The sequence below is a fragment of the Pinus tabuliformis genome, chromosome 9, assembly GCF_031772625.1.
Source record: "Pinus tabuliformis cultivar Carrire ecotype Pingquan chromosome 9, CPIR1, whole genome shotgun sequence".
Classification (NCBI taxonomy): Eukaryota; Viridiplantae; Streptophyta; class Pinopsida; order Pinales; family Pinaceae; genus Pinus; species Pinus tabuliformis.
The window spans coordinates 1335350516-1335422604 of NC_142307.1; the positions used below are offsets into that span (position 1 = coordinate 1335350516).

The 72089-nt window shown below is 36.2% G+C and overlaps 1 protein-coding gene across 1 annotated transcript; it reads right to left on the minus strand.

The window, feature by feature from the left end:
• Nucleotides 1-42615: 42615 nt before the first annotated feature.
• Nucleotides 42616-45636, minus strand: LOC149153450 (S-adenosylmethionine synthase 1-like). Its single transcript, XM_089445242.1, has 2 exons — nt 45477-45636; nt 42616-44139 (listed from the first exon to the last, which is right to left on the minus strand). Exon 2 carries the CDS (start codon nt 44137-44139, stop codon nt 42964-42966), a length of 1176 nt encoding a protein of 391 aa, XP_089301368.1. The 5' UTR covers nt 45477-45636; the 3' UTR covers nt 42616-42963.
• Nucleotides 45637-72089: the final 26453 nt, after the last annotated feature.

The window sequence follows — 72089 nt, forward strand, 5'->3', positions numbered from 1 at the left end:
TGTAACGTAAAGGAGGTTTCCCCCTCGAAGAGGCTGAATTATAAGGCATTTATATTTATTTTCTATCTTTTTGTGAGCTGGTTTCATAACATTTGGTATCAGAGCTTTGGATTCTAGGGTTTTGCTGCTCCAAACAGGCCATCGTGGAATTTTCGCTACGAAGTTTCAGAAGCTAAAAAAAACCAATTTGAGAAGAAATCAGTTTGAACCTCGGGTTCAAATTTTAGATATTGTCTCACTATATTTTCGGAGATATGAGCTGAGGAAGTTAGGGTTTTTGCAAGCTCCATAATTTCATCTCAAACAGGTCATCGCGAAATTTTCGCTATAATTTTTTTTCTACCAAGGCTCACTCTGAAATTAAAACCCATGTGAGCCGAAATCTTGGTGAAGCTCGGCTCCAAATTTCAAATCTTGTGTCTCTATATTTTTGGAGATATAATCTGAGGAAGTTAGCGTTTTTTCAGAATCCGAATTACATTCTAAACAGGTGACCTTGGGAAAATCATCATAACTTTGCTCTCTGAGCATCATATTGAAATTTCGTAAGAAGTTACAGAAAGTGTACAGACTGTAGTTTCCTGTGTATATTTTTTAGATATGAAGGTCAAAACAGTGACACGTGGCATGTCGTACAAGTTCGCTCCACTGAAACATTATATAATCAGGTCATCTTAGGAGATTGGGAATAACTCTTCCTTGGAGAATCCAATTTTGATCAGACTAGTGGCATTGGAAAGAGGAATCAGAGGACTATTGTAGGAAGTAATTTCAGATCATGGAGAGCTACAATTACAGAGATACAACAGATTCAATATCGAGCTCTTACAAAGTGAAAAAAGAGGAAGAAATGCAACATGATATATCAAAATTACGAGACCAAGTGCAACAAAAATCACTCTCACGAAAAGTAACAAAAGCTAATATGGTTGGTTTAAAGAAAGACGTGGAAGATAAAATGGATGGTTTAAAGAAAGACGTGGAAGTTAAGATGAATTCCGTGGAAGCTAAGATGGGATGGTTTGGAAGCTAAAATGGAAGGCAAATGGATGAGTTGAAGACAGATTTGACAAAGTTGCTACAAGAAATGTTTAAAAACAAAGAAAAGTTAGTAAAGGAAGCTCATGATGAGAACAAAATAAATGTTAATCATGATTTCATAGACTCTAACATTGGATTGAAGACCCACCATGTTCCAAAGATCGATATGAGGAAGTTTGATGGCAAGGATCTTGGAACATGGATACTACAGATGGAGCAATTTTTTGTTCTCCATAATGTGAAAAACACACAAAAGGTATGTATTGCAACTTTATATTTGGAACCAAATCAATTTGTATGATATCGATGTCTTTGCTCTCGTAAACAAATTTTTACTTGGGCAATTTTTACGGAAGAAATGATAGCACATTATGAGGATACAAAAAGCAACACCTTTTTTAGCAAATTGATAAATCTCAAACAAAAGGGTTCAATGATGGAGCACATTTAGGACTTCCAAAAATTGAACATAAGGGTAAAAGATATTCAAGAGGAGCATAGGATTGATGTGTTCATAGGGACTTTAAAGGATAACATCCAACATGAGGTTCGCCTCTGGGAACCTGATTCATTGGAGAAGGCATTCAGGTTGGCAAGAAAAATGGAAAGAAAAATTATGGCAACAAGGAATCCTAACACTCACAACTATGGAAGTGTTGTTGCCCCTAGCCTTCCACAACCTACAAGGTTGACACCACAACAATTGGAAGGAAAAATAGAAAAAGGGATTTGTTACAGTTGTGATAGAAAATACACTAAAGATCATAAGTGTGTTGAGATGAAATTAATTTACAAAGATTGTGAAGAGGAGGAAGAAAAGGAACAAGAAACGTCAAAAGAAGAGGATATACACCAGGAACAAACCCTAGAGAAAGAAAAATGAATCTGACCATATCTTGTAATGCATTGGCTGGAATTACCACTCCTCAAACTATCAAGATATAAGGACATATCAAGAAGAAAAAGGTAATAGTGTTGATTGATTCGGGCAATACCCATAGTTTTATTCATTGTAAGATAGCTAAGGAATTGAATTTATTCCTATATCTAGCCCCAGAGTTTCAAGTGATGGTTGCAAGTGGAGGAACCATAAATTTCTCTGGAAAGTGCCATAATATCAAGCTATCCATGGGAGAATATGTATTGAATAGCCCAATGCTTTCCATTCCAATGGGTGGTACTGATGTTGTACTAGGAGTCCAATGGCTACAATCCTTGAGTACAATAGATTTTAATTTTCAAGAACTTTTCATAAAATTTTCTTTAGAATGAAAGGAAGTTGAACTAAGTGGTATCACAGGGAAACTGAGAAAGATAATCGGCTCTAATGGAATGATGAAGCTTCTAAAGAAATAACAAAGAGGCGTAATTGCACAATTATGTTCGCTAGAGGTTCCCGCATCGAAATAATCTATTTCTCTAGATCTCCAAAAAGCCTTGGACAATCATTCCAAGGTATTTGAGAATCCCAAAGGCATCCCACCTATTCACGATCATGATCATGCTATTCATTTGATTCTAGGAAGTGTTCCTCCAAAAATCAGGCCTTACAGATATCCATATGCCCAAAGGAGTGAAATTGAATATATGGTTGCAGAAATGCTAGAGGTTGGTATAATTATCCAACCAAATTCGATAAACAAAGCAAGGGATGAATGGAAGAATGACGAAGCAGGGTGGGAACTCATTCAAAAGTTGCAGAAGATCCCAGTTCAAACAATATTTCCAGAACTTGACAAGGAAGGAAAAATCATATTGGAACCTGAAGCAGTCATAGAACCAAGAAATTGATAGCTATGAAATCGATCAATTTCAGAGTATCTTATCAAGTGGAAGAACTTACAGAAGAATCCATAACTACTCGAGCATTGAGGAAAACACTTTCTGAAGGAGAGGGGCATGTTAGGTCCCTATACTACTAGTGTAACCCCTATTGTTATTAGTGCAACCCCCTTATTATATTGTTCTGCCCATGTAGTCCCCATGTTGTTATTATTGTGCCCCATAGAAGCCCACTATTGTTATTGTTTTGCCCTTATATTATTATTGTTATGTCGACTCTGATTATATTATGACCCATTAGACTCCTATATATAGAAAGGAGGTCTTGTCATTTGTATTATCCAATAATTGTTCATTTGTGTAATTTAAAGGAGGTTTCCCCCTCGAAGAGGCTGAATTCTAAGGCGTTTATATTTCTTTTCTATCTTTTTGTGAGTTGGTTTCATAACAAAATTGGTGTTGTTTTAATGCAAGAATAAAGACTCATTGCTTTTGAAAGTTGTCCAATCAAAGGAAAGTATTTACACAAAGTTATTTATGAGAAGGAAATGTTGGAAATACTACATGCATTTAATAAATGGTGACCTTACCTAATGGGAAGAAACTTCAAGGTAAAAATGAATCATGATAGTATTAAATACTTTTTAGAACAAAGATTATCTTCAGAAGAGAAACAAAAATGGGTCACAAAGATGTTGGGTTATGACTTTGAAATCATCTACAAAAAAGGGAAGCAAATTGTTGTTGCAGATGCACTCTCAAGGATGGATGATGATGTGGAAGCATTTCTTTGTGCCATTTCTATTATCCAACTAGATTGGATAAACGAAGAAAGGGATGAATGGAAGAATGACGAAGAAGTGTGGGAACTCATTCAAAAGTTGCAGCAAGATCCCAATACGTCTGATAGATTTAGCTGGAAAAATGATTCGTTATGGTACAAAGATTGCTTATACCTCTGTAAGAATTCCAAACTCAAACAAAATATTCTTCTGGAATTTCACACCTGTCCCCTAGGAGGGAATTCAGGATTTTAAAAAACTTACCACATGGTTAAGAAGGAATTTTTTTGGGATGGCCTTAAATCATTCTTCTGGAATTTCACACCTATCCCTTAGGAGGGCATTCAGGATTTTTAAAAACTTACCACAGGGTTAAGAAGGAATTTTTTTGGGATGGCCTTAAATTTGATATTCAAAATTTTGTGGCGGAATTTTGGTTTGCCAACAAAATAAATTTGAGACAATTAAGACCCCGGGTCTATTACAACCTTTATCCATTCCAAGTCAACGTTGGGAGGAGGTTTCAATGGATTTTATCACAGGTTTACCCAAGTCTGAAGGAAAGAGTGTCATCATGGTAGTAGTTGATATACTTACCAAGTATGCACACTTTTGTGTATTATCTCACTCATTTAAAGCCAGTAAAATTGCTACTGCATTTATGGAAACAATTCAAAAGCTCTATGGAAACCCAAAGATTATTGTAAACGACGAATATCCTATTTTCACTGGAGATTTTTGGACATAATTATTTTCTTGTATCGATACTCAGTTAGCTCATAGTTCATCTTATCATCCTCAATCTGATGGGCAAACTGAGATAGTGAACAAATGTGTGGAAGGATATCTTCGTTGCTTTATATCTGATAAACAAACACAATGCGTCAAATGGTTGCCTTTGGTTTAATGGTGGTATAACAATTCCTTCCATACTGCAGCAAAAATGACCTTATTTACGACACTTTATGGATATCATCCACCGCCCATCACATCATATTTAAGAGAAAATTCTAAGGTTCAAGCAGTGGAAGATCACATCGAGCATCAACAAAAATTTCTCCAACTCTTAAAGGATAACCTGACTTTGGTGCAGAATATAATGAAACAACAAGCAGATCAACATCGCAGATAAAGAAGTTTTGATGTAGGTGATTGGGTATTTCTACGACTAGAACCATACAAACAAATGTCCCTCAAGCAAGTTAAGAAGGATAATAAATTATCACCAAAGTATTATAGCTCACACAAGGTGTTGCAAAATATTGGTAATATGGAATACAAATTGGAACTTCCCGCATCTTCCCGACTGCACCCAGTTTTCCATGTTTCATGCTTAAAGAAGGTTATAGGTGACAAGCTCCCAGTTCAAACAATATTACCAAAACTTGTCGAGGAAGGAAAATCATATTGGAACCTAAAGCAGTCACTGAAACAAGAACTCGACAACTACAAAATCGATCAATTTCAGAGTAACTCATCAAGTGGAAGAACTTACATGCTGAATATTCCAAATGGGAGGATGAGAATTTTATATAGAAGCATCCAAAAATACTCAAGCATTGAGGACAAAACTTTTTTGAAGAAGAGGGGCATGCTAGGTCCTTATAATACTAGTGTATTCCCTTATTATTATTGTCATTGTAGCCCCTTCTTGTTTATTTCATGCCCATTTTTTCCCCATATTGTTATTATTATGCCACATAGAAGCCCAATATTGTTATCATTGTGCCCTTACATTATTATTGTTATGTCAGCTCTGATTATATTGTGACCCCTTAGACTCCTATATATAGAAAGGAGGTCTTGTCATTTGTATCATCCAAGAATTGTTCATTTATGTAATGTAAAGGAGGTTGCCACCTCGAAGAGGTTGATTTTGAAGTTGTTGATCTATATTTTCTTCTATTTTGTGAGTTGGTTGCATAACACAATCTCATTTACCTAAAGGTCCAGTACTACAACCTGACTTTTATACCACCCTATAACACCTCCTCCCACATTTACCCAAATTCAAAAGCTCTCTAGGGTAAAAATGAGATGAGTGTCACTATGATATGACCCAACCTCTAAGTTCTAGTTATGGAAGTGGGGCTAACACACTAACAACTTACATACATCCCTCAAGATCACTAGATCACCTAGAAGTCAATCCACAACCTATGATGATGAGATAATGAAATGGAACTGATTTTTCACAAGATTAGCCTCTAATCGCACCCACAACACAACATGAATGAAATTATGAGTCTATAACAACACCCATAATCCTATTTCGATGTGATTATGACCTAAATTTCCCATTTCAGTTCTAACAGTTCTGAGATCTGAGTCACTTTTCTAGGCTACTCTCTAGTCCATTGCCCAAAAGTGCCTCTAACTTTCCAGAATCATAATTAACATGTTAACAATGCCAAACATTCAAACTCGAAGCAATAAATTGCCCTAGACTTCCTAGTACACATTGGACATTTCATGACATATGGTGAACATGAAAGCTACATGTCATGAATGCATATCTCGTCATACATTGGTATTCTTCACTTGAGAATCACCAAGAAGGCTCTATGTCCTCTCTAGAAAGTTGGAATAACACTTGTTAGTTCATGCATTCATCAACCATTCAATAAATTATCAAAACATGTCTATAGCCATAGATAAAAATACATCACATAACCAAAAATAACCATAATAGAAACTATTGCAAACCAGCCATAATGTCAACATGATAATGAGTATAAGTGCTCATAGATCATAATAGGAATATAACTCTTATTAACATATGAAAATTCCAACCATGTCAAGGGCTCCAACGTACCACTCGACCATAGATTGGGCTGAACCAAATCTCTCTTTCATCCAATCAACCCACATCATTTTCCAAGCATGAATGTGGGATCTCATATGATAAACCAAGACAAAACCAACAAGGGATTCCAAAGGCCAAACCACCTCAACCCTCAACCATAGTGATCTCACCTATACAATCTAGAAATCATAACATCAATCATATTGGTCTCTACCCAAGTTGTCAAAGGCTCTAGGAACTAGTAACTCAATCAGGGCTCCCAGATTTACCCAAATTCACAGGCTCTCCAGGGTAAACATGAGACGAGTGTCACTATGATATGGCCCGACCTCCAAGTTCCAGTTATAGAAGTGGGGCCGACACACCGAAATCTTACATTCATCCCTTAGGAGCATGAGATCACCTAGAAGTCAGTCCACAACATCATATGACCAGATCTAGAGCTGGAACAACTTTTTCACAAGATTAATCCCTAACCGCACCCAAAACACAACATGCATGTGGTTATGAGGCTATAACCACACTCATAAGTCTGCTTCCATGTGATTATGACATAAATTTCACAGTTCAGTTCCAACGGTTCCGAGATTTGAGCTACTTTTCCAGGCTAGTCTCCAGTCCATTTCCCAAAACTTAACATGTCAACAATGCAAAACATTCAAACTTGAAGCAATAAATTACCCTAGACTGCCTATTACACATCAAACATTTCGTTAAACATATGATGAACATGAAAGCTATTGGTCATGAATGCATATTTCATCATACACTGATAGTATTCACTTGAGAATCACCAAGAAGGATCTATGTTCTCTATAGAAAGCTTCAATAACACTTGTTAGTCCATGCATTCATCAACCATTTAATAACTTATCAAAACATGTCATGAGCCATAGATAAATACATCATATAACCAACAAATAACCAAAATAGAAACCTTTGCGAATCAACCATAATGTCAACATGATAACCTATACAAGTGCTTATAGATCACAATAGGAAAATAAATCTTATTAACATATGAAAATGCCAACTAAGTCAGGGAATTCCACATATCGCCTGACCAGAGATTGGGCTGAAACAAATATCTATTTCATTTAATCACCTTGGCACCATATTCCAAGAATGAATGTGGGATCTCATATGATAAACCAAGAAAAAACCAACCAAGGATTCTAGAGGCCAAACGACCTCAACCCTTAGCCACAATGATCTCACCTATATAGTCTATAAATCACCAAAATAAACTAGATTGGTCTCTACCCAAGTTGTCCAGGGCTCTAGGAACTGGTATCTCAACCCACAACTCAATCAGGGCTCTAGAGTATTTGTTCCACGCACGACTCTAGAGACTAGTAACTCACCACTACGAATCCAGGGACTAGTATCTCAACCACCAAGACTCTAGAGCGTTTATCCCAACTTGCAGACGCTAGGAACTAGTAACTCAACCCAAGTTGTTCCAGGGCTTCCAAAGCGTTTGTTCCAACCCATGACCATAGGGATCCTGATAACCAATAAGAAAAACAAGTAGGAAAACTACAACATCATGGCTAATAATCCAGGAAATGGAAAGGCAAGGCTGAAACCGCTTTCAATTGAGGAAAATATCCATGCCAATGACAACATATAACCAAGGAATCACATGCATATACCATGCATCCAAAAATCATAAATGAAATCACACATGCAACCTGTTACCTGCAAAGAAATCCAGTTGTAGCCACCAATCCAAAAATATCCTTGCACTTCCTTTCTTTCCTTTGATTTCTTCCTCCAATCCAAGTGGATACTAGAGTTCTCCAAGCATGCTCCAAAAATTCTCTAAGTGTGCAAGAGTATGAGAGAATGAAATGAGATATCCAAAAACTAAACAGACAAAAGATAAGCCAAAAGCTGTGAAATGATTCTATGAATCATTTTTATCATTGATGTCTCCTTTTTCTTCATTTTCCTTCATTTTTCCTCTAATTTCCTTGCATGCAAATCTATGTCTCTTCACTTTCCAATTCTCTTATTTTATTTTATTTTCATAGTTAAATGCTATTTATTGCCTCTTTTCCTTTTCCATTGCCTTTGCCAATTTCCATATCCATTATTAATCCACAAGTGATGCCCACTATAATGTTTTTCCCACCATTCAACTTGGAATATGTGTCCCATGACCTTGGTATTATTTTATTTACGTGGAAAATCAACGAGTCGCTATAACATTCTTGGACATGTTTGGCTTCAAATGAAACCTTAAATATTTCAAACATAGGTCTATATTTACCAATTCTTTTGGAAACAATTGAGTGGTGTAGTTTTTTCTTGTTCAGAGATACCCAAATGGGTGTCATTGATTTATATAGGTTAATTTTCTCACCCATTTCCATGTATAATAGTTCCACAATTTATTTAAACGACTAAACTACCTATTTAGAACCTTAAAAAAATCAATATATCATCAACAATCAAGAGGTGTGTGTAGCATACCCAGTGCTATTATGGATGATTAAGGATACATGGTATCCAAATCCTACCTACAAAGTTAATTTATGGATATGGGGTTGTAAATTTCCTGCTTGTTTAACCATTTTAAACCTCTTTTCTAAAACCACCATCATCTTCTACTTGTCAAGAAATCTCCAACAAGCTAAATTTCATCCAAATTTGAGCTTTGGACGCATGGTTATGCCTATTTGAATTCTTTTCCTCCAAGTGCCTCATTGACATATGTACCATTACCATGTGGTATAAACATGGTAGTCATTTTTACCCTATTCCCCTCATACAACAATGTGCCATGTCAACTTAATATGCCAACATGCCACCTCAGAACATTATTAGTTTCCATCAGTATTAGGAAGAAGACCCGATAGTTTTGTTGGATTTTGTAACTATGGCAGGTCTTCATAATGTATATTTTGGCCTTTGATGTAATTATATTGATTATTGTAAAGCATGTTATTCATGCTAAATTCAAAAGAAAAAATATATTTTTGAGTCATGTCCTTATGGACTTTTAGAAGAGAAAAAAAATGAATTTTTGAAATTGAAATTTTAGCTCCAAAATAAGTCAAGTTGGTCTCCCTCCAAGTCAAGTTAGCTCAGGTATAAGAGACACCCATTCAACCAAACAAATCACTATATACATACATTAAACCTCCTCTTCCAATGCATCAACTTGATCTCTCTCAAGCAATAATCTTCTGGGAATCCAAGTGAATGACAAGAAGGACAAGGATGACAAAAAACAAGGACGAATACATATTTTTCTCTCTCTATCTAGCTCGCACATGTGGAGGAAATCTCTTTCTCCAATTCACATATTTTTCTGAGAAGTTGTTATTACAGGGATGAAATTTTATGGGTAGTTACAAAGTTGACATTATGGGATTTTGGGTAGTTACTAGGAGGTCGAAATTCAGCTAAGGTTAGAATAAAAGGGCTGAATTACTAGATCAGATTGGAGGCTTGAATTGGAGGGTGTTGACAAAGTTTGACCATATATTTGTTGAAGGTGAGTTTGACCTAGATGTTGACTAGAAGTCTAGGTATGTCTCTTGTAGAATAATTTCTCTATTGAGAAGGTTGTCAGGTTTCCCCCAAGTGGGTTTTCATAGGGTAAATCTTGTGTTATCTTTGTGCATTATGATCTCTATCGTTCTACTGTTTTATATGGTTGAATTTCTGAAGTGTAATTACTTAATGATATACTGGAAAAATTAAAAGAAGGGGAACATCATTAGAATTAATTATTAGTTTCCAGAAATATTGTGCTTGTTCTATTGCCCAAGAAAAATCAACGAGTTGGTGTCTTGACTTTCTGATACCCAATAATTCGACATCCCAAAAGTTGATAACATGAAGTTCAAATAGTCAATATCCTAATCTCCTAATACCTGATCATATAATATCCTGAAAGCTAATAGGGTGAAGTCTTAATAGATGATATCTTGACCATTCGATACCCGATTATCTGATAAGCCAATAAACCATAGTTAGAGAATTTGTGTATTAGTCAATAGAATTTCCTATTAATCGATCACAAAAGGAATAATAAAAGAGACCTTAACAACTCTCCCTGGATCCAATTAACAGACCATCAACTTCCATAATTACACTTTTTCTAGAAACTTACATTTTTGTCTATTGGGTCACTGGGCCATCGGACCATTAGATTTCCGAGAAAAAAAAAACTCTTACTCACAACACTCACTTGATCTAATAATGGATGTCAAATGAAAAAAATAATCTCCATTAGTTGATAGATTTTTCAAGATCTATCAATATTGGAGGTTTGTGTTGGAGGTTGTGCGATGTGTTACCTGACACTTGATAGCCTAATACCATGATAACGCGACATCATGTCCTTCCATACTTAAGATCCTTTCAGCTAGGATCTTGTTCATGGTCCCCTTGATAGACCATATAACCATGTAATAGGACCAAAGCCTCCAATCCCCAAATTTCCAAAACTTTTTCTAATAACCATGAAAATTCAAAGGGCCATCCTTAAAATTCTAAAACTTATGCTAAGTTCCCAAGCCAATTTTAGAGGACTAAAATTGACTCTGATAGGGTAGAAACCTTACCCAAATATTTCTAAAGACTCAAAAATATTCTCCAACTTATAAAGGTATCCCATAACATTTCCTTTAACATGACATCTCCACAATATAAAGACATAGAATGGCTAATGGCTAGATCTTCTCGACTTCACCCAATTGAGATGAAATACTCTCACTCCTTTGGGCTACAAAATACCAACATCATACTATGAAATATAACTCTTACAAACAAAGGGGCCAACCTTTTGGCTTACCTCTAGAGGAAACAAGGTATCCCATCAATGAATAACTATCAAGTCTTGTCATTCAAAACAAGGACACATTCACATATGTTTCCTCCCACAACTCGCCTGGTAAAGGTCATTCAAATTACATAATACACGAAGAGCCTTAGAGCTCAAGTCAACTTATACCTTCACTTTACTAAATCACACATCCCAAGCTCATCACAGGTAACTGGTTTTAGAGAAAACCTTTATATATTCCATTTTGTACTAAAGGAATTTATAGGTGCTTACCAAAAACCATTTACCACACCTTTCAACTAATCATTGAAAACATACATAGTAACCAACATATCAATAATCATGAAACAATGAACAACAATATCATTTCATTTGTAAAGAAATAAATACACATATCCAATTCACCTAAAATTGTTGAAAGCTTATGAAGTGACAGCCACTCTCCACCCATATATAGGCACAACTAGACTATAGATTTCTTGCAATTGGCCACCCTTGTGCTAGATCCGATGCCTTAAGAGGAAGATTCTCTCAAGGTTTTACATATTTCAAATTAGGGTAGAGGACATGAAGGCCACTCTCCTTCACATACAAGAATCATTATACTACCTTTTAACCACTAAGCAAGGTCTTATTAACACAATAAAGTATGGTCACCATGGGACTACACATCACAAAAGGGATTTGTTCATTAATCTAGTAGTCCCTCGACGATTCTCCTTTTCTTAGTTCCTTACATGTTTGAATCATCAAAGCCATTCATAATTTCCTCCTAGCCTTTTAGCACAAGTGGAAGGCTTACTCACTAATTTCCTTAACCAATTCAGTTGAAATCATAATTCTACATAGGTCTATTGTGACTCAATGGGTTCTTGGTTACTGCCTATTATGAGTCACACTCATAACCTCATGTATGGTTTAGTTTATGCTCACAGATTCCACTGGTTCATTGGTAAACATTCTCTGGCCTTCTCACTAACTTTAAAAAATTTCCTCGATTATTTTCTCCCCACTTCTGTCTCTGCTCTTCCTCTCTAGCTCTTTGTCTATTTGTCTTACCCACATGCACACTGCCCACTTACGAGAATTTGGGGTTTCTTCTCAAGATGTGTGGTCAATCATCACTACTAAATATGGGCGAAAAATTTGATGCTTTACTCTGAAAGTACTGATAAAATCAATTGTATTGTGGAATTTTATTTGGAATTTTTCATATTTTTTTTTAAATCCCCAACTAGCATCAGATATCCAACTTTATGCATATATGCTTTATATGTTTGACGTGCTTGCCAGATATCTGACACATTCTTATACATGTTGGATATCCAATGTGTATGCTACAAGCATTGGATTCTCGATGTCTGACCAAGTCAAACATAACAATGTCAGCATTGGATTCTCAATGTCTGACCAAGTCAAACATAACAATGTCAGAATATCAACAGTAGAGGAGATCAACTTTTTTGGCTGTTATACAATGTATGTCCATAATATTTGGATGGTGGAAACCTAACGATTTTTTTTATATGTAATATCATTACAAATTGCATCACAAATAATTAAGTTGCGATTGATTTTTGAAGATGATCAATATCGAAAGTTTGGTAAGGCAAATGGATGATGGAAAATGTTATTGCCATTGTACCAAATGTAGGGGTTACATTGGGGGGAAACTTTTAATAAGAATAGCTAAAAAACATTGAAGATATTTTGGACACCTTAAAGGTGGGCACGAATATCATCCCTTGGTAAGTTATTCATTGTATGTCTTTATATTGCAGAACTTTTTGTAAATTAGGGGTTTATGGTTTAAGGGGTTTAGGCTTAGGGATTAAGGGATTAGGGGTTAATAGTTTAGGGGCTTAAGGGGTAAGGGGTTATTAGTTAAGGGTTTGGGGGTTAGGGCTTAAGGGACCCAGGGTTAGGGGGAAAGGATCTAAGGGGTTAGGGATTAAAGGGTTAGAGGTTAATAGTTTAGAGGTTAGCTAGGGGTGTGTTATTGGTCTCTCTCTCTCTCTCTCTCTCTCTCTCTCTCTATATATATATATATATATATATATATATATGAGCTTTAAATATTTTTATTTGATTTTTAACTGATTTGTTGTCAACTTTATTTCTGGTCATATGGTATGATTTATATTTTGAGCGAAAAATGAAGGCAATATAAGAATAAGTTATCTTTTTTGGTTCTGATTATATATCTCACAAAGTGTTTCTCTTTCTACATGTTAAGAAAAGTGACATTTTTCCTAAAATTTTTCAACATATTCGATAAACATCTTGATAAATTGTGCAAGCTTCATTGTTTTTGTTTCTACTCTCACCTAAGCTCATTTCTCTTTCTAGACTACCAACTCCTAAGTAACCCTAACACTTGGGTTTTTAAATTTAATAAATTTATTTAATAAAAGCTACATTATAGTACATATTTTCTTAAATAAGAATAAAATATTATTTGCCCCAAGGGTTAGCTCAGTTGGTCAAAATCAATGCCTCGCCATCGGGAGGTCACAGGGTCCAATCTCCCCGAAGCCCTTGGGGTCAGGCCTTGCTAGTGGGCCGCGGGGCTAGATTCCCTTCGGGGTCGATCAACCCAGATTTTTCCATGGACGTAGCGCCACCCGTTGACCAGGGTGTCCGTGAACCACAATCTAAAAAAAAGAACAAAGTATTATTTTTAATAAACAATAATAATATATTTTTTTATCTTCCCTTAAAAAAATATATATACATACATACATACATCTATATATATATATATATCTTTGTGTGTGTAATTTTTTTTTTTTTTTTTTTTTAAATTAATTTGTATAATTAAAATTTATATATATTTGTGTGTGTAATTTTTTTTTTTTAATTTATATGTATAATTTAAAATTTATAAATTTTATTAATAAATGTTAAATTTGAAAAAATATCAACAAAAAAATTACCTAAAATATATGGGGTTAAAAATTACGTTCTTTAAAAATTTAAAGTATTCAAATTATAAAAAAATCAGCTTCAAATTACATGATTAGAGTACTTAGTGGTATAATCTCACAAAGTGTTAATGGGTTTCCTAAATTTTTACAACACATTCCATAAACATCTTGATAAATTGCACAAGCTTCATCATTGATTTGTTATTTTTGTTTCTCGCTCTCACCTAAGCTAATTACTCCATCTAGACTACCAACTCCTAAGCACCCATAATGCTTGGATGTCAATAACCTCTTAACCTCTAATGCATTAACCCCTAATCCCTCATATTTGAACCCCTTATAAATTATATTGTTCTCTCCAATTAGTTGGGTTGGGGAAAGTTGCCATCGACACCAACTTGCAATCTCCAAGTGAAATCAAGAAAGAATACAACATAATGATGAAGGTGAAATAAGAATAGGTTGTTTTCGCTGGTTGTGAGTATATATCTAACAACATGTCCCTCTTTCTAAATTTTAATAAAATTGACAATTTTCCTAAACATATTGATAAATTGCACAAGCTTCATCATTGATTTGTTACCCTTGTTTCTCACTCTCAACTAAGTTGTCTTTGTTGTCTTTGTTTTCCTATATTATGTTTTAAAATTTTGTATTGTTTAAATATTTGTTATATACACTAATATTACTTTATTGTTTGTAATTATAAAGAAACAACGCCCCAGTGCGCTGACCATGGATTAGGATGATGTTTGCATTATACAAGCGCCTATTCAAGAACATGGAGAAAATATTGAAGGTCAACTTAATGATCCTATGAAAGAAGATGACGATCCTAATAACATAATTGAAGAAGAGGGAACAAATATATTAATGCATGAGACATTTAATGATGTTGGAATGGATGATGATTACAACCAACTAGATGGTGTTTTTGATAGACCTCTAATTGAAAAGGAAACATAACCTCTTTATGACAGCTCCAAAACAAGTCTTCTCCCTATTATATTGCCACTGGTGAACTTAAAGGTTATGAATGGTTTGGCATACACTTGTGTCATACAACTCCTAATGTTATAATATATTTTGTGGCATTTAGTACTTGATGATAAAGGTTTTTGTTTTTCCTCTATTTTTATTGTTAGTTGATCATCTGTAAAATTTGGATGCAATATGTATGATTAATATTCTTTATATTAAGCAATACTAATTTTTTAATTATGTTGTAGATTGTTAGGTGAATTTTTGTTACCATCGTCAAATGTTTTACCTCGCACATACTGATATTTACATGCCATTATGAAATATATTGGAATGGAGTATCAAGTTATTCATGCATGTCCTAATGATCATATTTTGTATTATGGAGAACATGCGTTGAAAGAAGAATGCCCAAAATTTCAAATTAGTAGATATCAAATCGATCAAGCAACAAAAAATGTGCCTCACAAGGTTCTTTGTTATATTCCCATAATTCCACGTTTGTGGTGATTGTTCAAGTGTAAAAGCATAGCACAATTTATGGATTACCATGCAAAGAACAAAAGTAAAGATGGTTTTTTTTTCGAATTCTCGCAGATGGATTTGCATTTAAGAAGATAGAGGAAATATGGCCACATTTTAAAGATGAACCTCGTAATATTAGGCTTTCATTGGCAACTGATGATGTCAATCCATTTGGTGAGCTCAAATCTACATACTTGATGTGGCCTGTTTTTATGATCAATAATAACATTCCTCCATGGATGTCGATACAGAGGGAGCACATAATGTTGGAAATAATTGTTCTAGGTATTGTTTATAATAATTTTTTTCAACATGGTAACATCTCCTTTGTCTTGTTTGTTTCATAAATATGTCTTATATGTTCGATATTTTTTATTTATCAATATATGTAGTAATGATGTATTGTATGTTCAATCGATTAGTAAATACCAAGTCAAAAATATGAATCTATATATCGAACCTCTTATCGACGAATTACTAGAGTTATGGAAAGGAATCACTATGTATGATATCTCTAGACGAGTAGATGCGAAAGGGAATTTAAATTTCATGCAATGCTCATATGGATAATTCATGATGCCCCATGACTAACACAATTCTGTGGTATGTTATAACATCACGTTGCACTTTAATAATATTTGATTTTATGAATTTCACATCATGTATCATTTTTTAAGAACATATTTCAAATAATTGGTATATAATCTAATCCATCTCTTGCAGGTCTTCAAATAAAGGGTAAATTTGCTTGTCTAGTTTGTGGTCCAAAGATTAAATATCATCATTCTAGAAGTTTAGGAAAGGTGTTTGATGAGTATAGGCACTTCCTCTCTAAGAACCATAGGTATCAAAATACCGCAAAAATATTTTTTCAATGGGAAAGAAAAAACTAGATTAAAACCATAGAGAATGACACCTCATCTATGACAATTTGCAATATAATAGAATTAATCGTCACAGTATGGATAAAAAAATCATCTATGTATCATACATGAAATGTTCGAAATATTTTATATATATTTTGCATTTTGTTTACTGTACTAATTGACAAGCATTGTTGTAATATTTTTAATTATGCTTCACCTTGAAGGTTGTGATCATGAAGACTGTAATAATGGGGCCCACCCACGAGGAATGAAAAGTTATCCTGTACAATTAAGTAGGCTCCCTTACTACGAGCACCTAAAAATTGTTAATTTGTTTGATACAATGCACATTAGGAAGAATGTAATAGAAACATTATGGAAAATCTTAGATGGAGGGAGTGACAAAGATTTTTTTTTTCAAGATTTGCAATGACATTAAAGAGGCCAATCATGCAATTCGAAGTGTGATTCATTCAAATAATGACAGTGACCAAAATATAAGAGCCTTTCCATGGTTATTGACAAAGCAACAAAACAAGGACGTAAAGGAGGTCATTGAAAAACTTAATTTTCCCACAATATTTTCTTCAAACATAAAGAATATCTTAACAAAGAAATGTGAATTAGGTGGGGTAAAAACTCATGATTGACATACCTTGATCAATGTAATTATTTTGGTGTATATATTTGTATATTGGTGAAACATTTATTAGTGTTTTTTTTCTACTAATCCATGAGTAAATAATGAATATTAATTTATTTTGTTACAATATATTCTACCTCTATCTCTCCTAGACAACTTTGATAACAATGTCAAACAAGTTACATATTAGCTTGGAAAATACATGACGTAAGTGGAAATTTATATGCAAGTTGTAATTTAATTTGTCGTGCAACTTATATTTGAATGCATGTGCTTTACTTGTAATGTACTTCTATATATATATATATATATATATATATATATATATTTGTTGAAACATGTGCTTGCTTCAATTGTAGATGGTTGTCATCTAAAGAAATTGACAAAAAATAATAAAGTATTGGAGGAGACAAATTCCTTGTCTACTGTGTGAAATGCAAAAGTATCTACCTCTGAAATTTTTAATGCACAAGAACAATACTTTATACACTTAGTTGAGGAGATTGAAAAGTGTAGACCTTTACTATTGGAGGAGACAAATTCCTTGTCTACTGTGTGAAATGCAAAAGTATCTACCTCTGAAATTTTTAATGCACAAGAACAATACTTTATACACTTAGTTGAGGAGATTGAAAAGTGTAGACCTTTACACATAAGGTCAATGTGGATGGTTGAGAGGCACTTGAAATCATTGAAGGATTTGGTTGGACAAAGGGCACATCTCGAGGGTTCTATGGTAGAGGAATATATGATAAATCATACCATGGTTTATATTACTGAATATATTCCTAAATTCACTGCAAGTATTAGTGTTGAAGTGGAGCACCTATTAGGGAAAAGTAGAATGAGGAGAGTGACATGTAAGTAGATGGTGGATATTTATAACACATCTGACTTTTGTTTTTATGTACATACTTATTTAATTTTTGTTATTCCTACATAATCCATTATTATGAAGGTATAACGTGGAAACTAATTATATGTGAATTGTTTCATTTTAATACAGCTGGACGAGATAGGGATGTAATACATTTATACATTACAAACAATCTTGATTGGATGAAGGTATGGATTGAATGATGTAAACAATCTAATGATGGTAACTTATCATGGGGTGGTGTGGCTACATTGGTCAAAGAATTTGAATGATGCAGTGAAAGAGATACCAATATTACAGAGAGGGAAATTGATTTAGCAAATGGTTTAAAAGATAAACATGAAAGCATATCCACCCATACTATTTAGTTTTATTTTCAATATTATATTGATGTATATTGCATGTTTGTTTTATTTATTTGCATAATTTCCAGGTATAAATGTGTTTACCAATTGACAAAGTATTTTTTATGTGCCCAACATATTGTAGTTGAAACACTACATGGATATGTGGTGCAATGGCTACAATTTTCGCATCAAAAAGTTAGATGAAAAGATGGAAACTTTTGATAGTAGGATTACTGTAGTATTTCAAGTTGCTAATGTTTCCTCTAGAAGTGACAAACATCCAACAATCTTTGAAAATTGATACTATAGGTATTTGGAAGATATACTTGAGTGTGAATTTAAAACCTTCAAAATAGTTCTGTTGGATGTCAAATGGTAGAAGCTACGAATGAATGAACCTGATCCTAATAGAATTTTTATTGAACATGCTAACGGATTTACCATGGTTAATACAAGGAATATTGAGCCAAGATTAGAGCCCTATATTCTTCCAAGCCAATTTGAACATGTATTTTAGTCATAACTTATAGGTAGAGGGGGTTGGTCATATGTGTTTAGATATGATCCAAGAGGAAGGTCGGTAACATATATTGTAGTGGAAGAAGATGATATCAAAGAAGAAGATGATGTAGAGGAGTAACTATTTCATCTGTTAAAAGAAGACGTCGAGGAAGTTCAAGAAGATGTTAGTCGAGACAATGTTATTGATGAAGATGATATTGACAATGCATTTTCAGATGAAGAACCTAGAGAAGTTGAACCAAATGTAGGAGACATTGTTCCTCATGATGATATAGAAAATTATATGATTGGAAATGATGACATGGATGATGATGATGATATGGCAAATCCTTTCAACGTCAATTCTGAACTGGATGATATAGATGTTGACATGGATGAAGAATATGACTAATGATATTGAAATGTTGATGTATAAGGAAGTATGTGTTTATATGTTTTTAGTTGATTTTTCCTCTTTCATTTACCTTAAATTTTTGTTTTCTTAGTTTGTAGCAATGCTTGATTCTTACTATGTTGCTTTCAAATATTTTATAGTACATTAATTGGGTATTTGAGAATTGAAAATAATGTGAGTGGGGCGAGCATATAAGCTTCCACCTTCACATGGTTGGCCTTGTTCAATAGAGAATATATTATTCTTGAAACCAAGAGAAACTCATTCAGTGTTATACCATCAGCTCTAATGAGTTGAGTACTTGTTGTCAAAGCACCTTAATTTACTATTGAGAGGTCATGGGTTCAATTCTCTCAATGCTATTAGGGTTAGGTAAATGATAAATTCATTTAAAATTTAGAAATAAATGGAAATTATGCTTTAATTAATTGACCCCGCACAAAGGGGGTTGTGAATAGGGTCAACGTTGAAATTTTTTGAGTTTGTGCTTGTATGCATTGAAATTTGACATGGTTACAGTAGATTCAGGTGTTGACGGTATGGGAGTGTTTTGAGACTCAAATATGACTCACACAAATAATTCAACAAAATTATAACATAAATGTCGAGGAGATGAAATTATGTGGGTAGCAAGATGTGATCATAGAAGAAACAATCCTAGCAACTACTAGAAGAAACAACATACCAATCATCATCACATGGATGCCTCGAATCCTAAATTTATCCATTCTCATAATAGCGAAACACCAACACAAGATTGAAGTGGAATTAAAGACTAGTGTGTATGACGAGATTTAACAACAAGAATTTTGTTATCCCTCTTATCCTAATCTTGTCTCCTCCTAATTGAAAATATGCCTTTGGTTTATGGCTTAATTGATCAACCTAAATTTTGGGGGATAATCCTTAAGTCTAATATCCACTCCCTCTTGTAATTTGTAATCCCTACTTCCCCTTGAATGCTTTAACCATATACTACATTTGTAACATATGGTCTCTAAAACTTAATAAATCCCCACGCCACTAACTCACGTAATCCATACAACCCTGATAACTCTTGAACCCATAAGCCCCAAACTCTTTATAGGCTAATATAAATATACAACCCTCAATATTGAAATTTTAACTCTTGAAGCCTTTATCTCATAATATATATCCTCTAATCCAAATAAAAACTAACACCCATAATTCATTCCAACTTATAAAATTTATATTCCTTTCCCACTTTAGCTATTATTACACCTACTTAGTAACACCCATGACCCATTTTATAATAGTTAAACCCCGTAAATCCTAACATATAGGTTGTAACATATAAACCATGTAACTTATGTCACATATAAAACTCAACTCCTAGTCCTTAAAATATAATCACAATACAAAATTTTAATTGATAATTAAAATCACATCCATATATCTCTTTCCTAATAACTCATAACACTAATAATCCAGAAATTATATCACCCTTATTCTTATATAAATCCAGAACCATAAGAAAAAAATTGTATATTGTATTATCATTATAATCCATACCACATATAATGCTTTATATTTCTAGCACTTATAATGAGGAACCCCTATATTCCATATAATCCTTACTTACAAAATATTTCAATTTTCACCCTTATACTTAACACCTGAAACTAAATATTATAGCCCTTAACATTTATATGTTTAATACAATCCCTAACTTGGACGACATAATCAGAAGCATGAAACCTAACCAATATAAATCAAACCCTTTCACATAGAATATGAATAACTATCTAACAAGAAATATAAAACCTAATCCTTATAGCATGTAGCTTAGAATTTCCATAACCCCATAACCCCATCCTTACAATTTTTATAACCTTTAAACCTTACATACCATATCAATTTAACCACTATAAATAACCTCAAAATCTAATAATAATTACCCTATAAACCTTATAATTGATATAATATCTATAACCCCTTAACACTATAGTCTCTAACCCCACACCCACACCCCCCCCAACCCCCCCCCCCCCCCCCCCCCCCCCCCTCCTCATTCCTAACCATTATATCTCCTAATAATAACCATTTAAGAATAACTTCTAATTATAAAAATAAAATGAAAAATTATTTAAAATAAAAATTATAATATTTATTTAAATTTCAAATATAATAGGCATGGCACACAGGTGAATTTGGGGTTTTCCAAGAATAACACAAATGAGCGGGTGAATTTGGGGTGTTCCGGGCATAACATAGGAAGGAACAATTTGGGGTTTTCCAGGCATAATATAGGAAGGAACAATTTGGGCTTTCTAGGTATGCATACCATAAGAACGAACAACTACCAGGAAAACTTCTTAGCAAGCACAAGCAATTAGACATTGCACAAGGCCTTAGGGTATGACTCTCTCTTACCAGCCAAAAAAAGGAGCAAGAGTAGCTTGAGTCTTAGCTGCCAAGCCTTCTCATTGATGAAGAACTTTAGGAAATTTGATTCCTTGAGTTATCACATGGGAATATTATGAAGGCAACAAAGGAGTGAGCATTTAAGGTTTTGTTCTTAACAAAGGCATTAACATTTGGGGTTTTGTTCACGAAAAAGGTGTGAGAATTTGAGGTTTTGTTCAGCAACAAAGGCGTGAGAATTTCGGGCTTTGTTCTCAAGGAAGGAATTAATGTATGCTTAAAAACCATCATGGAAGAGAGGCTATTTGGTAAATCAACCTAACTTTGTGTCAAGTGGTGGAAGTGGAAGCGATCATGGTGGTAAGTTGTTCTATTTCTCCAGCTGCAATTTGAGTAATTTTAGTAATGTTTGAGTAATTAGATTTCTCCAATTGCAATTTGAGTAATTTGAGGGTTCAAACCATTTTAGCTTCATACCATTGATTGAAACCCTTGCCATACATGTTCAGGCCATGGATAATGAAGAGAATGGGTTCATTTTCTTGCAGATAATCTTTGACCTCCTCTGTAATTTTAGGCACACCCTTTAGTCGAAAGTGCAACCCTTTTGGACTTTGTCCACACAATTTATTAGAACTTCAAAGCTACTATTAATTACTTTTTTGACAATTCAAGTGGAAACGATAGTCAGTTTGCAACTAGACAACACCCCATTGGATATATTGGTCCACAAAGACCACTTGGAGGGCCTAATCCTAGGAAAATTGAATCCAAGCACTCGATCCTTTAAAATTGTGACATAACACCCATTGATTATAATGTTTATTTTTAACCTTTATGTGCACAGTAATATACCTCTTCTCATACCTTGATGATCAATGCCACATCAATTCCTGGTCCCTAGAATGTTCCACCCAGGCTTGAAATTTTATGTTCCATAATTTTTATTTTTATTTTTAGATGGATTTGACAGTTAAAACAAATTTTCAAAACGTCGAAAGTGACCTATAAAAAAAATTAAATCGTCAATTTGACATTCACCATTTTAAATTAACCATAATATTTCACAGTAAGCATATTCATAGCAATTCCAGACAGTCATGGACCATAGGCCCCGAGGATGGCATCAAGCCATGGTTTGCGAAATGAGTTGTAAACCACAGGCGGGGTGTAGAATGGTGGCCATGGCCATGACGTTGTGAATAATCAAACATAAGAATCATCAACGGTGGGAAGCCCATATTAGATGTGGAGAGAAAGTGGGATAACGACGATTGAAAAATTTGATGAGAGGGGCTAGCTCCACCGTTGGGTCGACGTGGTGTAATGTTGTTGGGTATCGGGCCTAGAAGAATGCCTGAAAAAATACACCTCGATCGATTTGATATTGCCTATTGAAACTAGGGTATATCTCATTGATTTGTCTCTAACTCGAGTTATATGCATGTGGGGTTTTTTATATACGTTAAGAAACATTTATATATGTTAATCTCAAATATAATAGTTTTGGTATCATTGATACCTTAGCATTGTGGAACTTCCAAGTTTCAAGTTCCAACTATTATTTTACCTGATGAAACCCATATGGCTCTCATGTCAACAACCTGCACTGATAAAAATATATTTTCTAAATCCCAATAGGCCTCTACCATAGAAGTTATTCCCTCTCTATTTTGTTCCCATACAAATATTTTCGTGACTTTCTTTTTTCTTTATTGACCCTCCACATTATATCAATCTAGAGAGGGTGAATCCCATGTAGAAAAATGGAGCAAAAATGGAACATGGAATATTAGCACGTTGCATATCAACCCATGTGCATTCTTTGTTGGAGTCACAACATGCACATGCATTAAAAACTAAAATAATTAAAATAATTTGTTAGAATTTTGGAAGGGTTTTCCTTGGAGTTATAATTTTGTTGGGAACTTTGTCTATCGAACATAATATTTAAATTTTAAAAAGATTAAATATTTTGATGCATTTAATGTGGAGAAAAAATATTGAAATAAAAAATATAAATGATCCCAGATCTGATCTATTATTGAAATGTGATTTATTGTCTTTTAGAAAGTGTTAATGCATGATTCTTAAAAACACCATTAAACACATAAGCATGAAGAACTGATAATAAATTTGCAGCAAATTCAACAGAAAAACATGAAAATAAAAGCGACTCAAGAGATTGTTAACAAAGTTCGGCTATCTTCAAGCCTATATCTCAAGGCCCTGGTATTCAACGGGGAGGCCTTTATATTAAAACTTCAAAGACAATAAATTACATCAAATTTACATAAACATGATCTCTAACTAGTCCAGTTGAGTTCTGCTTGACCTCAGAATTCTAATGCAACTGACGACTCAGAAAAAGACCTCCTACAACTCCCGGAATAAGCCTACAAAGTTTTGCCTCCAAGTCTTCAAAGTTGCTCCAAAACTCTTCCTTGCTGCACAAGATGTCACAACTCCTCCCCATGCATTGGTGCAATGGCATAAATTTTCTAATGTTCTTTGTAGGTTCATGGGTCGAATCTCCAAGCTAAAGATGGCATACAGTTTGAATAGGTGAACGAATTTTGTTTTGGTGCAATCAGATTTTATCACTTAGGTTCATTAGGTAATGTTTTGTTAATTTTAGCTCCATGGTGAAACACTTGGCGCATAATTCATAAACCTACTTATCCAAAATTTTGGCGCTAACTATACCATAATCCTAGGCATTCAACTGTGCCACAAATCCCGCGCCATGTGACACCTAACGCGATGACAACGTATCCCTTGGTGTCTTTTAGTTATGGTTTGGCGTTTCGACGGTTCTAGCTCTAGGCGGTTGAACAATGGTCACATCCGGTGATTGCGAAAACAATTTTCCCTGGCAATCACATAACCATCTGTGATTTTATATGGTTTGAAACATAACATGTTTGTTTGTAACTCCGCCCACCAGATATATAGTTTATAAACTATATATTAATACATATGAAATGCACCCACTGTTTTAATTTATAAAAAGTTTTGATGCATATGTGCCCACCATGTTTAGATTTAAAAATAGGTTTTGATGAATTTCCACCATAGTTTAGATATGTTATGTGGCTTAAATCAACTTTGCGCTAGGTATGAATTTAATACCATAACGTATGTTTTAATATATGGTTTTTTGACACCACATATTATATATTTCATAAGCCTTATGTTTGTGCTATGAGACTTGATACCTTCACCATGTAATAAAGATCTGCACCCAAACTGGAGTTGACTTTGACTTGTTGACTACCACGTCAAACTGTGGAGGTGTCGCTTGGCTTGCAAGGCCTCTTTTACTTGCATGCCCATAAACTTCAACGAGCTCTTTCTCCTTCATCCGAAGTCAAAATGTGTCTGTTCCAGTTACATTGGGGTCATTTTTGTGAGCCCTATGATATGGTGCTACTTTCAATTGAAGCCAACAACTTTGAATTTTTGGCCTTTCAGGATCCTTGATTATCCATGATCAATTTTCGGATCATTTCCTCCCTTCTGAGACCTTTTGGACCACCAAAAGGCTTAAGTTCCATAAATCAAATGTGGGTATTGTTTTCCCACTTGGCCGGTATCTGTCCACCCTGTTCTGAACATGTACACTTTACTCATCCATGCAATCGCCAACAAAACACACAAACTACAAAATATATCAATTCCTTTTTCACCCACATCTACATTCATAGTTGTTGCTAATATCCAAGCACCACTAAACAGGAATAAACCCATTAACAACATTGAAAGTATTGACATAGATGAAGCCATACCCTGCTTTCCATTCATAGTTGAAACACAACTCAACTTATCATGTTGCAACTCTTGTTGATGTACAATTTTAGATCCCTTAAGCATGTCTTTCTGTTTGTGATTAATTTTAATGATCTCTTTCTTAGGTTCTTTAGATTGTACAACATCTTTTCTGGCATAAGTTGCTTGTTTTAATTGTTCAACTATAAAAAGAGATTTCTCTGTTTTTGTGTGATGAGAATGTACAACATATTCAATTCCTTTTTTGAACAAGTGATATTGATTATGTTCCCTGTAAAATATTTCTTTCATGTCATATAAATATGGGCTACCCAAAATTATCCCACATGTATCTAGTTTTACCACATCACACATCACCTTATCCTTAAATTAAGAAATTATTGCAAACAGTAACATACATTGCTTAGTCACTCACAATTTATGGTTTCTTCTCATCCACATTAAAGTATAAGGTTTACGATGCTTTATGGTTTTCAATCCCAATTGCTTAACCACTTTTTCTGAAATTAGGTTAGCTTGAGATCCACTATCTAACAATGTGCCAATCTTTGTATGTTTCATAACAAACCTTATATGAAATAACTTACATCTGGAACTCTTAGAATCATTACCTTCATCAGATTTATCAGTCATAACCAATGATGCGATTTGCCTCTAGTCGCCTAAATTTGACCCTAGGTCCATCGGTTTTGCTGTTGCTGCAGCCTTTTGCTTCCCTTTTCTGATCCACTTCGGTTTCATTTCAGGATGAGATTGCCAACAGTGATCTTCGTCATGGCCCTCTTTCTTGGAATGTTTACAAGAGATATTTTCAACCACCTTCTTGCTGAAGTTTTCTTTCTTCTCTTTCCCTTTTCCCTTGCTCTCCATTCTGGTTGTCAATTATGATGATACCCCAACTCCTAACTTACCTGCTTCAATGTAAGTTGCTTGTACTACCACTTCATCCAGGTTAGTAGGACTGAACATAAATACAATATTGTGAACATACTTAGGTAATCCTCCTATGAATTTCATTAGAGTTTCTTGAGTATACAAAGGATTATCTAACATCAATGCCTTCTTACGAAACTCATCTGTAGATTCCTGCACTGAATGACCTTTCCTAAATTTTAGTCCTTTCCATTCTATTAAAGCTTTTTCCTTATATCCCAATCGATAGAATTGCTATCTAAATGCAGTAATAAAGTCAGTGCATGATGGAAAAATCTTACCGATATGCTGAGTACCTTTCTGTAACTTACTCTGCCACCAGATCAATGTTGTGCCTACTAAACGAAGCGATCTTAGTATGATTTTGACTTCACCTTTAGTGATCCGTTGCACACTACAGTATACCTCCATTTCCCTGATCCAATTATCAATCTTCTCGACATCAACTTCTCCATTGTACATGGGTAACTCGAGCTTAACATCGAGCTTCAACAATGGTTTCAAAGTTTTAGATGGATTCAAGAGAGAAGTGATAGGGTCTTTTTGATCGCTTTCATCATCTTTTCCATATTATGATGGCTTTCCTTCTTCGTATTTAGGTTTTTCATCTTCACCTTTTGATTTCTTAAACTCTCGATACATTCCTTTGACCATGGCTTGCAATGTCATGAAAGCATCCACGAAGCCTACATCAGATCCAAACTGATGATCATCGTTTCCTTCTTCAACCATCTCTTCTCCTCGAGTTTTCCTTCATCTCGAGCCAACTTTTGGATCTCCTTCACCAAGCTTTGATTTGCTCCTGGTGATCATGCACACTTCAAATCAAAATTATCAACAACTTGGCTATGATACCAAATGATCCCAGATCTGATCTATTATTGAAATGTGATTTATTGTCTTTTAGAAAGTGTTAATGCATCACTCTTAAAAACACCATTAAACACATAAACATGAAGAACTACTAAGAAATCTGCAGAAAATTGAATAGCAAAACATGAAAATAAAAGCGACACAAGATATTGTTAATGGATTTCGGCTATCTTCAAGCCTACATCTCCGGGTCCTCGTCTTCAACAGGGAGGCCTTTATATTAAAACTTCAAAGCCAATAAAATACATTAAAGTTACATAAATAGGATCTATGACTCGTCCAGCTGAATTCTGCTCGGCCTCATAATTTTGACGCCACTGACGGCTCATAAAAAGACCTCCTACAACTCCCAAAATAAGCTTGCAAAGTTTCGCCTCCAAGTCTTCAAAGTTGCTCCAAAACTCTTCTCTGCTGCACAAAATGTCACAACTCCCCCCATGCATTGGTGAAATGGCATAAAATTTATAATGGTCTGTGCAGGTTCATGGGTCGAATCTCCAAGCTAAAGATGGCATACATTTTGATTAGGTGAATGAATTTTGTTTTGGTGCAATCCGATTTTAGCACTTCGGTTCATTAGGTAATCGTTTGTTAATTTTATCTCAATGGTGCAACACTTGGCACATAATTCATAAACCCACTTATCCAATGTTTCAACAATAATTGTACCATAATCCTAGGCAGTCAACTGTGCCACAGATCCTGTGCCATGTGACACCTAACGCGGTGACAACGTATCCCCTGGTGGCTTTTAGTTGTGGTTTGGCGTTCCAAGGGTTCCAGCTCCAGACAGTTGAAGAGTGGTCACATCTGGCGGTTGCGCAAACAGTTTTTCCTAGCAGTCACATCACCATCTTTGATTTTATATGGTTTGAAACATAACATATGTTTTTTTGTAACTCCACCCACCAGATATATAGTTTATAAACTATATATTAATACATATGAAATGCGGCCACTATTTTAATTTATACCAAAGTTTTGATGCATATGTGCCCACCATGTTTAGATTTAAACATAGGTTTTGATGAATCTCCACCATAGTTTAGATATGTTATGTCGCTTAAATCAACTAGGTATGAATTTAATACCATAACATATGTTTTAATATATGGTTTTTGACACCACATATTATATATTTCATAAAACATATGTCTGTGCTATGGGACTTGATACATTCACCATGTAATGAAGATCTGCACCCAAACTGGAGTTGACTTTGACTTTTTGACAACCACATCAAACTGTGGAGCTGCCACTTGGCCTGTAAGGCCTCATTTACCTACATGCCCACGTACTTAAATGAGCTCTTTCTCCTTCATCCGGAGTCCAAATGTGTCTGTTCCAGTTACGTTGGGGTCGTTTCTGCGAGCTCTACGCGATGGCGCTACTTTCACTGGAATCCAACAACTTTGAATTTTTGGCCTTTCTGGATCCTTGATCAATTTTTGGATAAAAAAAATAAACAAATAAAAATTGGAACAACAAATAAATTTTCCAAAGAAAAAACCCTGTAATTCTATTAAAAAATAAAATTGTATTTTGCATGCTTGAACTCACTCATAGTAGCCTAGCTGCCTTTACCCAAAACGTGCAAAAAATGCACAACATAATAGATTTACATTTACCTAGATAAAATGAGTTTCTATTTTTTACTTTTCTTCTTTTGAAATTTTTTCCAACCCCCAGAATTTGGATTGGAAACTACAATTCCCATTTCTTCTCCTCCAAATTTCAATGGCACTTCTTTATATGAGTGATAACTCTCAGATGAATGAGTTTGCTTTATTCTAACTGGTCCTTGACTATTGCGTATTTTGTCATGTTGTTTTCCTGGCTCCTGGATCACTGATAAATCATTGGATTTTTCGTTTTGACTCTCATGATTATTCTTCTTATTTTCGCCCTCCTTCAGTTGGGGTCATTTTTTATTTTATTAGTATGCTTGTTGATGATTCTCATCCATTTCTTTGTCTTCCTATTCTGAGGAAAGCAAATGTAGAAATTTCCATCCCATTGGATTTTGTGATATTTTCTTTTCCCTTTTCTTTCCTTGGGGGCATGTATTCTGCAAGTGCCATGTCTAATGACAAATTCGACATTTGAAAGCCATATTTTCAAAATCTAATAATTGAGCCCACTTAAAATCTTTATGAACAAGATGAATGCAATCTAGGAGGCATTTACTAAGGTCTATTTCAACATAGATCCTAACAAAAGTAAAGATACTTTTTTCCATTCTATCTAGATGCGTCTTCAAAAAATTTCCCCAACATGTTTCTAATATCTTCTAAAACTTGGTGATTCCAGAAAGGGAGAGGGAGGTTGTGAAGCCTCACCCATACGCACATTTTGACACCACCATTGTTGTAGCATAAAAAGCTGGAAACCATGGAGTTACAAAGAGACCCGCCCTTCCCCAAAACCATGGTCCCTCATTTAAAGAAAAATCTAGGTCCTCTTGATTATCAAACTAAACCATAAAAAACCCCTTCAGACAGAGTTAAATATTGAAATTTTTGGTCCAATTGGAGAAGATGCATTGATGTAGATCTTCAAACTTGGGTGAAAACCTTTAAATCCGCAAATAAGAGCTCTGGTTTGAAGGTACGTAAAAAGATCACTTACTTTTGACAAATTTACTGACACATTTGGTGCTTTTTCCATCTGTTCAACCATATAAGGGCTTGGAATTGACAGATTTGGAAATTGTTCAACTGGAGTAACATTTTTCCCTTTCATAGCATCCTTGAATGAGGTTGGGCCCTTAGGGTTTCTAGCAAACAAAGATGATCTAGATAGGTTATTCTTGGAGCTTTACCCTGCAACCTTGAATTTATGATAATTGTTGCATTACGATCTATACCATAGTATTTCAATTGGATGTCATCTTGTAATGATCTTCCTTCATGAATCAAAATCTATAGATCCACTAGTATACCCACACTATATTGGACCTTCTTTTCCAAATCTATCACCAGAATATATGGTCAAACCCTAAATGAGTGATTTCCCATTTAGGGTTTTCCCAAAAATTTGATAAGACTCCTCTACATCTAGCTTTGATTTTTGTGGAAGATCAAGTGACCGATGACCAAAAGCCAACTTAGAAAATTGCATATAGAAAAGAAATACTGGGTAAGGATCCCATGGGTTCAAATCATAAAAATTCCACACATTGCAAGCCCCTTCCATCGCTGCGCATGCCAGAGAAATATGCCACCAATCCAGATCTACTGCGCATGTCAAAGAAATGCGCTACCAATCGAGATCTGCGAGTTGAGGACCACAACTGCATAGATCTGCATCTAAACATTTGTGGTGGCCTGTATCTACGTAAAAAATGCCATATTGACATGAAATGCCTCAAATGGGGATGGGGATCTCCATATATGGCTAGTTGAAAGGCAAAGTTATGGCTAGATAGGGCTCTGTCAATAGGTTTATAGGCACTATTGAGCCATCACTTATCGGTCCATGAAAGTCGACTATGGCAATGAGATTAAACTTTCACACCAAAACCTGTGACAAGCAACCTGACTGCCAACCATATGTAGTTTTTTCACTTTGGAGGGATGTAGATCACAAAAATTTTGGTTTCCATGTGCTTCGAGAGTCGACTAGTACTCAACCACGATGACCTAAAGTATTATGCAAACATAAAACCTAACCATCTCTCCTCCATCCCCATTGGAAAATCATATATAACACACATATATTACAATCAATTTTAAAAAGTTTAAAATAGTTGTGATAATTATGAAAATAATTTATATCAAATACGTATAGAAAACAAATTTCAGCAAAAGTTCAATATTTAAGTTTTCTTTCTCCAAATCATGTTCAATTATGATAATAAATTTGATAATCATCACATTCCATAACTATCTTTCAAGAAATCATCATATCGACTACTCATCGATTCCTTATATTTAGAAGCACAACTTGAAGGTGCATTAAAGGAGGGTGTAAAAGAAAAAGGAAAAAATAGGTGGAAATCTTTGATGAGGTCTTAGGGGTTTAACTCTTGAAAATCACAACTCAAATACAAATTTTAAATGTCATATTTCTTTCCTAACTTAAATTGAGGCACAAGCCTTTGAATATATTTGAGATCCATCATGTGGAACTCATATTCATATGATGAAATTATCACCAAATGAAACTATTGACTAATTCACCTCATCCAATTATCAATAGAGTACACAAACAATTTCATCAATGATAACCCACTGGGCCAACCAACCAAACATTCAATCTTCATGAAGCACATTAGAGCAAGGAAAGTTCCCTCACACACCCTCAACCTATGACAATTCATGTCTTTAGGCTCACCTAAACTAAGTGTAAGTCCACTCATCAAACCACCAAACTATTTATTCCCTAGAATATTATATTGTTGACACAAAATACAATAAATTCAACACAATTTGCATCAAGCATCAAGAGTAAATCTTTGCAGTAAAAAAAAACAAAAACAAACATTTTTTCCTTTGTATATAGGTGTAGGGATGCCTATTACATGTTAGCATTGTAGTATCCTTATATTATCTTGATTTAGTGACTAAGTTAGTTAGAAATCAACCACCCATTTTCTGCATATGGACTTTCAAATCTTAGGAATTCACTTATTTGGAATATTTCCAATAGCTCACCTAGTTGATACAGGGTAAGATCTAGGGAGTGTATAACGTGTATATAACCCTCCCCATGATGATCAAGGGACTAAGCTAACCCCCATACTATAATTGTGAGGAAAATGAATATACTGGGGAATATCTTACATCACATTGTTAGATGTTCTATGAAGACTATAGCCCACTTAGTCTTCTTATAAAACCTAAGATTCCAACTATGAAGCCAATCACCAACCCAATATTTGGGATTCCAGTGGCATCTTTTAGAAACTCTCTTCTATGACCTAGTTTATTCAGCCATGATATAAGAATCATTATCAAATAACCAAACACAACATGTAACATCATAATAGACAATATACCACATACATTTACAACTAAAGAACAATAAATTAAAAACAATTGTAGAGACTTATCAAAAATGAATTTCTTGCAATTGGAGAAGGGTGTGTGTTTTTCAACCCAACCATAGGCTTAGTTATGCATGTTCTTACCTACAACTATCCACCTCCTAGCCTAGCTATGATACCACTAGGGAAAAACTCAAAATCTTAAGAACATTCCTAGTTGTGAAAACCACTCTTCTTCACAGGAAAACAATGGTAGAAATCCCCTACCCATTGAGCCAACGCTGTCACAAATTGTCCAAATTTATTCCCAAATGATTGTAGCTACATAAGGCAGTCCCTTCAATGCAACTTATGCATTCCATGAGTGCTCTCCCCTCTCTGTTCCTACTATCCAGTCCATTTATCATCAAATTCGCAACCCCCTTTTTCCTAGTTTAGGTTTTAGTTTTCCTACCTCAAATTTGCAGTGAAATTCAAAATTTATCATGCCAAAACACTCAGAAATGGTCCCCAATTGGATTTGACACTGTTTGGGCATCAATTTTGGATGTTCAAAGAAGTTTTATCTACCTATAAATACCAATAGAAAACCCACTTATGAATATGTTGAGATATTGTCATTGATGTCAAAGCAAGGATGATGTTGAAACCAATAAATGAAAGAAGCGATTCAACTAACATATAAGAAACATATTGTACAATTTATTTTGAAAAATACAAGGCATACAATTGTTCCATTGGATTATTCATTTGTTGGTCCTTGTACCATTGCAAATGCTTATATGCTTGGACAACCATCTTCATTTATGTCAAGTCCCCCTGAAAAATATAACTTCAAGTACATTCCAAAGAGGGGAATGCCTTTTTATGACACAACACAGTTTGACGGTATTCCTCAATAGATGGCAGAATTCAACAATGCAATGGCATCAAATGAGGGACAACAAATGCTATTTGGCACATGATTTGTTTCAATATCATGGGATTCATTTCTGGATTTGAAGGGATTTGTTTACTTGGAAAATCCTATGTGGAGCTAGGTGGATTTGTATCCATATTCGTATATGAAATGCAAATATGCGAATTTGGCATTATGACCCTGTGGATCTGGTAACATAGATAAAAACATAATAATCCCTATGCAAGGAGACTATGAAAATGACTCAAACAAATCTCAATTCAAGGGGGAACATTAAGTCAAAGAGGATGAAGGGAAGTGATGAATTATGATTCTTGAGTGAACTCACAAAGAACCCTACTCAAATCACTCTCTTGAAACCCTTAAACGAAAGAGAGTTGCTAAAAGAGCTAACCATAGGCTCAATTATGCCTAACTCTTTCTACATAAAATTCCCATTTCCATAACTAGTTATTATCTTTAAGGATTACTTGATTTTTATTAATTATTCACCTCTTCTTAATCGCTTGTTACAAGACATCAATCCACAAATTGCTTCTCTCATTCGATGGAATGTAGGTACAACCAAACATGTACCTATCAGATTTGTCTTCATCGAGCAAGGGAAGTTCAGGTAGAGTGGAGGAAATTCAATGATCTAGTATGTATAGTAGACAGAGATAATCAACTAGAGGTGAAAATATCAGAAGAAAATTTCGTAGACGCTTGGAATCTTTTTTTTCTAAAGGTGGTTCGTGCTTTTATGATGCTGAGAGCATAGGCGACATCAAGATGCTCTTGAGAAACATCTAGTGAAATGATGGGTACCCAAGGACCTTCCTCAAGTGAACACTATTTTTTGTCTCAATGAGAGGATATATCACCTTGCTCCATCATCGCTACATGGTTTGGGGTTTTTTTCCATGAATGACATAAAAAATCGTTATTGCGAATTAATTGAATTGATGGAGTATGTCGAACCCTGTTATAATTACAAAGATTGGATGTAGCTGGTCTGATATATGTGAGGTATGCAAAGATACAAATTGACTACAAATTATATACAACTAAGAGACAACGATAAAAATAAAGGAGTGTTTATATATTGACGGAAGGCCAAAAGCATTGGGGAATATTGTAGAGTTTATAAACAGTACACAACAACTACTACATATAGGAGTAAATTGTGATGAGATAGTCCGACGGTATGGCCCATACTGTCTAAAGGTCAAGAAAAATGTCATTTTTTAAGTTTTGGTGCCCATGGTAGTTGCAACTACGACGAACTATTTGTCGTGAATGGTAATTGTGAATATTTTTTATGATGCGTCATAATTAAGATGACAAAAGCGGTTCATCGCAAGTTATATGGACAACGTATGGGGTCGAAATTGCAATGAACTACGTCTGTTGCCACAATTAAGACAACCTATGGTTTTTTGCACCCCCGAGGTTAATTTGACTGGCCATCTTTGACTTTGACTAGTCATTTTGTATTGTAATTGCGACAATAAATAAATATGTAAATTTCCCACATGTAAGAGATGTTGCAACATCTTTTCTATAACTATAATAGTTATGAAAAGTTATAAGGTCTTTTTTGCGAGTGAAAATTATATTTTGTTTTATATAAAAAAAAATTGGTTGCTGGAAGAATGTCAAAAAACATTAAATTGGGATAAACTAATCTACAAGGGGTCAATGATACGGGAAATGTTATTTCCCTTGCAATTCTTGTAGTTTTGACACCTGTGGAGAATTGATCCAAGGGATAAAAAATATACTCAAGAATCAAAGGTCTCAAAATCTCCCAAAACTAGTTCCAAATCATAGATCTTATCATTTTAATTCCAACGACACTTGAATCGCCTCAATCCGACACCATATGTGAAAGTTATCACGTTCTGAAATTTTTGGCAAACAACTAAAAAGTCAACTTGCAGGGTTGACTGGGCTACTAACTGGGCAAGCCGTATAGTGATGTGGCACTTATGTTAGTAGGATGACTAGATAGTACATATGTCAAACGATTAAATCTTGTGCTGACACGTGGTAGGGTCTTACAGTCTGGGTTGTCGAATTTTTATTCGATGTGGTGTTCTGGTTGGACCAATCAAGACACGCCATGTGGCCCAATGGGAGGGCACCAAGTGGCCCTTGGGTTTCGTGCAAAATTTATTGGGCTCACTGACTCACATGGTGGGGTTCGACCCGCGACTTCCGCCAACATAACCAAATGCTTTACCGTTAGTGCATGAGGGTGGTTCTTAACATAGCATGGGTCGCAATTATATTTAATGTTGAATCGTCAGCAAGTTTGGAGGGGGGTCAAGTTGACGGGCCCCAGGTCACATGACATACCATAAGACCACATCACAGAGTCGAAGGCATAGGGGGTGGGTGGTTAGCACAACCTCTTGTCCCATACCCACTACCGTAACCACTGACGGGGCTTGCGGGAGAGGGGTCAGCGCGTGGTGCCCAATCTGCTGCGATATGGCCCATAACATGACCAAGAGCGACGGAGCCAGTGGGCGCGTTACATCTGGCCCGTGCCCTTGGCCATATTGATGCCATGTGACTGTGAAAAGGGGTGGAAGTTAGGCCGGGGGAGTCTAACTAAGTGTTTGACATTTTGCACCAATTTCAACGAAATTTCGATTGTCCTCATGCCAGATTGTCGACTAGCAATTCTGCCAAAGGAGGAAAATGTTTCCAGTTTTGCCAATTTTGTGAATTTATAGGACAAATAATAGAGAAAGGAACAAGGAGGTCTATCTTGGCCATTTTCAACCTTTTGAGCCCAAGAAGAGCCTACACAAGGGTTTTTAGGTGTTCTAGACACATTGGCAACATTATTTTTGTGATTTGAGCATTGTATGTTGATGTAATTAACATTTTGAGCATATAATTTAAAGGGCCAACATTGGAAGTGGACCCGGAGACGTAGCCTAGGAGGGGTGAACTCCATCATCAAATTGTTGTTTTGTGATGTTGCATGTTGTCTATTTTTCTTTGGCTAAATCTGCAAAAAATAACTAAAGTTTATAAGTTTATGTGGTTTTGCAATTTCGATCCATTGACCATATAAAGACATAAACTAGCTCGCAATTTTTTTCAAGAAACCTTCAATTTTTAATTTCAGACTAGATTGGTACCAGAGCATGGTTGTTTTGAAGGTTACACTGTTTTTTCAAGTGTTTTTGAATGATTACAAGGTCTAAGTTGAGAAGAGGAGAAGGAGTGCTTGAAGAACCAAACCCTCAAATTGGTTCAAGGAGGTCACAAACTCCAAAAACTCCACCAGTCATGGCACATGAAGAAGGATAAGAGTTGATGTCTGAGGATGAGAGAGCTTTCAGAAAGGATTTCTATGATATGTTTGAGATGGTGAAAGTGTTGTACAATGAAAGGACAAAAAGGTTGCAAGGAGAAAGTTCTAATCAACAAAAAGGTAATGGTGGTGATGGGAGCAAGCCTCCACCTCCACCACCTCCTTCACCTCCATCCTCACCTCCTTCTTCACCTCCTTCAACACCTAGACATACTCCTCCTAGATCTCCAAAAGGACATGCTAAGTCTCCTTTGCTTAAGCTTGATGTCAAGTTTGAATTTCCTATGTATAATGGGGAAGTAAATGCTGAAAAGTTGGATAATTAGGTTCGTCAAATTGAAGTCTATTGCAGGATTCAAAAGAAAAAGAATGATGTTACAAATATTTAGTTTGCCTCTCTTTGTTTGGAAAGTGCAACCCTCATCTAGTGGGAGGCCATAAATCAAGAATATTTGAAGAAACTTGGTAAAATTATCTTTTCTTGGAATGATTTTATAGTTGTGTTACGAAGGCAATTTTATCCATTAGCTTACATGCAAAAAACAATTATGGATTGGAAAAATTTTAGACAAGCTAAATGTGAGTGTCCAAAGTTACATACAATAACCATGAAAATCCTAGAAGGTGCACAATATGAACTAAGTCCACTTCAGGTTGAACACATGATGGAAGGTGAATGCATATAAAAAAAATCTTGACCCAAGGGTTCGTCGTGTTGGAATGATAGGCGTGTTGTAGGGTGTCTTGTGAAGCTTTTTCAAGACCCATAACAATGCACAAGAAGCCTAGTTTGGACAACAAAGGGAACAACTCCTTGGGAGAGGACTACACTGTGTTTGGAGAGTGGGTTGGGGTTGTTGTTGTGTGCCCTAATCAATCTCGTGAATGCACAGATCCTAAGACAAGGAGGCAGTGACAATATATTGCAAATGTCTTCTTGATTGATGGAGGTATGTTAGTTGGATAACAGTCCTAGCTTAGGACAATTTTGTGATCATCCTATGGCAAGTTCATCAACAATAGTGCACGTGTCAAGAGGAGCAGCAGGAGGTTGCAGAGCAGAGGTATATTAGTCCTCTTGAGTTGATGTGACTTGCAGGTGGATGGTGTCCTTGGATAGGCAAATTTGACGAGTTTGTTAGCAGCCATGTGGAAGGGTCTCCATAGTGTTGGATGCCCTAATTAGTAGCAGATGCTACAACATGATTGGTCACTCATGGACTGTTGGAGGGCAGCGTGAGAGTGGACCAACTGTGCACGTGGATTGTGCATTTATGGCCTGTTGGAGGATTGCACGGTAATGCCCACATCGGAGGATAGCGTGATAGTGTGGTCACTCGTGGATTGTTGGAGGGCAACATGAGAGTGGACCAAGTGTGGACATGGATTGGGTATTTATGGTCTGTTGGAGGATAGCGTGATAATGCCCACATTGGATCCCAATGTGCACCATCTTCATGGACTTAGGTAGTTGCTAGAGTGGCAGTTCTTGAGCTCAAGGGTTGATGAGCTAGAGGAGCAGTTGAAGAACCTTAGACTTGTGTGTGGAAAAGGACTTCTACAACAAATGATGCACAGTCCTCCTAGCTCGTGTTCATTGTGAGAGATGGACATCTTGTAGTGATAGGGCAACATGAGAGTGGACCAAGTGTGGTCACTCGTGCACTGTTGGAGGGCAGCATGAGAGTGGACCAAGTGTGGACGTGGATTGGGCATTTATGGTCTATTGGAGGATAGCGTGATAATGCCCACATTGGAGCTTGGTGTGCACCATCTTCATGGAATTAGGTAGTTGCTAGAGTGGCAGTTGTTGAGCTCAAGGGTTGATGAGCCAGAGGAGAAGTTGAGCAACTTTAGGCTTGTGTGTGGAGAAGGACTTCTACAACAAATGATGCACAATCCTCCTAGCTCATGTTCATTATGAGAGATAGACATCTTGTAGTGAAAGGGCAGCATGAGAGTGGACCAAGTGTGGACGTGGATTGGACATTTATGGTCTGTTGGAGGATAGCGTGATAGTGTGGTCACTTGTGGACTATTGGAGGGCAACATAAGAGTGGACAAAGTGTGGACGTGGATTGGGCATTTATGGTCCGTTGGAGGATAACATGATAATGCCCACATTGGAGCCCGATGTGCACCATCTTCGTGGACTTAGGTAGTTGGTAGAGTGGCAGTTGTTGAGCTCAAGGGTTGATGAGCCAAAGGAGCAGTTGAACAACCTTAAACTTGTGTGTGGAGAAGGACTTCTACAACAAATGATGTGCAATCCTCCTAGCTCATGTTCATTGTGAGAAATGGACATCTTGCAGTGATATGTGGCAACCCTTTGTGCCCTATGTGGTTTTCATTGGAACAGCGCAAGGAGACTATAGTGGGTTGAAGTCCTTAAGTAGCTAAGGAGCAACAATGGGCAAATTGAGAGTTGTTCACAAACGGAGTTGTGAAGAACTCAACATGAGTCTCGATGTGTTGTGCCCTTAATGGACTAAGACACAACTAGTGAGCAAATTGATAACCAATGTTCAATGGCCAGATGGACTTGGAGCATTGATAGAGGCAGGAGTTGCAGATCGGGAGTCGAAGGACCAGGCAGGTACCCAAATGGTCAGAGTATCTTGTTGAGGGTAGATTGGTTGTCAATGGATTAACACCAAGGCCTAGTTTTGTATTCTTGTACTAGTGGATGTACGAGAGCCGTTATCTTTAGTAAGGGAGCCCTACATTGTTGTATTATTCAATTTGATTAACATAACAAAGTTGGGTTAAAAATTGTAAAAAGTTGTCTATATTTTGTGCGCTAGTAGATTTACTATTGTTTATATTCCGCTATGAAAAGTAGCTTCGTTGTGATTCTTGGTTTGGTAGCGTTAGATATTTAAGATTCTATCCCAAACAACAGGATCATGGAAAAACAACATACTAATGTAATTAATGGTAATGTTAATTTCTTAAAGTAGAAGTGACATTCTCTTTTATCTTTAATTTTCATTATTTTACTTAAATTCTAATATTACCATTAATTGACTCAGTGGTTCTACGCTTATTAGATTTCATACGGAGAAGGTAGAATTTTAGATCCAACTCAAAAGCCATCGAGCTTAATAGTTTTCAGGGTTTCAAGATTGGGAGTATTGCAATGTTTCCATTGGATTCTATCATGTATGAGGGTCTAGAACTAACATTTTTCAAGAGCACCATAGCCAAAAGCACCCTTTTGAGGGGGGACACGTCCTCCTCAATTTTGTGTAATTGACCTTGAAATATATATATATATATATATATATATATATATAAAACAAAAATTTTAAAAATTAAATTAAAACTAAAAATAAAATTACATAACAAACTAATTTGGAATCTGTAACTCACTCATTTGACTTACCAAGATTACCTCTACTTAGCTTACCCCATGGCGCTATCTGACTTGTCATTTAATTGTTGTCTCTCCTCCCCCATGACGCTCCTTCAATGCTCATTGTCCATTTTTAAATTTCAGTTTTAACTTTAGAGTCTTGACTCTAGATATTGCTAACCTTACAATTATTTCACTAGTTACTCTTTAGTATCTACTATAGTCTATTTTTCTTAGTACAAATTAGATCATAGAATGAGGAATGATGGATTCAAATTTTAAATCAATTTTAAATCTAGAATGATTAAATTTAATTTTTAAATTAATTTAGATTTTAAAATGATGAATAATAAATGATAAATATAGATCAATATAATTTATTATTGAATCTCCTTGTGTATGAATAAACAATATTTTGTTATGGAAAAGTTCACAAGGGCATTTGGGATAAGGAGATAGGAAGAAATAGAAAGAAATATATTGAAGTGTTTAATCCCACTCATAATCATCAACCAAAAGCATAAATAGAGGCCAATATCTCTTGGAAAGCTAAAATTCTTATTGCTCAGTTAAGGACTAATTTTCATAAACTCTATTGTGAAACAGGGCACTAGAAAAGGCCAAAAGAAGTGTGGGAGGAAAGAATATGCATTTTTTGTTCTTCGGGAAAAGTAGAAACAGAATAACATTTCATTTTAGAATGTGAGGCCTTCAAAGACAACAAGGAAAATTATGCAAATATGTTGGCAGCTAGCTCTTGGGATAATCTATTTAGCAAAGGGTTTGTCGAGAAGCTGGGAGCATTTATTTTAAAGCTTCCCAGAAAAAGGGCGGAACACATCAAGCAGATGAAGAAACAATCTATTTCATAAGCTATCTTTTAACCTTGTAAAAGTTGAAATAAATTTTTTTTTTTTCTTAGTATAAATGATAAACATCTCATTGTTTAATTCAACCATATTTAAATCAATAAATATATATATAAAAGTACCATGTCACGTATAAATTTCCCTAAACTCTAAAGGTACTCCTAAACGTACCGTGTGCTTCTCCACACACCCATGTCCCCCCTCCACACGTACCCTGTGCTTCTCCATGCACCCATCGCCCCTCCAGGAGTCTCGGTGGGCGTAGAAGAAACATGAAAGATTTTTGAAGACCCAACGCACTCATGTCCCCCCTTCACGAGTCTCGGTAGACATAGAAGAAACATGAAAGAATTTCATGGCGCAAAGTATGAATCAAAGCCACTGGTGAGAAGTCATGTCTGGACTCTGAATTGCCGATATCGCGTTCTTCAACCTTTATGTAACTGAGTTTCCACCATCGATTGGAAAAATGCTATTTGTTGATGCCTTCAGCAGAACAATGATCTCAATTTTTGTAATTAAAGAGAGAATTGATAGGGGTGAATGGTTCAAGCAAAAATTTCATGGCATTTTCCTTCAAGAATATAGTCAAAATAATGAAATCCAGATTTACAGGTCAATATATGCGTCGAAGTTACTCTAAATGCTAAACTGTGCACAGGAAATGCACTAATTTCAAAAGTAGGATGTAGGTTTGGTTATCAGAGATAAACTCATGACCGACGGTTTTACTGTTTCCTGGTGAGCATACCCCCAAATTTAAAAAAGAATCTTAACAAAGAACACCTGTGAATCCACATGTTCTTACAAAAGAAACCACAAAGCTGCATCAAGGCTTGGATATTCAACTCCCTAAACTTTTAAACAGAGTAACTCCTAGAGCAGTTGTCTTGTCAAATATAACTACAGCTACAGAGACTCGTCAAATCTTGGGATTTCAAATTCAAAATCGTATGAATGTTTTTGATTTTAACAAGTCCTTGCAATCATTTGGCATGCTCAGTATAGCTTGATGGGAAATCTAACCGATATATTCACAAAAATATGCAGTCCTTCATTGTCCTCGAATGCAATCTGGTCCAATCGGCTAAACAAACCTTCTCCTGGATCTCTACCTGTAAATCGTCTAAGAAATTTGCAAGATGAATAGTCTTGAAGGTAATTCTCCTGTCATTGTTTAAAATGTTTGGGAATGCAAGACTCTGTAGATCTGCTATTTCCTTTTGTATATGGATGGCATTTTTTGTATTTACAGAAAATATACCAACATAGCCAGAGAAGGAAAACGGTAACCTTCCCAATATCATTGCACTCCAGAATCAAGGTAAAATTAAATATAAAACAGAAATTTAGTGGAAATGCATACATTTCGGCATTGGTCTGTTATAACTATCACGTATGAAGAAGAAGCAGCATGTTAATGCAGAGGCAATATAATGAGGTTACATATCGCACTATTATTATAGAAAGATAATTGTTGGAATAACTCTTATTTGAGATTATAGCTGGAGCTGGAATAACTAATATTTGTGAAAGGAGAAATGAAGGAAATTAGGAATGAATAGTGATTTGTTCAAACCAAATAATTAAATAAGCTTTTATGGTTTTCTATAATTATATAAGAGACCATTTATATAATAAATGTGACATTGAAAAATAGAATAATTTAATAGATTTTTTCCTTGGAGATTTCTTCATCCCTGTATACTTAATATGTATTTGCATGTGTATATTGAGGCTTTGACTTTTCTGTTTACATGTGTATATTATAGGCTTTCACTTTTATTAAAGCCAACAAGAATAACCTCTGATTTCATGAAAAGTAACACTTCCCATAAACAAGAAAATTTCACTTAAGACCAAGAATTTTCGTAACATATGAAGAATGATAAAAAGAATTGTGAAATCTAAAAACGCAAGATTCAATTACAAAGCCCAATCACAGCAAAATCCCAAACTTCTATTGGGAACCAAGATCCCCAATTGGTTCTACATATTGCGGTTTTGATAAAAATCAAAAGATTATCTAAAAAGGATTAAAATATGATAGAAATCCTAGCTCGAGCCAGACTTGAACAACACCAGCACTTATATCACGTATCCAAAGAATCAGATATGAAACCCATAATTGAGGTTGGCATATTCAACAGTTTGTTGCCAAACATAGAATATAGTAAACCCTAATGAACCCTGCAAAACGTGGCCCACTTTAAAAAGAAAATCGCTCTGCTTCTTACTCCACAGTTTCAAGCTTTCTCCCACTTAAGGACCTTTACAGTCTCCCAAGTGAAATCAGGATCCTCCCGACCAAAATGGCCATATGCAGCTGTTTTCTGGAACCTCATATTGCCTCCCCGTTTAAGGTCAAGATTGACAGATATCATGCCAGGGCGGAAGTCAAAATTTTCCTTGATCAACTGCAGGATTTCAGTATCTGGAACCTTTCCAGTTCCATATGTGTCAACAAACACAGAAAGTGGCTCAGGCACACCAATGGCATATGAAACCTGCACAAGGCAGCGGCGTGCTAGCCCGGCAGCAACAACACTCTTGGCTGCTTGTCTGACAATATAGGCACCGCTACGATCCACCTTGGTGGGATCCTTTCCAGAAAAGGCTCCTCCACCATGAGCACCCCAACCACCATATGTATCAATAATAATTTTCCTCCCAGTGAGTCCAGCATCTCCATGAGGCCCTCCAATTACAAAACGCCCAGATGGGTTCAAATGGAATATTGTATTCTCATCTAGATATTGAGAAGGAACAACCGGCTTAATGACATGCTCCTTGAGATCAGCTGCAATCTGATCATTTGTAACAGTTTCATCATGTTGAGTAGAGATGAGAACAGTGTGAACTCTTAACGGGACCATTGCCCCTCCCTCATTTTTATACTCAACAGTAACTTGGGTCTTTCCATCTGGTCTCAACCAAGGGCAGGTTCCATTCTTTCTTACTTCAGTCAGCCGTGCTCCAAGCTTTGTTGCTAGTACATGAGTTAGAGGCATCAACTCCGGGGTCTCATCTGTAGCATACCCAAACATGTGGCCCTGATCTCCTGCACCAATCTCTTCAGGCTTCTTGGTAAGATGGCCATGGACACCCTGTGCAATGTCAGGGCTTTGCTGTTCAATGTTCACCAGGACCTTGCAATTGTCTGCATCCAAGCCAACATCCGCTGACACAAATCCAATTCCTCTACAGGTGTCCCTCACTATCTTCTCATAGTCTATATTAGCTTTAGTTGTAATTTCTCCTAAGATCATTACCATGTTTGTCTTTGTACAGGTCTCGCATGCAACCTTGCTTTCAGGATCTTGCTCCAAGCAAGCATCCAAGATGGCATCAGAAACCTGATCACAAAGCTTGTCAGGGTGTCCCTCATTGACAGACTCTGATGTGAAGAGAAAGGTGTCCATCTGAAAAGCACAGGCACATCAGAAGATCAGCAGCCACGAAAAATATGACCAAATACTTTGCTTTACATGTAGGAATCACCATTTAATATAAATTGTTAAACAGCACATAGTTAGCCATAAAAATGAAAATAGACTGCGGAATAAGAACAACTAGTATTACAGCAGTGCAGAAGTGTATATTGAAAAGCTTTTATGCAAGATGTTGATTGCATGGGCATCCTCCTTGTCACTAGCAAATATTGCCAGGAACAGAAATTCCTATGGAGAAGTTGCTGCAGACCAAAAGGCTGGAGGAGACAGAGATTAACTACAATTCTAGCTGAAGCTTATTGAAAAACATGATTCTTTGGATTAATCATTGGGCAAAGCCCAACCAGTCCATCACCATTTCGATACAGCTTGATTTTTCAGATACTGTTTGTGATTCGCTAGGATGCAGGAACAGAAGATGCGCTATAGTGTCAAACAAGAAAAGGGGTTTTAAATTAGATCATTTTCCTGGGAGAGATATGAATAGGTTTAAACAGGGTTGTAAGGGAATTGAATGGCTGCAAGAACTTCTCCATAGCAGGCAAGGTGAATGTAGCCAATCAAGAGTTAATTGGTATATATTTATGCTGCTAAGCATGTCCGTGTCCCTCCAAAGGTGGTTATGATAGCGTCAACTAGCTTATAAGATGCCTCCTTTGGACAATAAATGATAGATACAAAGGAACCCTAGGCAAAACTAAGGAAAGTATGCCGGCAATGTTTTATTTAAACATGAGGATAGTCAGCTGAAAGTGTTGTCATCTAATTCTAGGCTTGCTTGTCGAGAACAAATACAGAGTATTTTACTTCATTTACAGAAATCACCCCATTTCTAGCCCAGCAAGTTGTATACTCCCGAGACATGTCGGTTCAAGGATTCTCAGAATCCATATAGCAATGCGCTGAGATTCTATCCTGAGCTACTTGTGGTAAACTCCGACATATTTATAGATCTAATTAATGTAGAAAGACAAGATCCATCGTTCTAATGTTTGGAATTAATTGAAACAGCCGAGAAAACCTAAAGAAAAACCTAGCCTCAGCGGAAGCAGATTGAGGCATTAGAAAACAAGGACAATGGGGGAAAAGTGCAAAAATAAATAAATTGTGATCTATGTGACAGAGAAGAATCTGTTTCAGCAGGTTGGCAACGGTTGAAACCTCATATAAAACATGATGTCCCTGAAAACCTTCGCCAAAATGAGCTCAAATATTTACAGATATTAAGAATTCATCTGATTAGTTCGTGTCCAGAAAAGGAAAAACATAAAAAAATCATCAAAAAGATATCTCTGCTGAAATGGTACCTTAGCTTAAGACAGAGATGAATGGTATCCCCTCCTTTCTCCTCCTGTGCGTAAGAGCTAACAGATGAACACAAGAGTAAAGTGAAAGAAACAGAGGATCGATCTCTGCTTTTATAGGCTAGTCATCACTTGTAGCATGAGTTCAATGAACGTGGACGCAACTTATACCTACCGACAGCCAGAAAATATACCCCATGGTCAGGGTGGAAGCATGTTGACCATACCCATTCAAAGGACCCACTAACCCACCTACCGAACACGACGAAGTTCACAGGTTGTCAGTCACCTACTCAACCAAATCAACTTGCCTTCTAATTAAAATATATTTTAATATATAAGCAAAAACCACAATTTCGCCTGGACGGCCGGCAATTTTTTTATAGCTGAAATCTCTATAATTTTTTCAAAAAATCTGATAGTTGGAGTGGTTAAATAGTTTTTTTGCCCGTATTCTAAACAGACTTCTCATTTGTTTGGAAAATCATCGAAATTTTGGTAACATTTTGATAAATTTTAGTAGGAATTTTTGTAAATTTAAATTACAGCGGTTAAATTTCAAGATTTTAGATGTCTCAGAAATTTTTTTGATAGCGTTAAATTTATTTCTACTATCAAAAATATGATTTAAATACTGTTTCGGCAAGATTTTTCTTAAAATTTTTTTACCGAATTCTGACCACTTTTAACCATTCAAAGAAATTCTTAAATAAACAACAATAATAAAAATAAAATTAACATTATCAAAAATTTCTAAACCACCCAAAATCCAAAATCCTGGCTAGTAACCAGGATTTTCAAAATTTTCAACCAAATTTTATGGAAATCTAACTAAAATTTCCTTTACTTTCCCAAAAAAAAATGTAACCTGGTTAAAATATTATTTATTATAAAAATAAATATTAAATCATATAAATAAATTATCAAAATTTCACCAGAATGGCGTGATGGACGTTGAAGTCACAACACTGCTCACGTGTGATAATGAATTAAAAACTCAAAAAGCAGTTAGAAAGTTTTATATAATAATTTTTATTATAAAAATAAAATATTAAATCAAACTAATAAATTGTCAAATTTTCACCGGAATGACTTGAAAAGCAGCGAGAAAGTTTTAATATAATATTTTTATTATAAGAATAAAATATTTAAATCAAACTAGTAAATTATCAAAAATTCACGATAATGGCTTCATGGACTTTGAAGTCACAAAACGCGTAACGTGTAGTAGGTAGCAAGTTCCATTTTTAATGAAGTTTTGGAAATTAATGGGAGTATCATCATTTGTATCCCAATAACGATAGATATTTGGTTATTAATTGAATGAGAAGATTAATTATTAAGAATGATATTTATGGAATTTTAGAATTTTGGATTAATTATATTATTAAGATTTGGTTTATGTTTTGAACCAATTAATTTTAAAATTCTAGTTTTTTTTGAGGAGAGAATGACAACACTATCAAGGGTGCTTGTTTTTTTAGCTTATTAGTGAATAACAAAAATCATTGTTATTTAATTTTGGTTATATTTTTGTTTTAATTTATGAGTGAATAATAAAAATATATATATATATATATATATATATTAATTTGTATTTAAGTCTAGTTCTATTATTGTTTTTAGGGATTTTGCTTTGAAGAATCATCAAAAGAATGTTAGGAAATCAACCTACAAAGATCTAAGAGACATGGGCACTCCTTTTTTCCATGGAAAAAGGTGTTAGTGCTCTTTAAATGACTCAATAGATTTCGTGCTATCTCTTACTACCCTATAGATAGTTACGTAAAACACTTAAGTGTTTTTTGTATCATCTTCTCTCTTCCACCCCAAACCTAGTATAGAAACAATGACAATATGAAACAACTTTTTAGTTAGTGAGAAATGAAAAAACAAGGTTGAAAGAAAAGCCAGAGCTTATACTTTGAACTAAGAAAAACATTATTATAATACCAAGGATGAAAAAAAGCTAAGCCAATTTCTACGATACCAGGTTCATTACATCAATGAAAGAAAAAATAAATGAAATTAAAGAAATCATTAAATAAAAACTAAAATTTGTCAAAAGAGCAAGAAAAGCTTGAAGGTTACGTACAAGGTATTAGATTTTCAAAAATACAATATAATAAGTTTATTAAGACTTATAGGTCAATCAAGGTTTTTATTTACACAATTTTAAAAGAAAATAGTAAGTTTTTTTTCTACGAAAATTCATTTATTAAATGAAAATTTGATAATAATTTTTAAAACCATACTTGGTATTATAATTATAATTTCATAAATTTAAAATGAAAAAATATTAACACCTTAATCAAACTGACCATTTTTTTAAAATAATTTTTCCCTTAAATCATATTTGCAAAAACTACACATGCAAACCAATAACTTAGCCAATAACTTAGATTATTAACTACTTAATATACACATATTTTTATTTTATGAAACTCTTTTCTCGTGTTTAAGTTACTAGCAAGCACACTTACATCCTTTTATGCAATAAGTTATAAGGAACGATATAATGGAGTAATGGGTTTTACATGCTTTTAGGGGTCTTGTCTTAAATGAGGAAGGTTGATATTACGAGGTTTCAGTTTTAAAACATAAAATTAAATTATTAATTTTTTAATAAATTAAAATAGATATTATTTAAAAGGAGATATTGATATTGATATTAGTATATTTAATTAAAATATGAAATATTATTTTGAAAATATTTATGATTTAAAAAAAAAAAAGAATCAGGTGTAATTTTAGTAATTATGAATTGTAGTGTATTACTTTTTATCTAAACTATAATATAAGAGTTTAATAAATTTATATTGTCTTTGTATTAATATATGATATTGTTGTAATTCTGAGGGTTAGTTGAATTGGTCAAGTTCTCGTGGCTAAAGCACCTTGCTAATGGGAGGTCATTCTTATATTTTATATATATAGAGAGAGAGAGAGAAAGAGATCCCTTCAGATGGATCTACTAGTGAAGTAATTATTAAAATAAAATTGATGTAAAATAGTCAATTTACTATTAGTGGTTTTTGGGCTCCAGGTTTTGACAACACCTAATTTTTCATTCATATATATATATATATATATATCCAATAGTATTCTTATATTATATATATATATATAGAGAGAGAGAGAGAGAGAGAAGGGCCTTCAAAACTAAAAAGGTTTTGACAACACCTGATTTTTCCAATAGTATTCTTATATATATATATATATATATAGAGAGAGAGAGAGAGAGAGAGAGAGAGATCCCTTTAGATGGATCTACTAGTGAAGTAATTATTAAAATAAAATTGAGGTAAAATAGTCAACTTACCATTAGCGAGCATTCAAAACTAAAAAGGGCTTGGAAAGCCCTAAAATGAAGTCTAAAAGAAAAGGGAAATGATTTCTAATCTTAGTAATGTTCATTTTCTTCTCAACACTAATCAAGACATAAAGATAGTTTTGATTTTCGAGATTGGGGTTGATCACCTCCTTATAATATCATAGTTCCATTTTTCCCTCTAGCTCTTTATTTCCCCACAATTTCTCCTTAAATTTGGAAGTAATAAATGTTCGAGCCAACACTTGGCATCCTTATGTCACCCTTTCTTGAGCCAAAGGTGGGGATTTTAGTTAGAGTTAGAAGCAATTTAGGAAACCTTTTGGAATCCATGTTGTATAAATTCTTCTTATACATAAGATATCTAGTCATAGTCATTTTTTCAATGGGGAAAAGGCTCAATCACGAGGATGGTAGGGAGTATTTCCTTTAATCTTGAGGTTGTATGCTATAAACTACTTTTAGATCTATTCAATATTCCTCCATGACTCTTTGGATATATAGCAACACCAAACCTCACACATGTATAAATAATAGGAGTTACGATAATATCAAAGAGGTGTTTTTTTAAATCCCAAATCCAAATATCTCTTGACTTACATTGTTTTCAAGCTCAAAATAAGCTTTACAACCTCCATTTATCCTTTTCTCGATGTTATAATTCTAATTGAGCTTATGATGAATGTTGATTCCTAGATATTTGTGTGAAAGAATTTCCTCCAAGGAGTTGTTGTCATAAATGAAAATATCAAAGGTGATCTTTTTTTATTTAATTATCATGACTTTAGTATTGTTGATATTGGCATTCATATTCATCTTGGAGGGTTATGAGTTTCTTTCCAAGATTCTAATGGCTCCTTGCTAATATAATAATGTCGTCAACATAAAGGAGAAGATTTATGACCATACCAGTAAGTGTAGGGCCAATACAATTTGCATCTTTGAAACACGCATTTAGCTTATCAATATATATGCCAAAAAGGGTAGGGGATAAAGGACACCCTTGCTTGACTCTAATATTGCATATAAATTTTCTTACCAACCCTAAGTGGTCTTAAGCTTGGAAATAATATTCTCATGCAACCTTGTCACAACAACCCTGAAATTCATAAGAACCATTATCTCTTCTAGCCTCTTCCATAGCGTTGTTCTAGGAATGGTGTCAAAACTTTTCTAAAGTAAACAAAACAACAAAAAAGATCGGTTTTATTTTGGCCACAATCTTATGCAATTATCCTAAGAGTAAAAAGATGGTCCATGGTTGAATGATATCTCCTAAACCCAGCTTGGCCTTTAGCTCTTTTACCATGGCTTTCAAGCCAAAGGCTAATCTTCTTTTCTAAAATAAGCCCATACAACTTGGCTAAAATGTGGTTAATCATAATGATCTTATAATTAGAGGGAATTATTTTATCCCCACTCTTAAAGATATGCATAATAAGGCTCTACGTCCAAGGCTTAAGGAAGCCTTACTTCACTGCCAAACTAAAGAGCTTGTCTATGTGTGGGATGAGGATAGGTCACATTTTAAAAATTTCAGCTTAGTGGCCTTCAATGTCCTTAGCTTTCTGAGTAGCAAGTTTCTTAACCCCAAACTCAATATCTCCCAAAAAAAAAGTATCATCATCTATAAAGGCATTCAAAATGGTGTTCAAGACATTAGGGGATTAATAGAGTTTCTTAAGGTAAATATTATAGTTCCTCAAAGAAATCAAATGATTCTCTTTAGTCTTATGAATCAGAATTCATCCAAAACTTTCTAGGGTCAAACTTAGAAAGTTGTAGTTATTTCTCTTGCTTTCTACTTATATAGTATCTTTCTTTTAATAAGAGCTTTATATGTATTTAACTTATAAAGTCTTAAGGCTTCTTTAGAAAAATCCCTAATTGATCTTCTATAAATTTTATTATCATTATCATACCATGGGTTGGTAGTTCTATTATTCATTTTATATGACACCTTGGTAGAGAACTTATTAATGGTAGTGGAGAGGGTTGCAGTGAAATTATGACAAAGGTTTTCAATTTATCCTTATGAGTTATGAGGTGTAAATCCATATTTAAATCCTTTAAGAAGAGATCGGTTTTATTTTTGTAAAAAAGCAGGTGGCTTTGACTATCGCAATTGTCATACATGTGCTTGTTTTGCATGGAAAAGTTAAGGTGAAAGGCCTATGACTAGAGTGAGGTTCATGGTCATTTAAGAGGTCAAATTTTATAATTTGGTTGGAACAAGGATGTCAGATGTCACATAATCCATGACACTAATTCCAATCCCACGAATACAATCTAGATGGAGTTTGGCCACTTGATTACGCCATTGTAAGTTATAAGGTCTTGAGAACTACAAAGTTTAACTAACTCGATACCAAATAAATTATTGGTTAGGCCTTCAAAGTTTATTTTGAATCTACCAACTATATCAAGGTCCTTATATATCTAAATAGGATTAGAGTTTGAATGATTACTTAGAAGACTAACTTGGTTAAATGTGTGTTATAGGTCATTTTTTCACATTTGGTCAATAGGCCTACAAATCGGATTAATCCACATCCATGAACATGTTGTCATCATCCCTACACAAAGCCCTAAACATGACTTTTCCAAAAAGTTTGAGTTTCTGGGATTAACTGCTCAAAATCAATATTTTTAGCCCTAATGTACCCTACCCCTTTAGCCACATGTGTTAAGTGTTGGTTGCTCCCTTCTACACTAGCACTGGTCAAAATTAGTTGCTCCTTGTTAGTGGGGCGTTGATTCTATAAATTTTGGAGAATTAAAACATTTCTAAAGCTTCCTCTTCCTGAAGCTTCCAGGGGTTGTTTTAACCATCTACCTTGGATAAGAAGCTGGAGTCCTATCTGAACCTACTTTGGATACTTAACCTCTTATCCCTTGAGTTCATCCTCCCATCATAAGTGGATCTCAAGCTCATTATGGTAAATCCTAAACTACCATCCCTCTCCTATAAATTTATTGCCATCCATAACATCAAGGTTGGCTTTTGGAGACTGATTATGCCCTCATGTTGTTGCCTTGAATCTAAAGGAGTCATCATCTTCATGCATTAGGGTGACATTGAGGTGTTTTTTGTGACAAGGAAGGACAAGTCCACTTGGGGAGATCTCTACAAGATCAACTACTATTCTTAGTTGTAAACTCTCTTCTATTTCTATTAATACAAAGAGTATGTGTTGTGTTACATTTACATTCATGTATTTCAATGCCTTGTTGATTCATTGAATAGAGTAATTGAATTATGCTACGTAGATGTTATGGATCCTTGGCTTGTTTTAGTTGCATGTGCAGGTTCTAATTATAGTAATCGTAGCTACGATTGGAACTTACAAGAAAGGAGGAAAGTAAAGCTTGTGACAGATTCCAAGTAGGATTCTTTTCCATTTTTCAATTTCTCTAAGAAAAACTCTATATTCTTTGCCTTATGTTTTTCTAGACCAATTCAATAGGTATAGGGAAATTACTTTTGTCCACAATCGTAAATTTCGCATAACAAATTGGCGACTCCACTGGGGATCGTTTTCTTCCCTTAGTGGTTTCCTTGACCTTAACACCTTTTTCACCTCTTGAACCGACCTTGATTGCCTCACTCAAACCTTGATTGACCCTAGGAAAACCCTTCTTTGAGATTGATTTGAATTTTTGTGTCGTAATTTGGCCGAATATGCTTCATCGCACCCCCTGGTCTGGAGACAGAGTGCTCCAGCGCACCTCCTCCTCCTTTGCACCTGCGCTAATCCCTGTAAGATGCAAAAAAAATGCCTCTTTTGCCTTGCTCTATGATATGCTTTGTTCCAGCTAGTTTTCCTTCTGTCTCTGAGTGTGTCTTGGTCTCTGAAAATCAGTCACTTTGTTTTCTTTTGGTTTTAATAGCCTTTGATAAGAATTTGTTTAGATTTTGCTTTGTTCTTGTCAATTAGGTCATTGGCAAACTTTTTCTTAATCATTGATTGCTTGAAAGAATTGATATTACAATCATCATTTTGTATTGTTTCTCTTATCAGTGATTTAGCAAGCATCTTAGTTTTCATTTCATTTGGAAATTAAGAGGATTGAAAAGAAAAATATCATCATTTTGCATTTTGCATTATATTTAGGGTTTTGTGTGTGAAATTGGAAATTGGAACAGTTGCATTAGGGGAATTGATTTAACAAATTTCATTTGTTGCATTTTTTTTGCTGCATTACTATTTTTCCTCTTCCCTACTATACATATATTTTCATTGAAAAGAAAAAATTTCATTTTATCATGCTAGATTGCACTCTTAGGATATTCAGGTGAAATTCGTGGTGAGCCTTGAAAATTGAAACATAATTCAAGATAAACTTTAAAAATTATTGAATCAATCTTAAGGAGCATTTGAAACATTAATGCAAACATATAGAGGTCTAGGCTAGAGACGTGTTTTGACGTCTATAAACATAGGAGTTGTCATTTTTTGCTGGCGTTTCACTCCGGGGGTGATATCTCGCTCCACATACGTAAGTGTATCAAACCATTCTCCACGTACCTTCGGGTATATTGGATGGCACTCCACGCATGAAAAGTATATTGTATGGTTACGCATAACACCGACTACGCTTCCATGTACCTTTGGGTATATTTTGGAAGTCCACACTAGGTTGTTATCCTCACCTTAGGTAACCAAGTCAGTCATCTTGTATATTGTGATACACCGAACACAACATTCGGGGAGATTTCCTACCCGTACATAAATCCTTAGTTCTCCAAGGTGGTATATTGTAGTTCATAGTTACTTGGTAAACCCTTTTTCCTGTATTACCCTTTATTTATTTATTTTTGTTGTTAATTTTTAAATTTTATTAAACCAACGTGGAAGAAAAACCTCCTCAACCCCGTCATTTGCGTAGGACACAAATATTTATTTCACTTCCTCTTGAGGCAACTCCTAGACGTCGTCAAAATATTAAAAAGACACATACTACCGAATCTAGTACTTCAGGAGCTACTCCTTCTGGTCCTCCATCTAAAATAGATCCACCATAATCCTCTCTTCCTATGAGTATTGAACCCGAGATTACTTCTTCATTTGTTGGTGAGTCTGACACAGTTAAAACATAAGCACTTGATATTTTATTACCTAAGGTTATTGAACTTGAGTATCTTGAATAAAAAACATTACAACCTGAGGCATCTCATTTAACTACATTTGTCACTTCAGGACTTTCTTCTTCTCTTCCTTTATCTCAGACCCAACCGCAACCTATATATCTTGGACTTGACGGTGAACCACTTCCACCTGGTCTTGTGAGCATTGAGGAGATTCCTCAATAAGAGCCTCGACCCTCCTCTCCTATCCATTTGAGGGGGACTCCTCTTTACCAAGCCCATCCTTTTCCTTCTCCTCATACTCCATCACAATCTCCTTTGTTTGGTTCATCTCCTTTCCACTCACCCTTGAATTTCCCTCGAAAATCCTCTTTGGGACAGTTAACCATGACTGAGTCCGCTATGGTTTCTCAGCCTACATCTACCACTATGACCGAGACAACCCATGTTGTAGCTTCATCCATGTTTGCAACATCATCAGAGACACATTTATACGGTGACTCTTTTGTCTCGCCTGGTTACCAATCATTATTTGGTACCTTTTCTGGTGCGACGTCTATTCCATGGACTTCTCCCATGTTATCCTCTTCTGGAATCCTATCTAGAAATTTTTTATGAGTGCTACACAATATTCTCTTTCTCCTCCATCTCAACCTACAATTGAGCAACAATATGGTCCTTATGTCAGTGGGTATGGACACCTACAACAACCCAATCCACCTCATATTGGGAACCCTCCTCTTGGGGGGCAGTTTCCTTCGTATTCCCCTCCTCTTCTGGCAGGGGGGCAACCTGTTGTTGGAATATTCCCATCTCCTCATCAAACATTGCAAGTTAGTGCTCAACCTCATTCAAGTCCTCCACATCCAGGAATGGTTGTCAATTCTTTGCAACCTACATTTCCCATACAACCTAGCTTGGTTGTGAATCAAGTTCAAACCTCTCAACTTGTTCCATCTACATCTCAAATTCCTACTTATCAACCTATACCTCAACCTATTCAAGCTCAAGTTAATGTAAGTCAACCTTTGCAGGCTACATCTTTGACTCAACCTATTCTATCGGTATCTGGAGCCTCCCAGACCCCATTTACCTAGCCTCTTCAAAGTATCTTACAACCCCCCCACTTGGTTAGGTTATTCCTCAAATCCAAGTGGTTCAACCTATATATGGTATGGCGCAGATGAAACCTAGCCAACCTTATGTTGGGATGATGAAAAATCCCACAGGGAAACCGTATCAAGGTATTTGTCAAATGCCTTACCAAGGACAACAAATCCAAACCCATACATTTTAACCTTTACAAGGTTATCTTGGAGTTGAGCATCAAGATTATGTGTATCCAGGTTATCAGAATCCTACGTATCCCGTAGCACAGATACTTGTTTATCAGGCCATCCCATCTTACCCAAGGTATCCTCCATCGAACTTCAACATACAATTTCCATTTCTAGCAACTCTTGAATTTCTAGATCTAACCCGACTTACAAATGATCCCATTTTCCATTCTCCTTGGTGGTTGATTATTCCTACGAAATTGCCCAGTGATATCCCTAAGTTCAATGGAAATCCTGGAGAAGACCCATCTACACATGTTATGACTTATCATTTATGGTGTTCTTTAAAATATCTAAATGATGAATCTATCCGTTTACGTATTTTCTAGCGCACACTTACCGGTACGAAAACAAAATGGTATCTTGAACTACCATGATCTTAATCCAATAACTTCAGCATCTTAGCAACCACATTCTTAACTCGATTTTAGTTACCCATTGGCATTGAGACTAGAACTGAATTTTTGACCAATTTCAAACAATCTTATTCCACTCATATTTCTGATCACATAGATGAGTGACAATGTTTCCATAGTTTGGTTAAAACCTTTGTTCCTGATCGGTTGTTAGTTGAATGGTTCACTAAGTATTTATTAGCACCTATCACTGAAGATGTCGCTAAGGGTGGAGTTGTGACTGAAGAGCAAGTAATTTCTCGTGCCCAATATTTGGATATTGTTTATACACAATCTAACACACTTTATGATAAAATACCTAATGCTCTACGACCTGGACAAACTGTTCCCCCATCTTTCAGTAAAGAATCACATGTTGCTGATGGCATGATTTATTTTGCTAGCCAGCGATCGATGAGTGAACCATCTGGTTCGATTCCTGTTGTGGCTACCCAAAACCCCTCCTCCACTACTCCTGCGGCTTCTACTTCTGAGATTAATGTCGTTCAATCCACAAAGGAAAATCTCAGCAACCAAGAAGTAAGAAGAAAGGCAAAGGTAAAAAGAAGAAAGATAATCCTCTACAAGACAAACAAAATAACTAGTCTTCTGATGAAAAGAGAAAACCTCGTTATCCATGCTTAATTTGTAATGAGGAGCATTTCACTCGTGACTGTCCACATCGGGTGGAAGTAAATCAATTCCTTAAGTCATTTGTTGCACCCGCTGTGTTGACAGATCCATTTTCTAATCAGGAGACTAACATGGTTGCTCGGGATCCCGCTTCCTCTTCCTCTATTATGATGCTTTCCTCCACTAAGCCGAATAATGACGTTATGGTGGAAACCAAGAATAAAGACTACGATAATTTGAATCCCTCAAATAGTCAGGCTACTAATCAACCTGCTAGTTCTACCATGTCCCTACCGAATCCTACTCCAAATACGGTTCCTACTGAATTAACGATTAAGCCTCCCAAGAGCATTATCCATAAATCCACATTCAACCCTCATGCAAGAGCTGCTCAAAATTATAACATAGTTGAGGATATGGCTCAAGCTCCTTCAACTATGTCAACTCTTGAGGTGTTGCAAAATTGTCCTGCCTAGAAGAAGGCTTTACTTTCCGCAATTGGATGTATTGATCCCTCAGATTCTAACCTTGTAGTTTTTAATCATGAGAATCATATGCCTCAACTTCTAGCCCAATTATCTTTCATGATTCAGGTTGTCATTTGAAGTAAGACCATCCATCGCATTGTTGTGGATGAAGGAGCTTCAACCTATATCATGTCACTTTCTTGCTGGAAGGCCATTGGTTCTCCTCAATTAAATCAGTCACTGACTACTCTTAAGGCCTTTGATGGAAGAGGCTTCAAGCCTTATGGAACTTTGAATTCGTTACAAGTTGAATTAGGTGGCAAGACGGTGTCAGTAGAAGTCGAATTTATCGACAAACTTTTAGATTATAACCTTCTACTAGGTCGTACGTGGGTTTATGCTATGGTTGTTGTTGTTTCAACATATTTCAGAATGATATCTTTCCCTCATAAGGGGGGTATAATATCCATTGATAAACTCACTTTCTTTGCTACCAATGCTCAAGTTACTGGAAGCATCCCTCTTGTGGGAGAAACACCACATCTATATCAGCATATCTGCGTTGGACTGCTTAAGGACTCTTCCCTCATGGGAACCTTTTCACTTCCTGCTCCTTTTCCTCAATCCCTTCCCAACAACTCAAATCCAGTTGCCTATGTCAACATGATATCTTCTTGCACTACTCCATCTGATCCTTGGGTAATACCAGATGAATCTAATATATATACCTTAGGTGACCACATGCCTCTCAGTACCATTGAGCTCGACTGTGAAGCCATTTATTCAGCCTGTGCAACACATTCTTATTTCTCCTTTTCGATCAATTGGGTTGATCATTACTTAGATTACGACACATCATATGATCCCTTCTCTGGTACATTTCTTATTGGTCAGGGCATCATGGAGATCATGATGCTAGATGATGCATCGTGGGATGACCATCACCATCGTTCCTCCTTTCCAAATTCCTCCAAGAATAATCTTAATGATCTATATTGGCCCAATGTCGTTGAGATGTCTGCAAATTCTGTATATATCCATGATATTGATTTTGAGAAGAATTTGTCGAATATTGAAGAGAATATTCCTCTTGATATTTCAATCAAACCCGAAATTGTCGAGAATGTACATATTGGTGCATCTTTCTCTCCCAATGAGATCAAGACCTATAAATCCATTTTCTAGGAGTTTAGATACATTTTCGCCTGGTCTTATGAAGAGATTCCAGGTATTTACCCAAACATTGTTGTACATGAAATGAAAACATATCCTGATGCTAAACTAGTTCAGCAGTGCTTAAGTCCAGTCCATCCTAAGAATGATGTCACTATTAAGGCCAAAATTTAAAAACTTCTACCCGTTGGTTTCATCTACCCAGTACCTCTAATTAATTGGGTGTTGAACATTGTTCCTATCATGAAGAAACATGGAACAATTCATGTGTGTGTCGATTACCAAGACATTAATTGTGCTTGTCCTAAGGACAATTATCCTACCCTGTTTATCGACCAGATTGTTGATGATTGTGCTGGAAGTGAAGTATTTTTGTTTATGGATGGATTTTCCGGCTACAATCAGATCAACATTCTCCCATCGAACCAACATAAAACCGCATTTATTTGTCCATGGGGCACATTTTCATATCGAAAGCTCCCTTTCGGATTGAAAAATGTTGGGGCGACTTTTCAGAGGGAAATGAATTATGCCTTCCATGACATTAAGCACATCGTAAAACCATATTTGGATGACCTACCTACTCACTCAAAACATCATGTTGATCTTCTAATACATCTTAGGACTATGCTTTTGCGTTGTCGGCATTATAATATTAGGTTCAATTTGCACAAGTGTGTGCTTTGTGTAGGCTCCGGTCGACTTCTCGACTTCATTGTATCAAAGTAAGAAATTCGTATTGATCCATTGAAAATCCAGGCGATCCTAGATATGCCTGCTCCTTCCTCTCTTGTTCAACTTCAACGACTCCAAGGGAAGGTTAACTTTCTACGAATATTTGTTACCAACTATATCGAATTTACCAAAGGATTTACTCGCTTGTTAAATAAATGTGTTTCGTTTCATTGGGATAACACTTCCCCAAAGGCATTCGATGCCTTGAAAGATGTTCTGATTCGGGCATCACTGTTGTATACCTCAGATTACCAACATGATTACTTCCTATACCTTGCTACTACAGTTACTACCATAGTTATGGTATTGGTCCAAGAGGATGATGTACAGAACAAAAATCCTATATTATTTGATTCAGAACTTAAATGACACTGAGATTAAATATACTCACATCAAAAAGTTAGCTTTGGTGGTTGTCCAAATATTTTGTCATTATATCATGCTTCACAAGACTATGGTTGTTTCTAATTGCAATTCCATGACATACATATTGTCACGACAATTTCTAGGGGAAAATACTCCAAATGGATTATCATCCTAAAGGAGTTCGAATTGGATTTGATCAAATCCAAGTCAAAGAAATCCTTAGTCTTTGTCGAACTGATCTGTGACCTTCCCACTACCGAAATAGAAATGACATTTGACGATTATGTTCCAAACGAGTCGTTGTTCCTGATAGATTCATCTGACCCGTGGTATGGAGACATCATCATATATCTCTAGACCCATAATTTCTGGCCCGATACCTCTCACTTTGATGAACGACGTATCTGATATCAGGCTAAAAACTATATTATAATTGGTGACATCCTTTATCGTCGTGGTATCGATACTATTTTTCAAAGGTGCCTCACCCATGAGGATGTCAAGAAAGCTTTAAACGAATACCATTCTGCGACATGTGGTGGACATATTCCTAGTTATGCCACTACATAGAATATTTTATGTGTTAGCTAATTTTGGCCTACTATGTTTCACGACTACATCCTCATAGTCCAAAAGTGTCATTCCTGTTTGATATACAATTGTAAAACCCATGCTCAACCATCTCCTTTACACCTTGTTATCATCGTTGGACCTTTCACAAAATGGGGCATTGACTTTATGACATGTAACCCTCACTCGATCGGGGGGCATGGCTACATCATTGTGGTGGTAGACTATTTTACCAAGTGGGTCGAGGCGATGCCTACATATAATAAAACCATTGAAACAATTGTTTTATTTCTCTTCAATCATGTTGTTGTAAGGTTTGGTGTACCATAGGCTATAGTTACAAACCATGGGAAACATTTTTGTAGCACATCATGTCTAAACTCACTTCCAAGTTGGGCCTCCACCATGAAAGATCAATTCCCTAATAACCTCAGGAAAATGGGAAAGTTGAAGCAATCAACAAAGTTTTGAAAATGATGCTTTGGTGCATGATAAGGATCCACAAATCGGATTGGCATATTATCCCCTATGCAGCCTTGTGAGCATATCAAACCTTTGTTTGAGCTTCTACCAGATTCACTCCATTTCAATTAGTGTACGTTTTGGAAGCAATCCTTCCTTTCGAGTGTGAAATTCCATCTCTGAAACTTTACGTCGAACTTATCCCTGCAACTTCCGTAGAAGAAGAGTGTCTCTCACATCTAACACGCTTAGATGAAACCCGGTGTGATGTCGCGATGGCTAATGAGGCCAATAAGAAACACATTAAGATGCAATATGATAAGAATTTCAAGCCTTGTGCCTTCCCAGAAGATGACCTTGTCCCGTTGTATGACCAAGACTCTGATAAGTTATGATTTGGGAAGTTTGAACCAATGTGGCTAGGCCCATACATTGTTAAACATGTTCTTGCTAAAGGGGCCTGCAAGCTTGTTGATTTTGATGGAGTTTCATTAGCACAAGTTAGGAATGGGTTATGCCTCAATAAAAACTATACTTAAGATGTTTTTGTGTAGTCCACTATGTACATGATGTATATCGGTGTGTTGAGTGTGTTTGCAGTGTGTTCCCTTCAGAGTTTCCTATGGTTTCTATTAATCATGTTTTCATTTGGCTTGCAGATGTTGACATCCCTTCAACCATATGTTGGTTATGCTGATGGCACTAGTTGAAGTACTCAGAGCCTTTTTTCCGCAACATGGGCTATATATTCTTCGAGTGGTGAGTTTACAAGGGATTTGTATTGGTCACTTTACCAATAATATCTTCTGAGTATAATGTAGTGATCAAACTATTGTTTGATGATATTTCACATGGTATCTGTGGTATATTTATCAAACTTGACTCATAACTTGTAGTACTAAAGTAACTAATGTCTATTATGTTAGAAGTCCAACTATGCTTCATATGTTCTTAAGGGTTCACCTTCTTGAAAACCATTTTGATTATATCCAATATCAATACATTCCTAAAAGTCTAAATACATTGATATATGCATTGGAAAATCATGTTTTAGACAAACATTTGTGATATATGTAAATTAAAATTCAATTCGCATCACATACATTGAACAAGATGATAGAATGTATAAGAAACACCGATAGGTAGATAGTTGTATATATATCAAAGTTTTGTTTTATAAAAACTTGTGTTTGAGACACATATGGCCACATGGCCTATCATATCAAAAATATACTTGCAGTAAAAAATGGATATATAGCCTCCTAGTAGACTAATCCTGATGATGCTCGTGATAACAAGCAACTCCGCGAGCCATATTGCACTACAGCCGGCTAATATGGCCAGGCACACCAATAGTATGACATTCTCATAGGGATCTGATCAACCCTAGTCTCAACTATGCATTGGGTCAATCCCTCCATATGTCGCTCGACCTCTACGAGACTCTCAATTAAATTGAGATCCTACAATACCTCTCACCCCCTTGTAGAAAAATGCACTCTAACTGGTGCCTATTGTGGGTCTCCAACATGCTGAAGATAGGATGAACCCACTGGTTGAACAGGTCCAACGTCTGCATGTAAAAATCAATAGTTAGTCTCGGATACATAAAAAATAAAAAAATTGTAAAACTCGAAAATCTAACAAAAATGATCAAAATGATTTTGTTTTACCTATGGCACCCCATCACTCGCCATCAGGAAGCACGAGCTCTAGGTCTCCATGGAAATCCATCCCATTGTATGGATAGTCTTTGAACATAATGAGTTGTATGTGCAACCATTAGAAGAAAACTGGAGTGAAACTCATGGACAATGGACTTGCATGTCTGGACATGAGATCCACCCATTAGTGCATCCATGGGATTCCAGGATTTATGAGCTCGAGCGAGATATGTTGTGGTTGAAGTAATATAATCCAATTCAAGGAAAATGAGATCAAAATGGAACCATGCCCTAAGTTCTTCAATCATCCATCCTTCTCCTTGGTGAGTTGTTCCTTCATGTTTTCTAGTACTTCCTTGCTCCAGTTAAATATTGTCGGCTCTATGCACTCTAAAGCATACTGCGTTTGGAATCTACTATCCAAATGCAAGGTAGCATTGCCAGCCAATTTAGAAATAATAAACAGGATTGTCCTCAAAGATAAACAAACCACATCCTTTATCTCGATTTTCTCGTATTTGGTTGGTTGGGATCGAGGTCTACAATATGCAGTGATATAGTCTTTTACGGTCTCTCCACCCCTTCTCGAACCAAACAACGAGATAGGAGCACCTATTCTCGATAAACCTGTCAAGAAATAAATGTCTTCCACCTGTATGTTACAGATCCATTTGGGCACATCAAATCCCAACATTCAGATCAGTGTTTTAGGGCTCATCAAACCCTAATTTCAGTTGCTTCATGCCCTAAACAAGTCACCCCTTTGAATTCCTCCTTCCCAGACAGTTTCATGACTTGAAGACATCCAGAAATAGCCTCTAGAGGGACCAGCACAGGTAAGCCCTTATGAAGGTGCACTGCAGAGCAGTTAAGTCCACTGCCAGGGTGCTCTGTAGAGCACTTAGGCTTCCTTTCACCTGCGCTGGGCGAGAATGAGCGAAATTCACATAGGGTTTGGGGAATATTCTTATCTTTTGGAGTCATCTAGAAGTTTCCCTGACTTATCAACTCCTATGAGCTCGAAAATGGACGAGAAATGAGTTAGGAACCTCCTATCCTCTCATCCCTTCCTCCATGGAACTAATCCTAAGTATGGAAGGCCATTCAATGCCACCATTAATGACAAAACCTCCTTCATCCTCCTATAAATTGACCACTCATCTAAGTGATCAGGGGCTGGACTATGTTGAATTTTAAGGAGATAATGATGCTATGAGATTTGGCTTTGAAGCAAGTGTTGTGATGTTACAAGTTTATCATGCTTTTGATGTGATGTGGATGGGATCCAAGCTAGAGGAATGGCTTTGAATCAGACACCAATGGTTGTAATTATTTCTTCTATCTAATAAAGTGTTTGAACCTTTTTCCCATATGTTTTTATTGTTTCATAATGCTTATATGTGTGAATTGTGTATGATTCCTTTCACTTATATTCAATAGATCGTATGCTTTGATCGGATTTTGTCTTCTGTTGTGTTTACAGGGTACTTCTCAAGCGGATTAAGTACGGGAAGGAGCAACGGGATCGATACAAGGGAGACGAGAGGAAATCAGAACTACAGGTAGGCCTTCTATCTTCTCATCTTATCTATTGTTTATAGGAAAAGTCTAAAGCACATTAAACTATTGTTCTAGATATAGCTACTTATTTAGGGAATTAGTATTTATCCGTAGATGCTAAATTCTCCAAAACAAATTGGCGACTCCACTGGGGACCTATCACCTTTCCTAGTAGCTTATTCACCTCTTAAGACATTCTTGTAGACCCTACTTGTGTTCATTGACTATATTTCAACTCTTTTGCATTGAATTTTGGTCAAAAATTGAGGTTAGATGACTCTTGAGTGGCCTCTCAGAAATCAGCACAGGCTTGGTCAGGGGACAGTGCTCTGCAGAGCACCCTTGAGTGAGAGACAGTGCTCTGCAGCACAGTTAGGCCCTCTTTGACCTGTGCTGATCAACCTTAGGTCAAATTCCCACCTTTGGAAAGTGTTTTTGCCAACTTTTCTCTGTTTGTTTGCTTGTTGATTGATCAATGAATGTCATGTCTCAGAGAACAAATTTTTATCTCCTTTGCCAGCCCTACTTTGATTTGATTGATTAATGTTTCTTTAATGTTTTCTTTGTCATTATCAGTCTATAGTCAAAGTTAGAATATAGTTGATTAATCTTCATTCGAAAGAAAGTGTCGTAAAGTCTTCTTTTCCTTCGAAACAAGAATTGTCGTCAAAGTCTTCGTTCTTATTAAAGATTGATTGATTATATGTGCATATTTCCTTTTTGTTCATCATAACATTAAGGGATTCAAAAAGAAAAACTTGCATCGTTCATATTGTAGTTTGTGAATGCTTGAAAGGAATAGCTAGGGAAATTGCATTAGTTGTGCTCTTTACTCTTTATCAAAGATATGATTGCTCTATCCCTACTAGCTAAGGATTTTCATTGTTAAATTGAATGGAAAGAATGCTATCATATTAGTTGCATTTTAGGGATTGAAAATATACATCACGTGGTGAACCTTGAAAGGTAAGTTCTAAAGAAGATCAACTTAAAATTTATCTGAATTTACCTAATGGAGCATTGTCACCTAACGAAAAACATTTAGAGGTCTAGGCTAGAGACGTGTTCCAGCGTCGTAAAACAAAGAAGTTGTCACTAACTTGTCTACAATACATCCCGAGTGTGATACCTCATTCCATGTACATGAGTATAACATAGCTCGTCCACGTACCTTCAGGTATATAGGGCAGTGTTACAGTACGTAAAGTATATGTGAATGCTCTCACTGTGCGGTTTTGCATTAGACAACGCTTATACGGATTGGGCCTCCACGTACTTTCGGGTATATATGGGAGGAAAACACTAGATTTCTATCCATCCTTAGGTAACCGAGTCAGTCTCCTTGTACACTGTGATAAAGTGAACACAAAATTCGGGGAGATTGCTGCTTGTACTTTTCGGTTCGCCGGGAGGTATTCTGTAGTTCATAGTTGCTTGGTAAACCTTTTGCCTAGATTATCCCTCTTTTGTTTTGTTATGTTACTTTGATTAAAATAAAATTAATTGACAGTGGATAACATCCTCCACGCTCGCTCCTTAGTTGATCTTAGGTTGAAACATATGGCAACAAATCCGGAGTCCACCGATCAAGGAATTCCTTTTGATGGGAATCCTAGTCCTTTTCCTTCTTTTGGAAATATTGGTGCTCCATATATGGCTACATTGTCCCTTCCAGGATTTACCATTGGCTTGCTAGTATGGTTGTTTTCAACCTCCTTGGTTCAAAATGTTGTGATTTCTTCGCAATCGAGTACTCCTCCAACTAGACAAAATCAACCTCCAGTTGATCCTAAAGTTGACCCTTTGCCTTCTTCCTCGGTTGTTTCTTCCTCCCCTTCTTCCTCGGTTGATCCTAAAGTATTGGTACTAGTAACCAAGTGGCTAAGAAGAAGAAGAAAGGGAAAAATAAGAAGAAGAAGCAAATTCAGCAGAGGGGCAACCAAGCAACCATTGCTTTGAATGCAACATCTAATGAGAAATCATCCATCAAGCCTCAAAAAGTTCGATATCCATGCAAACTTTGTGCGGGAGACCATCTTCTTCGAAATTGTCCTGATATTCCTCATATCTTAGAAGAATGGTCTTCTCGTTCACATCATCCTATGTCATCAACTTCTGGAGATCATGCTGGTGACACACCATCAACTAGTGATAGTAAAGTTCATGGAAAGAAGGGTAAAGTTAAGTTTCCCTGTAGGTTATGTGAAGGGAATCACCCCATTCACCTTTGTCCCTATCTGGATGAAGCCAAAAGAGTGTTGGATAACTGTCCTGCTTCACCGCAGCGACTTCCATCTGGTTACAGGAAACTCTCCCTAAGTCCTTCACTAGTTGATGAATTGACTGACCAAAATCAACCATCGGTCAAACCCACTCTCTCTGAAAGTGAATCCTATGAGTTTATACCCGACCCAAATCAACAGGTCAAAGTAACAGTTGACCCGATTTCACCTTCAGTTAATCGTACCTTTCCCGAAGAGAGTGGGTATGATACCACTCAGGTTCTTTTTGTTTCTTCAGATTCCAATGAGCTTCGGGGTAGTCCTCCTGTTCCATCAAGACAGGAGGAAAATCCTCCCGCTCTCATAACTCAAGGGGTTAATTCTCCTATTTCTACGGTACCCCCTCCAAGTAGTCTAGTCACTTCCTTTGATTGGAATCGACTGGCAGGATTTCGTCTTCCTTCTTATGTGCCTTTCCAGATCATAGTACAAGTTTGTAATATGATTGTATCGAGCACTATTATAGATGAAGGTGCATCTGTGAGTATCCTTTCCTTAACTGCTTGGCAAGCACTCGGTTCGCCGCCGCTTGTGCCAGTTACCTAGAATCTGTTGTCTTTTAATAGAGGAACCAGTCAACCATTAGGGATCCTTCCTCAGTTTCCTATTACTTTGGGAGGAAAAATTGTTTATTTGAATGTGATGGTAGTCCCAGGCCCTTTAGATTACAATTTACTTCTTGGGCGCGACTATGTTTATGGCATGGGAGCTATTGTTTCAACACTCTTTCGAGTGATTTGTTTCCCGCATGAAGGCAGAATTGTCACCGTTGACCAGCTTTCATTTCCCGGTCCAAATATGGATCCTATTCAACCATCTTCCCTAAGTGGTCCTTTTGTACCAATGGTATCATCCCCGCCACGGGTTAATTATGTGGCAACCAGTTCCATACCTACATCAACTGACGATCAATTTAGTGATGTTGTACATCATGTACTAGGGGCATTGGAACCAGATCTCTCTTTCTAGAGCATTGTTCTCCCATCAGATGAGAACCTCTTGGAAGTCATGACCTCTTATGAGTCGTGAACAAGGGTCTATGAGGATGGTTCTTTTACTGTGTCAACCTCGGTAAAAAATGAAACAGGTCCATGAGGATGGTTCTTTTACCGTGTCAACCTCGTTAAAAAAATGAAACAAGGGTCTATGAGGATAGTTCTTTTACTATGTCAACCTCATTAAAAAACATAAAAAATGAAACAACCTCCCCTGGAGCAAAGTTCCAATTCGAGTCTTTGAGTAGATCTCGTAAAATCCCAGTCGAGTCTTTCACTTGATCTCGTAAATGAACCTTCATTCCATCCACCTGATAGCCACGAGTAGTCTACTTAGGTGAATGTATTAAAGCTTGGGGGCATGCACCTAGTGGTAAAGTTAAGTTTCCCTATAGGTTATGTGAAGGGAATCACCCCATTCACCTTTGTCCCTATCTGGACGAAGCCAAAAAGGTGTTGGATAACCGTCCTACTTCACCGCAGCGACTTCCATCTAGTTACAAGAGACTCTCCCTTTCATCATGTTGGGGGCATGTAAACCAATCTCAAGCATATTTTTTCGTTTCAAGCTTGTGTAAACATGAAACTGAATCCAAGCATAGTTCCCTATGGTTCAAGCTTGTGTAAAAATTAACCCATCTCCATTTTAACCCTCGTGATTGCCATTCTATCAGCCTCTTTCGTCAGATGAGCCTTGGTTGTTTTCATCCCATCGCCACCATCCCTTTGGCTGATCATACGCTTTCACTTGGTTGTTTTACCCTTTTTGAGGAACAGTTGCAATGAGTGGTCTTATTAGCCAGCCTCTTCACATAAATCAACATGTTTTGAGAATTTCCAATATCACCGGAACCAGTTGCTACCCTAGACACCACTCGTTCCTCAAAATGGAGTCCTCTTTAAGCTCTTTTTAGACTCTCTAAATATGAAAATATTGTCGAGCGCTTGTCCTTTCTAGCTTGTTAACGGATTGGAAATGACATCTCTCTTGTATTATTTTACACTTTTTCGGACTTGAGAGATTAATTTACGAAAAAGAACTTGTGGAGTTCTCTTTTTGTCCCTTTTCAAACTATCTAAACATGAAAAGGACCGAGTTATCTTTGTCGTTAAACTCGTTAAAACATAAAATAGCGACAAACTTGTCCATCTAGACAAGATCGAGTTTCACCTTCGCTAGACTCGTTAAAACATCAAATAGCGATGGATTCGCCCGAAGGGTGAAATTATACAACAAGCATATGTTATCCTCCTCAAGATTGATAAAAATAAAGAGGTACTGGTCAGCAATGATTGGGGAAAATGGGAAAAAGGGGAAAACCACTTTATGGTAGCAGGTCGCTCTTGAACATGACACTTTCACTCCATCACCGTGACTATCTGGGTTGGGTTATTAGCTTGATGGTTATCACATCGTTGGTCTATCATACCATCCATCACTTTGTTTTGGGTCAATGCTACCAATTCACTTTAGTGTCGCCGACATGTTCAAGAGAAGTCATTTAGTCAAAATTCATCCGTTGCAATACCATAAACCTTCATTTTCATGACCACCATTCCTGAACCTTGTGTCATCAGTCAAATTCCATCTCTAAAATCACTACACTCATTTCATGTCATTGATGTGGGATACATCAAGGCCCTCCTGCAACGAGTCGCTTCTTGTCGACATCAACTCATTATCCAAGAAGTTGACTTAGAAACACCCATTAAGTACCTTGAGGCTTGCACACATCAATGGTAGGTTTATCACTTTCGGCGATAGGCATACAACAATGATCTTCGACCAAAAGACTTTGTATGATGTTCGACATCAAATCATCCATTCACACCATGCAGAATGTACTGCAGTACCTTGAGGATCATTATCATTATCGGTGATTTCTCTCGCATCTGTTAACAACTTACATCATTGGCTGGTAATCAGATGGTGTCTTCCCATGTTCGACTTCAGATTACATATTCACATGGTTAGACTCGTACTTGAGCGAATGGTTGAACGAGATTGAAGACCCTGGATCTAGTTTCATCCATTCGTGTTGCGATTTTAGGAGTACTAAATCATATGTACAATGGCTTTACATTGATGGTCATTCTGATCATGGGTCTATATCTATAGACGACTGTTTATGTACATGTAATGAAATTTTATAAGCTGATCATGGGTATGCCTTCCCTCAGTAATTCATGTAAAATCAAATATCATGATATATGTATTGTAATTGATGCAGGTCACCTTCCACTTTGATACCTCCTCATCACATCGTAAAGCATTTCATTTGACATTGGCATTTTTCCGACTTCATGCTTTAGGGGGCAGCTGTTATAGATCCATTTGGGCACATCAAATCCCAACATTCATATCAGTTTTTTAGGGCTCATCAAACCCTAATTTCAGTTTCTTCATGCCCTAAACAAGTCACCCCTTTGAATGCCTCCTTCCCAGACAGTTTCATGACTTGAAGACATCCAGAAATAGCCTCTAGAGGGACCAGCGCAGGTAAGCCCTTATGAAGGTGCACTGCAGAGCAGTTAAGTCCACTGCCAGGGTGCTCTGCAGAGCACTTAGGCTTCCTTTCACTTGCGTTGGGCAAGAATGAGTGAAATTCACATAGGGTTTGGGGAATATTCTTATCTTTTGGAGTCATCTAGAAGTTTCCCTGACTTATCAACTCCTATGAGCTCGAAAATGGATGAGGAATGAGTTAAGGTACATCCTATCATCTCATCCCTTCCTCCATGGAACTAATCCTAGGTATGGAAGGCCATTCAATGCCACCATTAATGACAAAACCTCCTTCATCCTCCTATAAATTGACAACTCATCTAAGTGATCAGGGGCTGGACTATGTTGAATTGTAAGGAGATAATGCTGCTATGAGATTTGGCTTTGAAGCAAGTGTTGTGATGTTACAAGTTTGTCATGCTTTTGACGTGATGTGGAGTGGGATCCAAGCTGGAGGAATGGCTTTGAATCAGACACCAATGGTTGTAATTCCTTCTTCTATCTAATAAAGTGTTTGAACATTTTTCCCATATGTTTGTATTGTTTCATAATGCTTATATGTGTGAATTGTATCTGATTCCTTTCACTTATATTCAATAGATCATATGCTTTGATCGGTTTTTGTCTTCTATTGTGTTTAAAGGGTACTTCTCAAGCGGATTAGGTACAGGAAGGAGCGAAAAAATCGATACAAGGGAGATGAGAGGAAAGCGGAACTATAGGTAGGCCTTCTATCTTCTCATCTTCTCTATTGTTTATAGGAAAAGTATAAAACACTTTAAACTGTTGTTCTAGATATAGCTACTTATCTAGGGAATTAGTATTTATCCGTAGATGCTAAATTATCCAAAACACTGTATGCTAAGCATATGTTCTTCGAGCATGAAATATTGTGCCTCAACATCCCATGCCCTGATAAGATACTCCAATAGTTCCATCTGTTGTCTCATCCCAAGAAGCCAAAATAACTTGAGAAGCCTACAGTTTCTCAATGCCTGGATGGTTTCTAAATCATTGGCGGCATCCATGTCTTGGACTTCATGTTCTCTTTCTCACCAAATTAAAGCCATTTCATTCTGATGGATACCTGAAACATGATAAGAGAAATCATTAAAGTAAATCCCATGCAAAAAAATTAGAGAAATTTGAGTGAAAGAAGCAAAACATTTTTTTGAAATGCACCCAGCACACTCTACTAAAGGGAGAAAGCGCATTACAACTCCATTCACAGTTCAAATATTTCTTGCCCATCGCACCTTTCAACACTGTTGGGGTGCGCTATAGCTAGGGCATAAAATTAAATCCCTAGGTCACCCAAAACTTGAAAAAATATGCATGAAATAAAAAATTGGAACCGTAAAAAGAAAGAGGAAGGTGAGATCTCCTATCTGGAAGTGACGACACTCAAAATGATCCACTGGATTGGTCGCAATCAGTTGCTAAAGATAAGGGGAAAAAATGTACTAAGAGCTCACTCTGATCCGAACTTGCATAGGAACACAATAAATTACATATATAACCATAAATATAGAAATGAAACAAAAATAACACTTCATTTCATTAATATCAAAATACTGAAATATCCTTACAAACAGAATGGAAATAAACTAGCTCGGGTGATGGTAACTTATCTCTGAGAAGAGATGTGGTGGCTACATGCCTCTTAACTATATTACAATGAGGCTCCAAGGCCTATTTATTATTGAGAAACAATGGAAAACCCTAAACATCCAAAAACCTAACTCTAGGAGATGAAGTGCCAAAACTGTGGGCCCTGTTTGGGTAAATTGGTACATCAATTTCCAGGGTCGTAACTTTGACATACGATCTTCGTTTGGCTATCATAATACCTCGTTTCAAAGACATCGAAGAGTAGGTTGAAAAGAAATAAAAAATTCCATTTGGGAGTTTTCAAGTCTCTTTGTTTTCCCTAAAAACGTCGTTTATGGCCTCAAAACGACTCCGGAAGTTCAGGATCCGAAAAACAACCAAAAATAGTAAACTATGCAACAATTAAGGAAACTGAAAAGATGAAAGAGACAATGTTGTGGGTCCAAGTAGGATAGCAAGGTGGCCACCAATATCCACCAGGATCAGTCCTCCACCCTTAGGAAGCAATGGTCCCCATTGCGTTGAGTGCCTCCACGAGATGGGGAAACTTACTTTGAACTTGGTCCCTAGTGAGCCACTTGTCTTGGTACAGGAGTTGGCCAACTTTGACAACCTGATATAGTTGGATCCTCTGCTGGCAAGCATTCTTGATTTTTGTGTCCATGATCTAATCAATTGTGGCTTGTTCCATGCAGTCTGGGTTTAGCTTTGTTGGTGTGAGTTGTTCTGCAATGTCGCATATGTCCAACAATGGTGGAAAGTATGGTTGAAGGTGGTCTACATTGAACACTAGTGTAGACCAAGGAATGGTGGAATTTTGAGCTTGAAGGCATTATACCCTACAACCTTGGTGATGGTGTATGGCCCATATCAGAGCAGGTGAAGCTTACAATGGAGTCCAGTGAGGCGCTCCTTCTCTAAATGCAGCCAAACTTTGTCATCCACCTAGAACTTGTGCAATAGCCGATGTTGATCATGGCACTGCTTGTACTTAGCATTGGCTCTATCCAATATATCATGGACCTACTAGCGGATGTGTTGAATGTGCTCAATGAAGTTGTTAGCCCTGTCGGGTTCAGACTGGACATGAGCCAAATATGTCTGAGTAGCTGCAAATGGTATGGCCACATCTATGGGACATAATGGCTGAAATCCCAGCCCTACCTGAAAGGGGCTATGGCCCATTGAGCTGTGGAGAGCCTTGTTGTAGCTGTGCTAGACATAGGGGAGGCTTTCATCCCATGTGAGTGGATGCTTTAAGTTGTACAAATGTGTATGATCATCCTGTTGATGACTTTTGTTTGGCCATCAGTTTGGGGATGGAAAGTCATGGAATTAGTGAGTTTGGTATCCAGCATCGACAAGAGACTTGACCAAAATTGACTTAGGAATCTGCTTTCCCGATCAGAGACAATGGACTGTGGGATCCCAAAGTGTACC

Coding starts and splice junctions, on each gene's coding strand:
- LOC149153450 (XM_089445242.1), bottom strand. CDS start 44,139: ATGGACACCTTTCTCTTCACATCAGAGTCTGTCAATGAGGGACACCCT.